Source organism: Pelobates fuscus, chromosome 3 (genome assembly GCF_036172605.1).
Source record: "Pelobates fuscus isolate aPelFus1 chromosome 3, aPelFus1.pri, whole genome shotgun sequence".
Taxonomy (NCBI): Eukaryota; Metazoa; Chordata; class Amphibia; order Anura; family Pelobatidae; genus Pelobates; species Pelobates fuscus.
In genome coordinates this window covers 109,141,066-109,213,154 of record NC_086319.1, presented here as the reverse complement: position 1 = coordinate 109,213,154, position 72,089 = coordinate 109,141,066, and the positions used below count along the sequence as shown (strand labels likewise).

The window sequence follows — 72,089 nt, the reverse complement described above, 5'->3', positions numbered from 1 at the left end:
GAGATGAAGACTGGCTAATGGTTCTTTTTCGAGACCCATGTTCAGACTTGAAATCTTTCTGTAGAGCTGGGGTTGCAGATGAAGGGAGTAACTCTCTTTCCTTTACAGGATTTGGTTTTGACAACCTGAAACATGAAAAAACAAATATATTAATGAGGTGTTGCAACACAATGTACATGAGAGGTTACACAGACGCACACACAATACAAACATACACACATAGTGAATGAATAAACAAGATCAGATATAGTACTTACTCTTTACTGGGCACTTTGTAGTTTGTGGTCTTTTCTTCTACTTTTTGTTTCTTGGCATCATTACCTTTTAATTCTTCATCATTCTGTTAAAAAAAATGTACATATTCTATAAATATAAAATATTTTAAAATATCCAATCACAGTGCAAAGCTCGAGTTTTTAAAGACACCCTTATTTAGAAAAAATAAAAATCTGAATTTTCTATTGAATTCATGTCAGTCAATAAATCTTAACATTTATTATTTATATTAATCTGAATGGAAACTTGGGACACCTAGCCAAGAGTATAACAAAGCTTTGTTCAGTTTCAATGTGATGTCCTTGAAGAAACATTACAATGGCTATTTAGACAGCACACGAATCAATTGTTTGGAGAACTAGGTTTGCAAATAACACAAAATGAGACAATATTGAGAACCCCATTACAGTGGGAAAATATATTTGTTTAGGAAAACTTCAGTAACCAATGCAACTTATGCTAGTGGTCAGAATAGTGAAAGTGTAAAACAAAAACAAATATCCACACAAGGACAGATGACATTTCTGGAATAAAATCATGTGTCTTTGGTCCAGGAGTAAAATTACAGTAGGGACCAAACCCCTCTATTCATTATGAAAAAGTTAGAGCCGTGAAAGCAAGTTAAACTGGAAAGAGATATTAAAGTTAATTTTACTATAAGTTTAAAATTATGTGGTGTTTTGGGACAGAAAAAGAAAACAAAATAAATCATTTTCAAAACAATTCTTTGTGTACGTGTTGAGATTACTAACCTTGTGCGTCCGCTTCCCCTTATTGAAGCTTTGCTCGGTCTGTTTCTGGGTCTCTTTTGGGTGCTGCTTAGGTGCAATCTTTTCAATCGTGGGCTGCTCTGCATTTTTGTACGGCCATCCAGGAATCTGGGACAACAGGTTTGAGTCCTTTTTTACAATAAGAGGTAACTGATCCTCAGGGTCACTAAGGGGTGAAAGAAGCCCCTTCATAGGAGTTAATAATGAGCGATAAAAAATATCTTCCTGCTCAATGGAGGGTTTTAGAGGAGATGTTCTATTGCTCTCTGAACTTTTAGACGTTTGGACTAAAGATGTTTTAACAAACTCTCTGGACTTCTGAAGGGATTTTGATAAAGACTTAGACTTTTTATTCTCTGCTGCAAGGCAGGGAGAGGATTTGGGTTCTTTCTTCATGTTGAGTTTGTGAGAGCCATTTGTAGAAGCATTTGGTCTGTTAGGGGGCATATTTGTAGTAATTTCTGCTGTAGTAGCAATTTCTATTTTGTGTGCTTCAACAGATGCCTTTTCAGCTTTTTTGGACAAAGTTCTCCTTTGTGTTGTGCTCTCATATTGAGCTGGAGACTTATGCCTGCCATGGCTGCTTTCATTGCCTTTTTGTGCAGTGTTGGTGTTTTGGATGGGGGTAGAGGAAGTGGTGGACTCCTTTGGGCTACTTGATTCTGTATAACCTGCTTCAGTGCCCTGCCCCAACTGCCACTTATTTAAAGATGAAAGGTCAGCCTAAAAAATAAATAAATAAATCAAAGTTAAAAAAATAATTGATCGTAAATTTTGACATTTACAAAGCTATGCAGACTATGTGAAAAACAAAAATATTCTATGTGCATGTGATAAGATTACGTACCATGTGCTTCCACTTCCCATTGTTGGAGCTCTTCACTGTCTGCTTCTTGGTCTCTTTTTGTTGCTTCTCAGGTTCTGTCTTTTCAACTTTGGGCTGCCCTGATTTTTTGTAAGGCTGTCCATGTTTTGGGGATAACAGGGTTAAGCCAGTCTTTACAATAAGAGATAACTGATCCTCTGGGTCTCTAAGGGGTGAAAGAAGCTTCTTCATAGGAGTAAACAATGATGAAAAGTGAAAAAAACTATCATCCTCATCAATAGAGAGTTTTAGAGGAACACTCTCTATTTTGAGTCCATCTCGTGGTGTCTCTACAGATTCCTTTGCAAAATGTCTGGACTGATTTTTCAAAATATCTCTCCTTAGTGTGGTGTTTTGAAATTGAGATGGAGACTTCTTTCTGCCTCGTCTGCTTTCAGAGCCTTTTTGTGCATTCTTGGTGTCTCGGGTGGGGGTAAAAGAAGTGGTAAACTCCTTTGGACCACATGATTCTGTATTTCCTGCTCTAGTGCCCTGCTCTTGATTCTCCTTGTTGTATCCATGGGATGATACCATATTAGTATCTAATGAAGATGCAAGAGACACTTTGTGTGGATTCCCCTTCTTCAACCAGTTACCCAAGTACCACTTATTTGATGATGGAGGGTCAGACTAAAAGAAAAGTTAAAATTAAATTAATTGCAATTTCTGACATTCATAAAGCAACAAATACAATGAACAAACAAAAAACATTGTTATAAAGGACATTATAGATACTAAAAAGAGGCAGACATCTATCAGCAAAAATATATTACCTCAATTTCCAAAAGAAGCCATGTCAAGCCACATAAATCACAAAACACACTACTGTAGGAATTTAAAGTTTGCACTTGATCATAGTAAACTAAGCTGTCCTCTACATGTGTGCTGCGAGCAATAAAAACACTAACAATGTGATCAATTTAAATTCAAATCAATTACAAAAATTAAGTTGGAAGGTGACAATGAATTTATAATATATAATGGAATAAAATGATTTGTGGACCCAGGACATACTTGAAAACGAGACAAATCTCAATGTACCTTTCCTGGTAAAATATTTTATGAATAAAATAATAAATAAATAATTGATTTTTCACAGCATTCCAGGTAGACCAAAACACAATATGAAACTGAGAACAGTTAGCACATTCTTCTGAAGTGGAAATTGTACAGATTTTGTTTCTAAAATAATTCAATTATATTCAAATATAATGTGATTGAGGAGATAACTGGAATTTAAGTTCACAATGTGAAAACAATTACTATATAAAACTTTAGAAATATTTAGGGAAGTTGTATTTTCCTTCTAAAATGGGGAATATAAGTACCTAATCTTAGTGTACAATTAAAAGATCCCATTATATTGGATCATGCAGACCAATATAAACACAATTTGTACTACAAGTGGTAATGGTGAATTCATAAAACTATGAAGATTATGGAAAAAAACAACATTGTTATTGAAAAAATTAAAGCTGCTCGAAGAAAGCAGAAATCTATTAACAAAAATATATTACCTCATGAAAACAGAAATTCAGGACAACAGCCATGTCAAGCCACACAAATCACAAAACACTCTGCTCTATGAATTCAATCATTGCTCTTGGTCACAAGACAAGACTGAACTGTCCTCTAAAGGTTTAAGTACAATTTGAGAGATTTCATAAAATATGGACTTTTATAGCCAGGTATGTAGTAGCCTACCCATTAAAAATGTCTAAATGCAAATCAGCCAAAAACAAAGACAATAAAGTTCCTCAATTAGAATATGTATAAGAGATGGTGTGCCTGGGAGCCATACAAACACTAACAATGTAATCAATTTAAATTCAAATCAATTGCAAAAATTAAGTTGGGAGGTTACAATAACAGTTTAATATATAATGGGATTAAGTTACTTTTCTCTGCATTCCAGGTACACCAAAACACAATATGAAACTGAGAACAGTTAGCACTTTCTTTGTAATGGAAATGTATTCGTGTTTTTATTTCTAAAATAGTTAAATTATATTCCAATATAATGTGATTAATGAGATAGCTGGAATTTAAGTTCACAATAGGAAAACAAATACTTTATAAAACTTTAGAAATATTTAGGGAAGTTGTATTTTCCTTCTAAAATGGGGAATACAAATACTTAATCTTACTGTACAATTAACAATGTCATCATTTTAAATTCAAATCAATTGCAAAAATTAAGTTGGAAGGTGACAATGAAGTTATAATATATAATATAATAATTTATTTTTCATAGAATTCCAGGCAGACCAAAGCACAATATGAAACTGAGAACAGTTAGAACTTTCTTTATAGTGGAAATTTGAACAGATTTTGTTTCTAAAATATTTAAAATATATTCAAATATAATGTGATTGAGGAGATGATGGAATTTAAGTTTACAATAGGAAAACAAATACTTTATAAAACTTTAGAAATATTAAGAGAAGTTGTATTTTCCTTCTAAAATGGGGAATACAAATACTTAATCTTAACTTTTCCAGTTTTAGAGCTAAGTTATTAATCTATTTATTGATTAATTATACCAAATCTGTCTGTCTTATTCCCTCTTCTTTCTTTTCTGCTATATTCACTTGTGGATATCAGGATTTTTTTTTTTTTACTTAATCTTACTGTACAATTAAAAGATCCCATTATATTGGATCATGCAGACCAATATAAACACAGTTTGTACTACAATTGGTAATTGTGAATTCATAAAGCTATGAAGATTATGGAAAAAAAACAACATTGTTATAGAAGACATTAAAGCTACTAAAAGAAAGCAGAAATCTATTAACAAAAATATATTACCTCATGAAAACAGAAATTCAGGACAGCAGCCATGTCAAGCCACAAAAATCACAACACACACTGCTGTATGAATTCAAAGATTGCTCTTGGTCACAAAACAAGATTGAACTGTCATCTACAGGTTTAAGTACAATTTGTGAGATTTCATAGAATGTGGACTTTTATAGTGAGGTATGTAATAGCCTATCCAATAAAAATGGCTAAATGCAAATCAACTAAAAACAAAGACAATAACCTTTCTCAATTAGAATATTTATAAGAGTTGGTGTGCCTGGGAGCCATACAAACACTAACAATGTGATCAATTTAAATTCAAATCAATTGCAAAAATTAAGTTGGGAGGTTACAATAATAGTTTAATATATAATGGGATTAAGTTATTTTTGTCTGCATTCCAGGTACACCAAAACACAATATGAAACTGAGAACAATTAGCACTTTCTTTGTAATGTAAATTTGTTTGTTTTTCATTTCTAAAATAGTTAAATTATATTCAAATATAATGTGATTAAGGAGATGGGTGGAATTTAAGTTCACAATAGGAAAACAAATACTTTATAAAACTTTAGAAATATTTAGGGAAGCTGTATTTTCCTTCTAAAATGGTGAATACAAGTATTTAATCTTAACTTTTCCAGTTTTAAAGCTAAGTTATTAATCTATTTATTGATTAATTATACCTAATCTGTCTGTCTTATTCCCTCTCCTTTCTTTTCTGCTATATTCACTTGTGGATATCAGGATTTTTACATTTTTTACTTAATCTTATTGTACAATTAAAAGATCCCATTATATTGGATCATGCAGACCAATATAAACAGAATTTGTACTACAAGTGGTAATTGTGAATTCATAAAGCTATGAAGATTATGGAAAAAAAACCAACATTGTTATAGAAGACATTAACGCTACTAAAAGAAAGCAGAAATCTATAAACAAACATATATTACCTCATAAAAACAGAAATTCAGGACAGCAGCCATGTCAAGCCACAAAAATGACAAAACACACTGCTGTATGAAGTCAAAGAATGTACTTTGTCACCAAACAAGACTTAACTGTCCTCTAAAGGTTTAAGTACAATTTGAGAGATTTCATAGAATATGGACTTTTATAGTCAGGTATATAGTAGCCTACCTGTTAAAAATGTCTAAATGCAAAGCAACCAAAAACAAAGACAATAACTTTCCTTAATTAGAGTATATTTTTAAGAGTTGGTGTGCCTGCGAGCAATAAAAACACTAACAATATAATCATTTTAAATTCAAATCAATTGCAAAAATTAAGTTTGAAGGTGACAATGAAGGTATCATATATAATGAAATAATTTATTTTTCACATCATTCCAGGTAGACCAAAACACAATATGAAACTGAGAACAGTTAGAACTTTCTTTATAGTGGAAATTTGAAAAGATTTTGTTTCTAAAATAATTTAAATATATTCAAATATAATGTGATTGAGGAGATGATGGAATTTAAGTTCACAATTTGAAAAGCCACAAGCATCACAAAACACACTGCTGTATGAAGTCAAAGATTGCACTTGTTCACAAAACAAGGCTGAACTGTCCTCTACAGATTTAGGTTCAGTTTGTGAGATTTCTTAAAATGTGGACTTTTATGGTCAGGTATGTAGTAGCCTATCCATTAAAAATTGCTTAAGATAAATCAACCAAAGACAATAACCTTCCTCAATTAGAATATTTTTAGGAGTTAGTATGCCTGCAAGCCATGGAAACACTAACAATATAATCAATTTTAGTTCATATCTATTTCAAAAATTAAGTTGGAAGGTTACAATAAAAGTTTAATATTTAATTGGCTTAAGTTATTTTCCTCTGCATTCCAGCTTGACAAAAACTCAATATTTAATATTTTTATGTTTCTAAAAGAAACAAATTGCATTCAAATATAATGTGATTGAGAAGATGGCTGCAATTTAAGTTCACAATGTGTAAACAATTACTATATAAAACTTCAGAAATATTTAGGGAAGTTGTATTTTCCTTCTAAAATTGGGAATACAAGTACTTAATCTTACTGTACAATTAAAAGATCCCATTATATGGGATCACGCAGACCAATATAAACAAAATTTGTACTACAAGTGGTAATGGTGAATTCATAAAGCTATAAAGATTATGTTAAAAACAACATTGTTATAGAAGACATTGAAGCTACTAAAAGAAAGCAGAAATCTATTAACAAAAATATATTACCTCATGAAAACAGAAATTCAGGACAGCTGCCATGATCAGCCACAAAATTCAAAAACACACTGCTGTATGAATTCAAAGATTGCTCTTGGTCACAAAACGGGACTGAACTGTCCTCTACAGGTTTTAGTAGAATATGTGGGATTTCATAGAATGTGGACTTTTATAGTCAAATATGTAATAGCCTATCCAATAGAAATGGCTAAATGCAAATCAACTAAAAACAAAGACAATAACCTTCCTCAATTAGAATATTTTTAAGAGTTGGTGTGCCTGGGAGCCATACAAACACTAACAATGTGATCAATTTAAATTCAAATCAATTGCAAAAATTAAGTTGGAAGGTTACAATAACAGTTTAATATATAATGGGATTAAGTTATTTTCCTCTGCATTCCAGGTACACCAAAACACAATATGAAACTGAGAACAGTTAGCACTTTCTTTGTAATGTAAATTTGTTTGTTTTTCATTTCTAAAATAGTTAAATTATATTCAAATATAATGTGATTAAGGAGATGGGTGGAATTTAAGTTCACATAGGAAAACAAATACTTTATAAAACTTTAGAAATATTTAGGGAAGCTGTATTTTCCTTCTAAAATGGGGAATACAAGTATTTAATCTTAACTTTTCCAGTTTTAAAGCTAAGTTATTAATCTATTTATTGATTAATTATACCTAATCTGTCTGTCTTATTCCCTCTCCTTTCTTTTCTGCTATATTCACTTGTGGATATCAGGATTTTTAAATTTTTTACTTAATCTTATTGTACAATTAAAAGATCCCATTATTTTGGATCATGCAGACCAATATAAACAGAATTTGTACTACAAGTGGTAATTGTGAATTCATAAAGCTATGAAGATTATGGAAAAAAAAACAACATTGTTATAGAAGACATTAACGCTACTAAAAGAAAGCAGAAATCTATAAACAAACATATATTACCTCATAAAAACAGAAATTCAGGACAGCAGCCATGTCAAGCCACAAAAATGACAAAACACACTGCTGTATGAAGTCAAAGAATGCACTTTGTCACCAAACAAGACTTAACTGTCCTCTAAAGGTTTAAGTACAATTTGAGAGATTTCATAGAATATGGACTTTTATAGTCAGGTATATAGTAGCCTACCTGTTAAAAATGTCTAAATGCAAAGCAACCAAAAACAAAGACAATAACTTTCCTTAATTAGAGTATATTTTTAAGAGTTGGTGTGCCTGCGAGCAATAAAAACACTAACAATATAATCATTTTAAATTCAAATCAATTGCAAAAATTAAGTTTGAAGGTGACAATGAAGGTATCATATATAATGAAATAATTTATTTTTCACATCATTCCAGGTAGACCAAAACACAATATGAAACTGAGAACAGTTAGAACTTTCTTTATAGTGGAAATTTGAAAAGATTTTGTTTCTAAAATAATTTAATTATATTCAAATATAATGTGATTGAGGAGATGATGGAATTTAAGTTCACAATTTGAAAAGCCACAAGCATCACAAAACACACTGCTGTATGAAGTCAAAGATTGCACTTGTTCACAAAACAAGGCTGAACTGTCCTCTACAGATTTAGGTTCAGTTTGTGAGATTTCTTAAAATGTGGACTTTTATGGTCAGGTATGTAGTAGCCTATCCATTAAAAATTGCTTAAGATAAATCAACCAAAGACAATAACCTTCCTCAATTAGAATATTTTTAGGAGTTAGTATGCCTGCAAGCCATGGAAACACTAACAATATAATCAATTTTAGTTCATATCTATTTCAAAAATTAAGTTGGAAGGTTACAATAAAAGTTTAATATTTAATGGGCTTAAGTTATTTTCCTCTGCATTCCAGCTTGACAAAAACTCAATATTTCATATTTTTATGTTTCTAAAACAAACAAATTGCATTCAAATATAATGTGATTGAGAAGATGGCTGCAATTTAAGTTCACAATGTGTAAACAATTACTATATAAAACTTCAGAAATATTTAGGGAAGTTGTATTTTCCTTCTAAAATTGGGAATACAAGTACTTAATCTTACTGTACAATTAAAAGATCCCATTATATGGGATCACGCAGACCAATATAAACAAAATTTGTACTACAAGTGGTAATGGTGAATTCATAAAGCTATAAAGATTATGTTAAAAACAACATTGTTATAGAAGACATTGAAGCTACTAAAAGAAAGCAGAAATCTATTAACAAAAATATATTACCTCATGAAAACAGAAATTCAGGACAGCTGCCATGATAAGCCACAAAATTCACAAAACACACTGCTGTATGAATTCAAAGATTGCTCTTGGTCACAAAACAAGATTGAACTGTCATCTACAGGTTTAAGTACAATTTGTGAGATTTCATAGAATGTGGACTTTTATAGTGAGGTATGTAATAGCCTATCCAATAAAAATGGCTAAATGCAAATCAACTAAAAACAAAGACAATAACCTTTCTCAATTAGAATATTTATAAGAGTTGGTGTGCCTGGGAGCCATACAAACACTAACAATGTGATCAATTTAAATTCAAATCAATTGCAAAAATTAAGTTGGGAGGTTACAATAATAGTTTAATATATAATGGGATTAAGTTATTTTTGTCTGCATTCCAGATACACCAAAACACAATATGAAACTGAGAACAATTAGCACTTTCTTTGTAATGTAAATTTGTTTGTTTTTCATTTCTAAAATAGTTAAATTATATTCAAATATAATGTGATTAAGGAGATGGGTGGAATTTAAGTTCACAATAGGAAAACAAATACTTTATAAAACTTTAGAAATATTTAGGGAAGCTGTATTTTCCTTCTAAAATGGTGAATACAAGTATTTAATCTTAACTTTTCCAGTTTTAAAGCTAAGTTATTAATCTATTTATTGATTAATTATACCTAATCTGTCTGTCTTATTCCCTCTCCTTTCTTTTCTGCTATATTCACTTGTGGATATCAGGATTTTTACATTTTTTACTTAATCTTATTGTACAATTAAAAGATCCCATTATATTGGATCATGCAGACCAATATAAACAGAATTTGTACTACAAGTGGTAATTGTGAATTCATAAAGCTATGAAGATTATGGAAAAAAAAACAACATTGTTATAGAAGACATTAACGCTACTAAAAGAAAGCAGAAATCTATAAACAAACATATATTACCTCATAAAAACAGAAATTCAGGACAGCAGCCATGTCAAGCCACAAAAATGACAAAACACACTGCTGTATGAAGTCAAAGAATGCACTTTGTCACCAAACAAGACTTAACTGTCCTCTAAAGGTTTAAGTACAATTTGAGAGATTTCATAGAATATGGACTTTTATAGTCAGGTATATAGTAGCCTACCTGTTAAAAATGTCTAAATGCAAAGCAACCAAAAACAAAGACAATAACTTTCCTTAATTAGAGTATATTTTTAAGAGTTGGTGTGCCTGCGAGCAATAAAAACACTAACAATATAATCATTTTAAATTCAAATCAATTGCAAAAATTAAGTTTGAAGGTGACAATGAAGGTATCATATATAATGAAATAATTTATTTTTCACATCATTCCAGGTAGACCAAAACACAATATGAAACTGAGAACAGTTAGAACTTTCTTTATAGTGGAAATTTGAAAAGATTTTGTTTCTAAAATAATTTAATTATATTCAAATATAATGTGATTGAGGAGATGATGGAATTTAAGTTCACAATTTGAAAAGCCACAAGCATCACAAAACACACTGCTGTATGAAGTCAAAGATTGCACTTGTTCACAAAACAAGGCTGAACTGTCCTCTACAGATTTAGGTTCAGTTTGTGAGATTTCTTAAAATGTGGACTTTTATGGTCAGGTATGTAGTAGCCTATCCATTAAAAATTGCTTAAGATAAATCAACCAAAGACAATAACCTTCCTCAATTAGAATATTTTTAGGAGTTAGTATGCCTGCAAGCCATGGAAACACTAACAATATAATCAATTTTAGTTCATATCTATTTCAAAAATTAAGTTGGAAGGTTACAATAAAAGTTTAATATTTAATTGGCTTAAGTTATTTTCCTCTGCATTCCAGCTTGACAAAAACTCAATATTTAATATTTTTATGTTTCTAAAAGAAACAAATTGCATTCAAATATAATGTGATTGAGAAGATGGCTGCAATTTAAGTTCACAATGTGTAAACAATTACTATATAAAACTTCAGAAATATTTAGGGAAGTTGTATTTTCCTTCTAAAATTGGGAATACAAGTACTTAATCTTACTGTACAATTAAAAGATCCCATTATATGGGATCACGCAGACCAATATAAACAAAATTTGTACTACAAGTGGTAATGGTGAATTCATAAAGCTATAAAGATTATGTTAAAAACAACATTGTTATAGAAGACATTGAAGCTACTAAAAGAAAGCAGAAATCTATTAACAAAAATATATTACCTCATGAAAACAGAAATTCAGGACAGCTGCCATGATCAGCCAAAAAATTCAAAAACACACTGCTGTATGAATTCAAAGATTGCTCTTGGTCACAAAACGGGACTGAACTGTCCTCTACAGGTTTTAGTAGAATATGTGGGATTTCATAGAATGTGGACTTTTATAGTCAAATATGTAATAGCCTATCCAATAGAAATGGCTAAATGCAAATCAACTAAAAACAAAGACAATAACCTTCCTCAATTAGAATATTTTTAAGAGTTGGTGTGCCTGGGAGCCATACAAACACTAACAATGTGATCAATTTAAATTCAAATCAATTGCAAAAATTAAGTTGGAAGGTTACAATAACAGTTTAATATATAATGGGATTAAGTTATTTTCCTCTGCATTCCAGGTACACCAAAACACAATATGAAACTGAGAACAGTTAGCACTTTCTTTGTAATGTAAATTTGTTTGTTTTTCATTTCTAAAATAGTTAAATTATATTCAAATATAATGTGATTAAGGAGATGGGTGGAATTTAAGTTCACATAGGAAAACAAATACTTTATAAAACTTTAGAAATATTTAGGGAAGCTGTATTTTCCTTCTAAAATGGGGAATACAAGTATTTAATCTTAACTTTTCCAGTTTTAAAGCTAAGTTATTAATCTATTTATTGATTAATTATACCTAATCTGTCTGTCTTATTCCCTCTCCTTTCTTTTCTGCTATATTCACTTGTGGATATCAGGATTTTTAAATTTTTTTACTTAATCTTATTGTACAATTAAAAGATCCCATTATATTGGATCATGCAGACCAATATAAACAGAATTTGTACTACAAGTGGTAATTGTGAATTCATAAAGCTATGAAGATTATGGAAAAAAAAACCAACATTGTTATAGAAGACATTAACGCTACTAAAAGAAAGCAGAAATCTATAAACAAACATATATTACCTCATAAAAACAGAAATTCAGGACAGCAGCCATGTCAAGCCACAAAAATGACAAAACACACTGCTGTATGAATTCAAAGATTGCTTTTGGTCACAAAACGGGACTGAACTGTCCTCTACAGGTTTTAGTAGAATATGTGGGATTTCATAGAATGTGGACTTTTATAGTCAAATATGTAATAGCCTATCCAATAGAAATGGCTAAATGCAAATCAACTAAAAACAAAGACAATAACCTTCCTCAATTAGAATATTTTTAAGAGTTGGTGTGCCTGGGAGCCATACAAACACTAACAATGTGATCAATTTAAATTCAAATCAATTGCAAAAATTAAGTTGGAAGGTTACAATAACAGTTTAATATATAATGGGATTAAGTTATTTTCCTCTGCATTCCAGGTACACCAAAACACAATATGAAACTGAGAACAGTTAGCACTTTCTTTGTAATGTAAATTTGTTTGTTTTTCATTTCTAAAATAGTTAAATTATATTCAAATATAATGTGATTAATAGATGGGTGGAATTTAAGTTCACATAGGAAAACAAATACTTTATAAAACTTTAGAAATATTTAGGGAAGCTGTATTTTCCTTCTAAAATGGGGAATACAAGTATTTAATCTTAACTTTTCCAGTTTTAAAGCTAAGTTATTAATCTATTTATTGATTAATTATACCTAATCTGTCTGTCTTATTCCCTCTCCTTTCTTTTCTGCTATATTCACTTGTGGATATCAGGATTTTTACATTTTTTACTTAATCTTATTGTACAATTAAAAGATCCCATTATATTGGATCATGCAGACCAATATAAACAGAATTTGTACTACAAGTGGTAATTGTGAATTCATAAAGCTATGAAGATTATGGAAAAAAAAACCAACATTGTTATAGAAGACATTAACGCTACTAAAAGAAAGCAGAAATCTATAAACAAACATATATTACCTCATAAAAACAGAAATTCAGGACAGCAGCCATGTCAAGCCACAAAAATGACAAAACACACTGCTGTATGAAGTCAAAGAATGCACTTTGTCACCAAACAAGACTTAACTGTCCTCTAAAGGTTTAAGTACAATTTGAGAGATTTCATAGAATATGGACTTTTATAGTCAGGTATATAGTAGCCTACCTGTTAAAAATGTCTAAATGCAAAGCAACCAAAAACAAAGACAATAACTTTCCTTAATTAGAGTATATTTTTAAGAGTTGGTGTGCCTGCGAGCAATAAAAACACTAACAATATAATCATTTTAAATTCAAATCAATTGCAAAAATTAAGTTTGAAGGTGACAATGAAGGTATCATATATAATGAAATAATTTATTTTTCACATCATTCCAGGTAGACCAAAACACAATATGAAACTGAGAACAGTTAGAACTTTCTTTATAGTGGAAATTTGAAAAGATTTTGTTTCTAAAATAATTTAATTATATTCAAATATAATGTGATTGAGGAGATGATGGAATTTAAGTTCACAATTTGAAAAGCCACAAGCATCACAAAACACACTGCTGTATGAAGTCAAAGATTGCACTTGTTCACAAAACAAGGCTGAACTGTCCTCTACAGATTTAGGTTCAGTTTGTGAGATTTCTTAAAATGTGGACTTTTATGGTCAGGTATGTAGTAGCCTATCCATTAAAAATTGCTTAAGATAAATCAACCAAAGACAATAACCTTCCTCAATTAGAATATTTTTAGGAGTTAGTATGCCTGCAAGCCATGGAAACACTAACAATATAATCAATTTTAGTTCATATCTATTTCAAAAATTAAGTTGGAAGGTTACAATAAAAGTTTAATATTTAATGGGCTTAAGTTATTTTCCTCTGCATTCCAGCTTGACAAAAACTCAATATTTAATATTTTTATGTTTCTAAAAGAAACAAATTGCATTCAAATATAATGTGATTGAGAAGATGGCTGCAATTTAAGTTCACAATGTGTAAACAATTACTATATAAAACTTCAGAAATATTTAGGGAAGTTGTATTTTCCTTCTAAAATTGGGAATACAAGTACTTAATCTTACTGTACAATTAAAAGATCCCATTATATGGGATCACGCAGACCAATATAAACAAAATTTGTACTACAAGTGGTAATGGTGAATTCATAAAGCTATAAAGATTATGTTAAAAACAACATTGTTATAGAAGACATTGAAGCTACTAAAAGAAAGCAGAAATCTATTAACAAAAATATATTACCTCATGAAAACAGAAATTCAGGACAGCTGCCATGATCAGCCACAAAATTCAAAAACACACTGCTGTATGAATTCAAAGATTGCTCTTGGTCACAAAACGGGACTGAACTGTCCTCTACAGGTTTTAGTAGAATATGTGGGATTTCATAGAATGTGGACTTTTATAGTCAAATATGTAATAGCCTATCCAATAGAAATGGCTAAATGCAAATCAACTAAAAACAAAGACAATAACCTTCCTCAATTAGAATATTTTTAAGAGTTGGTGTGCCTGGGAGCCATACAAACACTAACAATGTGATCAATTTAAATTCAAATCAATTGCAAAAATTAAGTTGGAAGGTTACAATAACAGTTTAATATATAATGGGATTAAGTTATTTTCCTCTGCATTCCAGGTACACCAAAACACAATATGAAACTGAGAACAGTTAGCACTTTCTTTGTAATGTAAATTTGTTTGTTTTTCATTTCTAAAATAGTTAAATTATATTCAAATATAATGTGATTAAGGAGATGGGTGGAATTTAAGTTCACAATAGGAAAACAAATACTTTATAAAACTTTAGAAATATTTAGGGAAGCTCTATTTTCCTTCTAAAATGGGGAATACAAGTATTTAATCTTAACTTTTCCAGTTTTAAAGCTGTTATTAATCTATTTATTGATTAATTATACCTAATCTGTCTGTCTTATTCCCCCTCCTTTCTTTTCTGCTATATTCACTTGTGGATATCAGGATTTTTACATTTTTTACTTAATCTTATTGTACAATTAAAAGATCCCATTATATTGGATCATGCAGACCAATATAAACAGAATTTGTACTACAAGTGGTAATTGTGAATTCATAAAGCTATGAAGATTATGGAAAAAAAACCAACATTGTTATAGAAGACATTAACGCTACTAAAAGAAAGCAGAAATCTATAAACAAACATATATTACCTCATAAAAACAGAAATTCAGGACAGCAGCCATGTCAAGCCACAAAAATGACAAAACACACTGCTGTATGAAGTCAAAGAATGCACTTTGTCACCAAACAAGACTTAACTGTCCTCTAAAAGTTTAAGTACAATTTGAGAGATTTCATAGAATATGGACTTTTATAGTCAGGTATATAGTAGCCTACCTGTTAAAAATGTCTAAATGCAAAGCAACCAAAAACAAAGACAATAACTTTCCTTAATTAGAGTATATATATATATTTTTTTAATTTTTTATTTTGGTGTGCATGGTGATTAGTACATACAAGCTCTTGGTGCCCCAACAGCATTCCTCAAGCATTTTGTCAAGTGTTACATTAGGAGCAGTGGGATAACAAGCACAATTTTATATATTTAACAGCTGTATAACAGGAACTTTCTACCAGATTGCATATAGAATGATTAGTGACTAGTGACTTCGTATGAAAACTACGCGATTAGTCTCGAGGTTTGCATCATAACACATATTCTGCACTGTTTATGCTAGCATGCATACATGTCTAGAGTAGAACACGATTTTGTCAGTGAATTCTAGAACAATAGCTGGTAGTGCTTTAAGTACTGGAACTGACATCTTAGTGCTTATAAGTGGTGTTAAACATGCTGGGACAATTTGCGAGGTGTAAGACTAGTAAGTCAAGGAAAGGGGAGCAAGAGATAGAAAACTAAACATAACCAAAGAGCAAAGAAAAGGGAGACAGAGACTGTGCCTGCATGGGTGAGACAGTGAAACACTCTGTTTTGCCTATGCATGGTAATCATAGCATCTGGATCAATCAGTGTATACCGACATTTGAGTGCCAAGAGTGCTAATAGTGTCAAGCGCAGAGAGGAGGACCATATATATGTATGACTGCAGGGTTACTCTTCAAAAAAAAAAAAAAAAAAAAGACAATGAACATAGATGGAAATATGCAGTGTGGCACAAGAGTGAACAGCTTAATGGGTGATATGGGTAGAAAAGAGAGGGTGGTAGAATAGGAGCCACCCCACTTCTAATACCGTCTATAGATAGGGCATAGTCCCATATAGCAAGCTTTGGCCCAAGATATTCCGGTCCCCGACCCAGCAGATCCTTCATACGCTCTGTTTTCTGGCTTTGTGTGAGTTTCACTCACCGAGTGTGTTCTGTGCTGCTGTGTCTTTCCATAATGCAGCCTTTAAGTGGAGCCTCCGGGGACTCCAAGGTCGGCAAGGGGAAGGAATAGTGCCAGCTGTTTACCGAGGCCTCCCTTTCAGTAGTGGTCCCCTCTCCGGCGCCATACTCCCTGCTGCTTCAGAGGCATGGACCGGCAGCTGAGGTAAGGCAAGCGCCAGCAGTGCCGATGTTATGCTTTGTAGGGAGATTGTGGCAGTATCATGATGGCGTCAGATCTCGGAGACAGACTTTAAGTATAGGGTGAGTAGTCGGCCGCCATCTTGGGTGTGCCTCGAGGGTTGGTGTCTTGTTGTAGTGTTCAAGGTGTGCAGCTTGTGCCTGGTAGCTTGCTCTCAGCTCCCATGCTTGTTATGTCATCAGACCCGCTGTGAGGGTCCCCGCTGAGGTCGGTGGCGGGCCCTGAGCTCTTATGGACTCCGTGGTGCAGGAGCAGTAGGTGAGGTACCTTGGGTCACCGCCATTTTGCACAGTAGGCCTTGGGTGTTAGGCTCCTCGTTGCTCAAATTCTCCCCAGTGTGGGGACCGGGATGACCCCCCCGGTCCAAAGGGGGGGGTGAACGGGACCGGCCGGCGACTCAGGAAGTCAGCGTGTGGCAGTTGGAGAGGGAGGCATGGTGGCGGCCGTCCACCTCGCTCCTCTCTTGAGTAGGCCGCAGCCCCCAAAGCTTCGTGCCCCCTCCAGGGGGTCTGAAACTCCCGATCTCAGGGTCTGCTACCCCTGCCGTGGCCGTGTGGGTATCTGGTGGGTTTGTTTTGGGTCAGTGTCTTCTGAGTGCAGCCTGAGAGGCCAGATTTCTCCGGAGCCTCTCCTGCATGCGACCGGTCAGCATGGCGGTCCGGCCCCGCCCTAGAGTATATTTTTAAGAGTTGGTGTGCCTGCGAGCAATAAAAACACTAACAATATAATCATTTTAAATTCAAATCAATTGCAAAAATTAGGTTTGAAGGTGACAATGAAGGTATCATATATAATGAAATAATTTATTTTTCACATCATTCCAGGTAGATCAAAACACAATATGAAACTGAGAACAGTTAGAACTTTCTTTATAGTGGAAATTTGAAAAGATTTTGTTTCTAAAATAATTTAATTATATTCAAATATAATGTGATTGAGGAGATGATGGAATTTAAGTTCACAATTTGAAAAGCCACAAGCATCACAAAACACACTGCTGTATGAAGTCAAAGATTGCACTTGTTCACAAAACAAGGCTGAACTGTCCTCTACAGATTTAGGTTCAGTTTGTGAGATTTCTTAAAATGTGGACTTTTATGGTCAGGTATGTAGTAGCCTATCCATTAAAAATTGCTTAAGATAAATCAACCAAAGACAATAACCTTCCTCAATTAGAATATTTTTAGGAGTTAGTATGCCTGCAAGCCATGGAAACACTAACAATATAATCAATTTTAGTTCATATCTATTTCAAAAATTAAGTTGGAAGGTTACAATAAAAGTTTAATATTTAATTGGCTTAAGTTATTTTCCTCTGCATTCCAGCTTGACAAAAACTCAATATTTAATATTTTTATGTTTCTAAAAGAAACAAATTGCATTCAAATATAATGTGATTGAGAAGATGGCTGCAATTTAAGTTCACAATGTGTAAACAATTACTATATAAAACTTCAGAAATATTTAGGGAAGTTGTATTTTCCTTCTAAAATTGGGAATACAAGTACTTAATCTTACTGTACAATTAAAAGATCCCATTATATGGGATCACGCAGACCAATATAAACAAAATTTGTACTACAAGTGGTAATGGTGAATTCATAAAGCTATAAAGATTATGTTAAAAACAACATTGTTATAGAAGACATTGAAGCTACTAAAAGAAAGCAGAAATCTATTAACAAAAATATATTACCTCATGAAAACAGAAATTCAGGACAGCTGCCATGATCAGCCACAAAATTCAAAAACACACTGCTGTATGAATTCAAAGATTGCTCTTGGTCACAAAACGGGACTGAACTGTCCTCTACAGGTTTTAGTAGAATATGTGGGATTTCATAGAATGTGGACTTTTATAGTCAAATATGTAATAGCCTATCCAATAGAAATGGCTAAATGCAAATCAACTAAAAACAAAGACAATAACCTTCCTCAATTAGAATATTTTTAAGAGTTGGTGTGCCTGGGAGCCATACAAACACTAACAATGTGATCAATTTAAATTCAAATCAATTGCAAAAATTAAGTTGGAAGGTTACAATAACAGTTTAATATATAATGGGATTAAGTTATTTTCCTCTGCATTCCAGGTACACCAAAACACAATATGAAACTGAGAACAGTTAGCACTTTCTTTGTAATGTAAATTTGTTTGTTTTTCATTTCTAAAATAGTTAAATTATATTCAAATATAATGTGATTAAGGAGATGGGTGGAATTTAAGTTCACAATAGGAAAACAAATACTTTATAAAACTTTAGAAATATTTAGGGAAGCTCTATTTTCCTTCTAAAATGGGGAATACAAGTATTTAATCTTAACTTTTCCAGTTTTAAAGCTGTTATTAATCTATTTATTGATTAATTATACCTAATCTGTCTGTCTTATTCCCCCTCCTTTCTTTTCTGCTATATTCACTTGTGGATATCAGGATTTTTACATTTTTTACTTAATCTTATTGTACAATTAAAAGATCCCATTATATTGGATCATGCAGACCAATATAAACAGAATTTGTACTACAAGTGGTAATTGTGAATTCATAAAGCTATGAAGATTATGGAAAAAAAACCAACATTGTTATAGAAGACATTAACGCTACTAAAAGAAAGCAGAAATCTATAAACAAACATATATTACCTCATAAAAACAGAAATTCAGGACAGCAGCCATGTCAAGCCACAAAAATGACAAAACACACTGCTGTATGAAGTCAAAGAATGCACTTTGTCACCAAACAAGACTTAACTGTCCTCTAAAAGTTTAAGTACAATTTGAGAGATTTCATAGAATATGGACTTTTATAGTCAGGTATATAGTAGCCTACCTGTTAAAAATGTCTAAATGCAAAGCAACCAAAAACAAAGACAATAACTTTCCTTAATTAGAGTATATATATATATTTTTTTAATTTTTTATTTTGGTGTGCATGGTGATTAGTACATACAAGCTCTTGGTGCCCCAACAGCATTCCTCAAGCATTTTGTCAAGTGTTACATTAGGAGCAGTGGGATAACAAGCACAATTTTATATATTTAACAGCTGTATAACAGGAACTTTCTACCAGATTGCATATAGAATGATTAGTGACTAGTGACTTCGTATGAAAACTACGCGATTAGTCTCGAGGTTTGCATCATAACACATATTCTGCACTGTTTATGCTAGCATGCATACATGTCTAGAGTAGAACACGATTTTGTCAGTGAATTCTAGAACAATAGCTGGTAGTGCTTTAAGTACTGGAACTGACATCTTAGTGCTTATAAGTGGTGTTAAACATGCTGGGACAATTTGCGAGGTGTAAGACTAGTAAGTCAAGGAAAGGGGAGCAAGAGATAGAAAACTAAACATAACCAAAGAGCAAAGAAAAGGGAGACAGAGACTGTGCCTGCATGGGTGAGACAGTGAAACACTCTGTTTTGCCTATGCATGGTAATCATAGCATCTGGATCAATCAGTGTATACCGACATTTGAGTGCCAAGAGTGCTAATAGTGTCAAGCGCAGAGAGGAGGACCATATATATGTATGACTGCAGGGTTACTCTTCAAAAAAAAAAAAAAAAAAAGACAATGAACATAGATGGAAATATGCAGTGTGGCACAAGAGTGAACAGCTTAATGGGTGATATGGGTAGAAAAGAGAGGGTGGTAGAATAGGAGCCACCCCACTTCTAATACCGTCTATAGATAGGGCATAGTCCCATATAGCAAGCTTTGGCCCAAGATATTCCGGTCCCCGACCCAGCAGATCCTTCATACGCTCTGTTTTCTGGCTTTGTGTGAGTTTCACTCACCGAGTGTGTTCTGTGCTGCTGTGTCTTTCCATAATGCAGCCTTTAAGTGGAGCCTCCGGGGACTCCAAGGTCGGCAAGGGGAAGGAATAGTGCCAGCTGTTTACCGAGGCCTCCCTTTCAGTAGTGGTCCCCTCTCCGGCGCCATACTCCCTGCTGCTTCAGAGGCATGGACCGGCAGCTGAGGTAAGGCAAGCGCCAGCAGTGCCGATGTTATGCTTTGTAGGGAGATTGTGGCAGTATCATGATGGCGTCAGATCTCGGAGACAGACTTTAAGTATAGGGTGAGTAGTCGGCCGCCATCTTGGGTGTGCCTCGAGGGTTGGTGTCTTGTTGTAGTGTTCAAGGTGTGCAGCTTGTGCCTGGTAGCTTGCTCTCAGCTCCCATGCTTGTTATGTCATCAGACCCGCTGTGAGGGTCCCCGCTGAGGTCGGTGGCGGGCCCTGAGCTCTTATGGACTCCGTGGTGCAGGAGCAGTAGGTGAGGTACCTTGGGTCACCGCCATTTTGCACAGTAGGCCTTGGGTGTTAGGCTCCTCGTTGCTCAAATTCTCCCCAGTGTGGGGACCGGGATGACCCCCCCGGTCCAAAGGGGGGGGTGAACGGGACCGGCCGGCGACTCAGGAAGTCAGCGTGTGGCAGTTGGAGAGGGAGGCATGGTGGCGGCCGTCCACCTCGCTCCTCTCTTGAGTAGGCCGCAGCCCCCAAAGCTTCGTGCCCCCTCCAGGGGGTCTGAAACTCCCGATCTCAGGGTCTGCTACCCCTGCCGTGGCCGTGTGGGTATCTGGTGGGTTTGTTTTGGGTCAGTGTCTTCTGAGTGCAGCCTGAGAGGCCAGATTTCTCCGGAGCCTCTCCTGCATGCGACCGGTCAGCATGGCGGTCCGGCCCCGCCCTAGAGTATATTTTTAAGAGTTGGTGTGCCTGCGAGCAATAAAAACACTAACAATATAATCATTTTAAATTCAAATCAATTGCAAAAATTAGGTTTGAAGGTGACAATGAAGGTATCATATATAATGAAATAATTTATTTTTCACATCATTCCAGGTAGATCAAAACACAATATGAAACTGAGAACAGTTAGAACTTTCTTTATAGTGGAAATTTGAAAAGATTTTGTTTCTAAAATAATTTAATTATATTCAAATATAATGTGATTGAGGAGATGATGGAATTTAAGTTCACAATTTGAAAAGCCACAAGCATCACAAAACACACTGCTGTATGAAGTCAAAGATTGCACTTGTTCACAAAACAAGGCTGAACTGTCCTCTACAGATTTAGGTTCAGTTTGTGAGATTTCTTAAAATGTGGACTTTTATGGTCAGGTATGTAGTAGCCTATCCATTAAAAATTGCTTAAGATAAATCAACCAAAGACAATAACCTTCCTCAATTAGAATATTTTTAGGAGTTAGTATGCCTGCAAGCCATGGAAACACTAACAATATAATCAATTTTAGTTCATATCTATTTCAAAAATTAAGTTGGAAGGTTACAATAAAAGTTTAATATTTAATTGGCTTAAGTTATTTTCCTCTGCATTCCAGCTTGACAAAAACTCAATATTTAATATTTTTATGTTTCTAAAAGAAACAAATTGCATTCAAATATAATGTGATTGAGAAGATGGCTGCAATTTAAGTTCACAATGTGTAAACAATTACTATATAAAACTTCAGAAATATTTAGGGAAGTTGTATTTTCCTTCTAAAATTGGGAATACAAGTACTTAATCTTACTGTACAATTAAAAGATCCCATTATATGGGATCACGCAGACTAATATAAACAAAATTTGTACTACAAGTGGTAATGGTGAATTCATAAAACTATGAAGATTATGGAAAAAAACAACATTGTTATAGAAAACATTAAAACTGCTCGAAGAAAGCAGAAATCTATTAACAAAAATATATTACCTCATGAAAACAGAAATTCAGGATAGCTGCCACGATAAGCCACAAAATTCACAAAACACACTGCTGTATGAATTCAAAGATTGCTCTTGGTCACAAAACGGGACTGAACTGTCCTCTACAGGTTTTAGTAGAATATGTGAGATTTCATAGAATGTGGACTTTTATAGTCAGATATGTAATAGCCTATCCAATAGAAATGGCTAAATGCAAATCAACTAAAAACAAAGACAATAACCTTCTTCAATTAGAATATTTTTAAGAGTTGGTGTGCCTGGGAGCCATACAAACACTAAAAATGTGATCAATTTAAATTCAAATCAATTGCAAAAATTAAGTTGGAAGGTTACAATAACAGTTTAATATATAATGGGATTAAGTTATTTTCCTCTGCATTCCAGGTACACCAAAACACAATATGAAACTGAGAACAGTTAGCACTTTCTTTGGAATGGAAATGTATTCGTGTTTTTATTTCTAAAATAGTTAAATTATATTCCAATATAATGTGATTAATGAGATGGCTGGAATTTAAGTTCACAATAGGAAAACAAATACTTTATAAAACTTTAGAAATATTTAGGGAAGTTGTATTTTCCTTCTAAAATGGGGAATACAAATACTTAATCTTACTGTACAATTAACAATGTCATCATTTTAAATTCAAATCAATTGCAAAAATTAAGTTGGAAGGTGACAATGAAGTTATAATATATAATATAATAATTTATTTTTCATAGAATTCCAGGCAGACCAAAGCACAATATGAAACTGAGAACAGTTAGAACTTTCTTTATAGTGGAAATTTGAACAGATTTTGTTTCTAAAATATTTAAAATATATTCAAATATAATGTGATTGAGGAGATGATGGAATTTAAGTTCACAATGTGAAAAGCCACAAGCATCACAAAACACACTGCTGTATGAAGTCAAAGATTGCACTTGTTCACAAAACAAGGCTGAACTGTCCTCTACAGGTTTAGGTTCAGTTTGTGAGATTTCTTAAAATGTGGACTTTTATGGTCAGGTATGTAGTAGCCTATCCATTAAAAATTGCTTAAGATAAATCAACCAAAGACAATAACCTTCCTCAATTAGAATATTTTTAGGAGTTAGTATGCCTGCAAGCCATGGAAACACTAACAATATAATCAATTTTAGTTCATATCTATTTCAAAAATTAAGTAGGAAGGTTACAATAAAAGTTTAATATTTAATGGGCTTAAGTTATTTTCCTCTGCATTCCAGCTTGACAAAAACTCAATATTTAATATTTTTATGTTTCTAAAAGAAACAAATTGCATTCAAATATAATGTGATTGAGAAGATGGCTGGAATTGAAGTTCACAATGTGAAAACAATTACTATATAAAACTTTAGAAATATTTAGGGAAGTTGTATTTTCCTTCTAAAATTGGGAATACAAGTACTTAAACTTACTGTACAATTAAAAGATACCAATATATGGGATCACACAGACCAATATAAACACAATTTGTACTACAAGTGGTAATGGTGAATTCATAAAGCTATGAATATTATGTTAAAAACCAACATTGTTAAAAAAGACATTGAAGCTACTAAAAAAAAGCAGAAATCTATTAACAAAAATATATTGCCTCATGAAAACAGAAATTCAGGACAGCAGCCATGTCAAGCAACAAAAATCACAAAACACACTGCTGTATGAATTCAAAGATTGCTCTTGGTCACAAAACAAGACTGAACTGTCCTCTAAAGGTTTTAGTAGAATTTGTGAGATTTCATAGAATGTGGACTTTTATAGTCAGGTATGTAATAGCTTATCCAATAAAAATGGCTAAATGCAAATCAACTAAAATTCCGGACAGCAGCCATGTCAAGCCACGAAAATGACAAAACACACTGCTGTATGAAGTCAAAGAATGCACTTGGTTACAAAACAAGACTCAACTGTCCTCTAAAGGTTTAAGTACAAGTTGAGAGATTTCATAGAATATGGACTGTGACAGACCCATCCGCCTGGACTAAATATACTGTGGTCGTCTGTTTTGCCATTTGCCTGTATTCCCCGTTCGTATGTCTGGATTAAGGGAATACATTTGTTTGCCGACCGCAACTACCGAACGGACGGCCACCCAGGAGAGAAGTGTGCTGCTCGTTAACCTATTGATCCCAATTAGAACGTTGAGGTTAACCACAGCCACTTCTCCATTAAGACCGAAGACAGGGTGGTCGTCGTTCGTATGTCGACCACGAGGCGGCGGCCATTTTGACTATGCGAAAGCCCAGCGGTGTTCGACGGTTATTCCATGGAACTCAAAATGGACACTTCATCGACCGAACACCGCTGAGGCCATCAACCTTCCCTTCTCCATCGACCGGGATATACGAACGCCGGCCGTTCGGGAACTTTAGCAGCACAAATAGACTTGAACTCAGATAGCCGTCCCATGGAGTCAATCGCATACCGAAGGACTATAACAGACTTTGACTCCATGGCGATTGAACTATACGTATGGGATCTGAGCGCTATTCGTCAATAATACGCACTCAGATCCAGGCTATCTGGGGATGGGTTATGCGAATACAATATGTTCGGCAGTTGTAAAGTTATAGATTTTAATGTCTTTTATAACTTGAAGTTAAAATGGCGATGTGCCTCTGCTCGAGGAGATAATTGAATTACTTCCCAATTATCTCCCGAGCAGAGGAAAGGAAACTGTGATGCATGCTGGGAATATTGGGGGGGATGTATGTCTGAAATGTCCCCATGTCCTTCTGTTATTTCAGTCTTCCATTTGGTCCCCTAGGGGAGTCCAACCAAGTGGGAGACCTGCATAAATACGGGCAGGTAGCCCACAGTAAACTCAGTTCATGTTTTACCCTCATAATGGAGCTTGGTCTCGTTATTGGGGGGGATTTTATTACCAACGACTAGAGACTGCTTGTGGGGATTATATGCCGCTTAGGTCCTATTGCCGTTTGGCTGTAAGTGGCGGTTCGTGTGACTGAAGCTCAAGAAGGTAGAAAGCCGTACCGTACCGTTCGAGAGTTTGGAGGATTCCCTAACTCGCGGTTCGCATGGTTATACTGTATACGCTACCGACTACAGTATTGTACCGGGGAATATCCACTAAACGGCGGTTTGGGCATTTATTACAGGAGGTACCGTAACATGGACTTTTATAGTCAGGTATGTAGTAGCCTACCCATTAAAAATGTCTAAATGCAAATCAACCAAAAACAAAGACAATAACCTTCCTCAATTAGACTATATTTTGGAGTTGGTGTGCCTACGAGCAATAAAACCACTAACAATGTGATCAGTTTAAATTTAAATCAATTACAAAAATTAAGTTGGAAGGTGACAATGAAGGAATAATATATAATGGAGTAATTTATTTTTCACAGCATTCCAGGTAGACCAAAACACAATATGAAACTGAGAACAGTTAGCACTTTCTTTGTAGTGGAAATTTGAACAGATTGTCTGCTCGCTGTTTAGGTGACATGCCCCTACTGCAGGGAGGGGGGGCTGGCACAGGTAGGGGCAGCAATATTTTACCTGTGCCAGCCCCCCCATTTATTGCACTAGTGACTGGGCAGCAAAAGCTGTCCAGTCACTTGTAATTTTAAATTTGTTTAGGTAATATTCCCCTACTAATCTCCCTGTTATCGATATGGGGGTCAGAGTGACCCCCATATTGATTTATAATTAGTGTGTAATGACAGTGAGCAGCCACTGGCTGCTCGCTGTTTAGTTGGCAATGCCGCGAGTAGGGGCATTCAGGAGGATTTAACCTCCCATTTATTTAAATGGGGGTCATAGTGACCCCATGGATTTTAATGCAGGGGGGGTAGTAATATGTTTTTTACAAGAAGGGAGTGGGTAGAGATGTTGGCTCCCTCCTTGCTTTTTTTTTGCGCACGCGCAGTGCTGTTTTCGTCCTAATGGATGAAAACGAACACATTTTTAACGATTTTCGTCTGAAAGCGAATGGTTTGAAGACAAAATTCGGGATTGATGAATTACATTTTTATTTAAAACGAAATCTTTCGTAGAAAACGAAAATTTCATTGGTGCACATGTCTACATATTACAAATAATGATCGGTAATTTGAACCTACCGAACGGGAGGCTGATTAGCATTCCAGTTTGGGAGTTACGGAGCCCTGGAGGTCTCAGCGGTGTTCGGGTAATCGAGTGTCCGATTTGAGTTCCAGACACTCAACGACACCACTGAGATTTTCGTGCGTAAGATGGCCGCCGCCACGTGTTCGTATACCGAACGGCGGCCACCCAGATACATCAATAAAGTACTGATTAACCTGCAGTTAGAGAAGTGTGAATGCTTAATAAGGTACACACTTCTCTCTGGGTGGTCTATTGGTTCAGTAGTTTACATTCGTATGGAGTACAGATGGAAACTACCGAACAATCATACGAATCCCACATACATTTTAACCATAGAAACAGAAACAACACACGAATTACAATATTATTACAGTCTTTTAGGACAGCCCTGGTACCATCTGCTACAAAAATATTAAGAAAAAAGGAGGAGGTGGAAAGGTATATTTGCTCTTTTTCTGTGTAATTTTCTCTTTTACTTCAACTGGCGTTACTCGGTACCTTTTGTTGCGGGTTGCTGCTACCACTTGCGGCTATTTCCCAGTGAGGGTCCACAAATACTTTTCGTAAACGCCGTAGCCACTTGACAAAGCTCAGCTTACTTCAGGCTTTATTGTACGCTGCAGCTATGCAGCGAAACTCTGCATGTTTCGGGCGCTTGTCTCCCAGACCCTGCCATACCACTACGCGAGGACATCCTCATGTCATCTCGTCCTGCCGGCTGGATGAACTGGCATGCCATTTCACTGCATATTTAAAAGGTTAGTTGCGCCTAAAAATAAATGTCTTTTCAATATTTAAATATGAATTCAAATTTCTCTATACTGACTTCTAACTCAAGATATTATTATGTTTAGGCATCATTTACTTTACACCTGTTGTGTATTATATGTCCCAGCTATCTCAAATATTTTCAATTTACTATTTTACTTGATTTGAGATGGCCTGATAAAATTAATTTAACTGAGGATCATGTAAGCTTTTCCTGCCACTTTTGGTATCTCATATCATTTGACATTAATTCACAAATGATATCACTGATATCAATAGATTTTTTTATTTAAAATCTTTCCAATACAAATATGAATATGACTGTTTCTTATTCCCTCTCCCTAGTGAACACAACTGAGACATTTTATGGGGTGAGTGAAGCAGCAGAGGTATGTATAAATTCACTTCACTTCTGTGTCTAGGGTGACTACATTGGTTTATGATACTCTGGGAGCAAATGCCATACAAGCACATGCACACTCTGGCATTCCTTGCTGAACATTGGCATATGACACTCATGCACTCCATGAGAACTACATTTAATTACATGATATGCTCTTGCTAAGGCAGGACAGCCACACACAATAAAAACTATGAAATAAAAATAGGTTTGGATTATTATAAAAAACACGCTTAATGCTTAGATCAGGGGTCAGCAACCTATCACTCGCGGTGCCTTTTCACAGCACTCAAGGCTGCTAGAGTCAAACAGGCTCTGGCCTATCAGGAGTCCCAGTGGGACTTCAGATTTCTGCCCGTGCAAACTGAGTAGCGATTGCAGGTGTTGAGGGGCAATCCTCAATTCATGTATTGCAGCTCTTGATTGCAATTCATGTATCTTGCAGCTCAGATTACTTTCTCTTGTGAATGGGAATCCACACTTGAGCAGAGCAGCCCAGCAACTATCGCAGCTCATGCAATTGACCTGTACCATGCCAGCCCTGGCCCCACTAGATCCCATGAAAGCCACCCACACTGCTAGCTATACCCAGAGCTGCAGAAGATACCTCGCCCTCTTTCAAACAGACACACAGTCCCCACAAACACAACACTCATAAACCCTCACATTCAATACCACAGGCAGCCACACATACATCCCGAAACACAAATTTATTTGAAAAAAATATGGGAAAATACACACCTCAGTTTTTAAAAATAGGAATTTATTACATAATAAGCTGCAACAGTTCTTGATCAGCATTTATTTATATGTACATTTTTAATCTTTACATATTAAAAATGAATGGAGCTTTAACCTGGTCTCCGACAAAATCAAACCATGAAAAGCCAAAAAATCATAAAAAGAAAATGTGAGGTTTATCATGTAAAGTACATTGAAGATGCACAATCATAGGATTTTTAAAAAAAGAGAGTAATTTTTCTTACTGCTTCAAATGTCTCAAACTTCAGCGTTATCTTATTTTGGATTTCATCATTTGATTTAATTATTTACCACAGCAAAAAGAAAGTGTAGACATATCATTTGTCAATGCCCTTTTAAATGCAGGCCATCATGTACTCATGACATCTTCTAAACTGCTGAAAGCATTTATATTAAATAAAAAAAATAATAAAGAAAAACTCTCTCTATGGCAGATTTAACGTTTTCTTAAAATAAATAGTTTTAAAAATGTATTGTGCATGAAATCAAGAATTTGGATTCCTCAGGAATTTTTAAATAATTTATTTTTAAATAAAAATAAAGATAGTGTCTTTTAGCAAGATGAACAGCAAAGCTTATTTTTAAAGGATATGTGTGAAAAGAAGACGTGCAGAATTCTTTGTCCATCGTGACCAGCCAGTCTGTAAATTATGTCAGTCTTGCAATCTCAACAAAACACAGTGTTGTGGATACAGTTAGAGGCAGCAAGAAAGGATTCTAGTTGGTTGGGGTCATTAATGTTTCAACTTGGCATCAAGGCGTAACCAGTGCAGGCCTTGACGGGTGTAGCATACCAGTTCTGGGATGGTGCTGGAATGGAAGTTCAGGGGGCCCATAACTTTATCCAGTTCAGAAAAAAATTCTGGAGAGAAGAAATAAATAAAATGTAAATATGAGGCCAATATCCTTTTTTTCTAGTTATAATATTCCATGTCAAGCTGCATTCCAGTATCTAGACTAAAATCAGAGCAAGGACCTCCTCATCTTTTTAAAGTATGTCTATACTAGTAGTTGTAATTGTAAACTATAAGAGCCCTTTAATCTAGAATAAATTTAATACATAATACAGAGAAACTAAGCAGTTTATTACATATTATGTAAATAATAAGAAACCTTACCACTTTGCTCTGTGCAGAGTTGTTCTGCTTGGTCCCAAATTTCAGTGGCATAAAGGAAGTTGGACGTGTCCTGGACATAGCTGGCTGTCATCTGGTGAATCTTCTGTGATATAGTCACAAATGACGTGTCTCCAGTAGTATTGGACACATTGGAGGAATAGCTATTAGAATTGCCGGGAGACAGCTTCGGAGACACTGGGAAAGGCATACTCACGGATTTGCTATATGATAAATGAAAAAGTCATTGTTAGGATTTAACTTTAGTCAAAAAGAGCATGCTGCCTCTTTTATATAATTATACTTGCATTCAGTTCCATTTCAGAGCGATTAAATATAGAAAACACATATATTTTGATTGTTAAGAAGCCTAAAAATGACTGCATAACCTTACGTGTTTGCAAATGTTATGCCTTGCAGGTATAAAAGGAACACTTGAGTGGTTTAAAATACATTTATTTATAACTCCTGAGTGCTGGGCACTTTTCGAAGTTCATTTCAAATTTTAGGCCAAAGCAGGTTTGCTTTAAAACAAAAACTTTTAGTTTCTGTTTTCTAGACACATATTGCCCAAAAATACTTTCCAAGGCATGTTCCAAACATTTAACTACAAAGAAATGAAATCACGTAGTTAAAGCAAACGTCTTACCTTCCCCTGGTAGGAGATGGAGCTTGAGAATTACCGTAAGAGATCTGCAAAGGGAAAAAAAAACATGTTAAATATTGAATAAAATCCCTGGAATTACAGTGGGCCTTTATGATTTAATCCTCCAGGACCACAACCAGTCTATTATTATGTATATTATTATCCTCCTAATGTGAACTTCAGATAAGTAAAAAAATGTAATGAATACATCTACAAATAATGTCACCAACAAAATGTATAAAACAGAAGTATAAACATGTGAAGATGTACCTGTAATACCCAAGATTTGTACATGGAAGTTGAATCATGTACAATATTTAATTGTAGAAGGATTCAAACTTTGAACTATGGACCTGATAAGAATTACCCCTTACATCTACATTTCTATAAAATATTTCAATTTAAATCAGTCATTAGTATTCAAAAATATCAGTCCTAAACAAAATCACTGACAACACAAATATAGAAAAAAAGAATAACCCAAAGTACCTAAAAATACAATATATAGAAATACCAAACAATTGCTACCATTCTGAAAAAGCTCTTACGTTTAAGTATTTAGTTAATGTCTTGGAATCTTCCAATGCACTCTCCTTCTTCAGTTTGAATAACCTCAAGTACAAAAGGGATTGACAGCAAAGACTGAGGAGACACAACAAAATCAATCACTAAATATGCAGCATGTAAAATCTGTATTAGTTAGTAGACCAGGTATCTCACTGGCTGGATGATTCATTTTAGCATAGTGTTTTCTTAGTTGATAAATTTCTTTGTTAAAATATCTACCAGCAAAGGAAAACAATGTGGTACTAACTGTTGACATTGGTATTATTTTTCTCCTATTAGTACAGGTAGTCATGCTTACCAAACTGGTTGCAAATCTTAAGGGAGAATAGCACTTTGATTATAAAACTCCCTGCCATATATACCTAGAACTTTTAGTTATCTGTTCACATTTAGAAGTATCTGTACGCAATGTATGATTCACAAGCATCCGGTTTCAAACTGGCTATTCCAAACAGATCATATTTTTTTAAGTCCAACCAATGACTACCTCACTGGCATACACTTTATAGACATATCTACTGGAAAGTGAAGAAGTTGTGCATGGAGACAGGCAAAACATAGCATGGCTTATATTTCCACTTTTAGATATTTGCTCTACTATCTGCCTCCAGAATTAATATCAGATAACGCTCGGTTATGGTTTTCTGACAATAGTGTGATTTTGGTTTACAATGCAAGAGTGAAAAAATACATACCAAAGAACAGCAAGTCTCTTATCAGCTGATGTAGCATCAGGGGCTGCAGGGCATGCCAATTTCAAGGTGTACCTAGAAAGGTAATGCAAACTTATTAAAATATAGTAAAATTAATTGTTGTAGTAGTATATTTGTAAGACATTAACGTTTACTTTCACCAAGCCTCACTGCACACAGCGGCCACACATTTCTAACAACATTCTTCCACTACTAAGATTCCTAATAGAATAGACTACATCAGACCCCTGGTAGTATTTAAATCCATCATTCTAATCTGTATAGAATACAAAAGAGCAGGAGAAGAGCAGGAGTTGAGCAGTGGCCAAAGAGGAAAGGCTAGGTGACACCCACCACAGGCTGCAGGAGTTATGGCAAGTATTACTAATATTAACACCGCCTTGTTCTGGTTTCCCTACAGCCTAGTTTGGTTTTAAGCTGGATGCCATAAAAATAGAGCATCCAGGGAGCTGATCAGACGTGGGCAGCATGAGCTCCCGTCTGAAACTACAACTTATGCTAAAATAACCCGGCTCACAAGCTACAAACTCCGTTAAATTGCACAACTCATGAGAGGATGCAAAGGAGATTGCAATAAACCCGCACGTGCGACTCTGAGACACCGGGAACTCAAGACATATCGCTGGGGCCTACTGCGACGCTTAGTCCCGCAACCTGGGTAGAGGCAAAGGCGAGGGTGAGGCGGCCGATCATCCAGCCCGAGACTCCCTAGAAACGGACCCTAAAGCTACAGAAGACCACCCACGAGCCTCCCTCTCCCCCCCCCCTGCCGGTGAGGGATATCCCGGCACCAACAGCATACCTACTGTTTACCCTAAAGACTGTCCGACGCAAGGACCACCGTCTCCAATATGGCGGATGCCACGTGCCAATCGGCAGTTATGGGGGCCAGCGGAGATCAAGCGAATCACTCTCTGTCCAAACTCGACGAAATATTTGCTGCCTTCTGGGCTAAGATAGCAGGGAGAAAGCTGCACACCGCTTCAACTATACTGACCACTCCTGCAAGTATACCTCCAGAGACCTACAGCCCTAAGAGCGGACGCAGACTGGTTATGACCGGCGGCTCCCCTAAGAGGCGCCGACGGCGGGACCGGCGGAACAAGCGGCAACGAAGGGCCAGCTCTCAACCCAACACTCTCCTCCGCTTCAAGCGACCACGACCCTGGACGGGTGCTGAAGCGACCTGCCCGACAGGGAAGCACCGACCCCCCCAATATGCAAACCTCTATCACCAAATGCCGGATGCATGGCTTCTACACGCACGCATGTCCTTGTTACCACGGGGGATGGCGGCTCCCAGGGGCTACAGTTCGAGCCCAGAGGGGATCGGATGAAGGTAGCCGTAACATTGGAGAATGTCGGGCATATCCCTGGACTTACCCGAATATGCCTCCTGATGCACGAACTGCTTCCGGTCTGCTGGCTAAGCTTACAGTAATGACCATTAACCTGTTATACCCATACCCTTTGCTGAGTGATCGATGAATAACAGTTTAAGTTCTAGCTAACACATTTTAATGTGGCATCCCAAGCATAGTTAAAACTCATTAGATGGCTGTTGGTTTACCTGCATGTGAACACATTAGTAACTATAAATCTCTCTACACTTTCTCACACATAGATGAGACAGGAAGTATGCAATATACGTGCTTGTACTAGCATAATCTGTGTGAATATATGCTCCAACAGGATACCCCTCAACCTATACTTAACTGCATAAAATTAACTAATAATAACCATAGACGAACATAGCATGTAAACTCCAGATGTGCCTAACCTAAAGATCATTACGTTACATGCTCCTAGACTACAATATGCCACTAACACATATACGCTAGTAATGAGTACTTGTATCCTGTTAAGATTATTTTATTGTTTTATTATTTCTTAACCTTCTATGTATATTCTCATGCACAAGTCACGCTCTCCACCTATGTTCTCTCCTAGACCTATTTCTCCATGATATGTGCATTCTGCTACTATATTTGAAACAAAACATGAACCTAAACTACTATCCTAGAGCTCATATAAATGTTATAAAAATGTGCCTGTGTAACAAATGCCATAACATGTAATACCAATGTACACTTAATCTACCGGATGTCGCTGTTGTGGCACATACCGGCTGTTTGTTCATTCCGTGCACGACCAAAATAAAGAATTTAAAAAAAAAAAAAAAAAAAAAAAAAATAGAGCATCCACAGAAAAATGTTCCTATCTCTAATATATTACTTGATGCTCTGCACAAAACATGGGCAGTGATTTAAAAGAAAAAAAACAAAAAAAAACCCTCAAACTACTGCTTAACAAGTAATAATATTACAAGCATATCACATCCCATAAAAATGAAAGTTCAAATTAAAATACATACTTTATTAACTCTAATGTTTCACCATACATCCGAAATGGAGATTTTGATTCGTCGACACTCTTCTCTAAAGCGTTTCCGCACTCAATGAAAAAAAGCACAGCATCAAGGTAGAGTACTGCTTTCTCGAACCTGTCTGACTACAAAGGAAAAAAAAAAAAGATATTTTTTTTTGCCAGGTTGGAAAAATACAAAGACAAACCCACTAAAAAATTACAACAATACATGCAAAATCCGCTATCTTCCACCCGCCAGAATAAACGTAAGCAAAGTAAAATGCACCTTTGTAAAGATTTGGGGGTACTTCATTACCAACGCATCAGCCTTGTGCTTTACTTTCTTCGCTTCCAGTAGATAGTGATCAGCCGAATGGGTTCTGGAAGAGACAAAATGGATTAAGAGATGTTTTCATACCATTTTTTTATGAAACTACTCATTGCAAAGGAAATAAGTGATAAAACATATTGTCTAGTTTAACCATTTGAGTGCTGGAGAGAAAGCAAGGCATACAAATCATTATCACACTGATCCTCGGAGTTATGTCTATATGACAATTTATAAGGACAGAAGACAATGGCAGTTGGGCCCTAAGATCAGATTGTAGCCACCACCTACCCCCAGCATCCCCAAACCTCCCCAGAGATTGTTAATGTGTAGATCAAAAATATTCTTTTGCTGACAAACATTGTAAATGATTTACTTGTTTTGTGTTTTTGAGTTTTCTACAATCTTAAAGATGTATCTAATAGAGAGAGTTAAGTAATGTGTTATAACACCTGAAGTCTTATAACTAGAAGGTTACAATAGCACCGGGACCTTTAAAGCCATCTGTTGTATGGACAAATTTTGGTGTTTTTGAGTTTTCTAATGTGATGTGTTCATTTAAGCAATGTGTTTGTTTAACACTAGAAGTCAAAAGTTATAATAGCCCAGGGACCTTTAAAGTGAGCTCTTGCTGGACAACATGGTCGGCATTATTTTTTTCTATCCAACAAAAGCTGAAGTAGAATAGAACTGCAGATACATTAAATTGTTTTGAAAAGAAAAATGCTATTTAGTTTTATGAAAAAAGATAAAACATGTTGTCTTGTGTTACCTATTGAGAGTCCTTCCCAGAGATTGTTAAGGTGTAAATCCGATATGGTCAAAAAATATATTTTTTGCTGATTAACATGTTAAATAATTAACTTGTTTGTTTGTGCTTTCATGTTATAAACTACCATAAAGGTCTATCTGTACAACACCATGTTAAAGAGATGATTTTGTGTTTCAAATGCCTCACCTGTCTTCGAAGGTCAGTTTTGCTCTCCACAATTTTTTATCGATTGCTGGCACAAAAGCGACAGAAGCTGTATTACCTGAGGGTTTATCCTGGAAAGGAAGAAATGTACAATTCATTACACAAAGTAAAGTTTTGCGGACTATATTGTTGTTACTGCTGTTCAAATTGTGATGTCTACATCACTGAAAATCCTTTAAATAAATTAAAAACCTGAGTGGAATAGGCATTCTATTTATCTATTTATGAATGAGATCTAATCCAGACAGTGGAACTCTTCTTCACAACAATACATTGGGTGTCCCATAATGGACCAAGTTATATTGTCAGAACTGTAAGAAATGTGCTTCTGTTTTGTTCTATATCCATAAACTGGTTTAAAGTTAAACGCATGTTGGCTGAAAGCAACACATAAAACCTTGAAAATATATTGTCGGCTATTACGTTGCTTATTGACTTCATTACAGACTAAGGGTCTGTAGCTGAATCCAATTGGATTGGACGATGTACAGGTTTAACAATACTCAGCTGCACAATATTCCCATTGAAGAAGGATTTACTCAGTTTAAGACGTAAACATGTTCAACTTCGTAAACAAACAATGCAACATTTGTTGGATTTAACAATCCCTTAAGATATTAACTTGGGCAAATCAGGTTTTTGAAACTATCATCCCTAAGAATTTCTGTCTGGAAAACCATTGCAATGTTTACCTTTGTCTCCTCGGTGCTACTTTTTCTTTGCTTATCAGAAGACTTACTTTCGGTGCCACTATCCTTTGTGCTGCCACTGCTGCTGGATTTCTGAGATGAAGACTGGCTAATGGTTCTTTTTCGAGACCCATGTTCAGACTTGAAATCTTTCTGTAGAGCTGGGGTTGCAGATGAAGGGAGTAACTCTCTTTCCTTTACAGGATTTGGTTTTGACAACCTGAAACATGAAAAAACAAATATATTAATGAGGTGTTGCAACACAATGTACATGAGAGGTTACACAGACGCACACACAATACAAACATACACACATAGTGAATGAATAAACAAGATCAGATATAGTACTTACTCTTTACTGGGCACTTTGTAGTTTGTGGTCTTTTCTTCTACTTTTTGTTTCTTGGCATCATTACCTTTTAATTCTTCATCATTCTGTTAAAAAAAATGTACATATTCTATAAATATAAAATATTTTAAAATATCCAATCACAGTGCAAAGCTCGAGTTTTTAAAGACACCCTTATTTATAAAAAATAAAAATCTGAATTTTCTATTGAATTCATGTCAGTCAATAAATCTTAACATTTATTATTTATATTAATCTGAATGGAAACTTGGGACACCTAGCCAAGAGTATAACAAAGCTTTGTTCAGTTTCAATTTGATGTCCTTGAAGAAACATTACAATGGCTATTTAGACAGCACACGAATCAATTGTTTGGAGAACTAGGTTTGCAAATAACACAAAATGAGACAATATTGAGAACCCCATTACAGTGGGAAAATATATTTGTTTAGGAAAACTTCAGTAACCAATGCAACTTATGCTAGTGGTCAGAATAGTGAAAGTGTAAAACAAAAACAAATATCCACACAAGGACAGATGACATTTCTGGAATAAAATCATGTGTCTTTGGTCCAGGAGTAAAATTACAGTAGGGACCAAACCCCTCTATTCATTATGAAAAAGTTAGAGCTGTGAAAGCAAGTTAAACTGGAAAGAGATATTAAAGTTAATTTTACTATAAGTTTAAAATTATGTGGTGTTTTGGGACAGAAAAAGAAAACAAAATAAATCATTTTCAAAACAATTCTTTGTGTACGTGTTGAGATTACTAACCTTGTGCGTCCGCTTCCCCTTATTGAAGCTTTGCTCGGTCTGTTTCTGGGTCTCTTTTGGGTGCTGCTTAGGTGCAATCTTTTCAATCGTGGGCTGCTCTGCATTTTTGTACGGCCATCCAGGAATCTGGGACAACAGGTTTGAGTCCTTTTTTACAATAAGAGGTAACTGATCCTCAGGGTCACTAAGGGGTGAAAGAAGCCCCTTCATAGGAGTTAATAATGAGCGATAAAAAAATATCTTCCTGCTCAATGGAGGGTTTTAGAGGAGATGTTCTATTGCTCTCTGAATTTTTAGACGTTTGGACTAAAGATGTTTTAACAAACTCTCTGGACTTCTGAAGGGATTTTGGTAAAGACTTAGACTTTTTATTCTCTGCTGCAAGGCAGGGAGAGGATTTGGGTTCTTTCTTTATGTTGGGTTTGTGAGAGCCATTTGTAGAAGCATTGGGTCTGTTAGGGGGCATATTTGTAGTAATTTCTGCTGTAGTAGCAATTTCTATTTTGTGTGCTTCAACAGATGCCTTTTCAGCTTTTTTGGACAAAGTTCTCCTTTGTGTTGTGCTCTCATATTGAGCTGGAGACTTATGCCTGCCCTGGCTGCTTTCATTGCCTTTTTGTGCAGTGTTGGTGTTTTGGATGGGGGTAGAGGAAGTGGTGGACTCCTTTGGGCTACTTGATTCTGTATAACCTGCTTCAGTGCCCTGCCCCAACTGCCACTTATTTAAAGATGAAAGGTCAGCCTAAAAAAGAAATAAATAAATCAAAGTTAAAAAAATAATTGATCGTAAATTTTGACATTTACAAAGCTATGCAGACTATGTGAAAAACAAAAATATTCTATGTGCATGTGATAAGATTACGTACCATGTGCTTCCACTTCCCATTGTTGGAGCTCTTCACTGTCTGCTTCTTGGTCTCTTTTTGTTGCTTCTCAGGTTCTGTCTTTTCAACTTTGGGCTGCCCTGATTTTTTGTAAGGCTGTACAGGTATTGGGGATAACAGGGTTAAGCCAGTCTTTACAATAAGAGATAACTGATCCTCTGGGTCTCTAAGGGGTGAAAGAAGCTTCTTCATAGGAGTAAACAATGATGAAAAGTGAAAAAAACTATCATCCTCATCAATAGAGAGTTTTAGAGGAACACTCTCTATTTTGAGTCCATCTCGTGGTGTCTCTACAGATTTCTTTGCAAAATGTCTGGACTGATTTTTCAAAATATCTCTCCTTAGTGTGGTGTTTTGAAATTGAGATGGAGACTTCTTTCTGCCTCGTCTGCTTTAAGAGCCTTTTTGTGCATTCTTGGTGTCTCGGGTGGGGGTAAACGAAGTGGTAAACTCCTTTGGACCACATGATTCTGTATTTCCTGCTCTAGTGCCCTGCTCTTGATTCTCCTTGTTGTATCCATGGGATGATGCCATATTAGTATCTAATGAAGATGCAAGAGACACTTTGTGTGGATTCCCCTTCTTCAACCAGTTACCCAAGTACCACTTATTTGATGATGGAGGGTCAGACTAAAAGAAAAGTTAAAATTAAATTAATTGCAATTTCTGACATTCATAAAGCAACAAATACAATGAACAAAATAAAAAACATTGTTATAAAGGACATTATAGATACTAAAAAGAGGCAGACATCTATCAGCAAAAATATATTACCTCAATTTCCAAAAGAAGCCATGTCAAGCCACATAAATCACAAAACACACTACTGTAGGAATTTAAAGTTTGCACTTGATCATAGTAAACTAAGCTGTCCTCTACAGGTGTGCTGCGAGCAATAAAAACACTAACAATGTGATCAATTTAAATTCAAATCAATTACAAAAATTAAGTTGGAAGGTGACAATGAATTTATAATATATAATGGAATAAAATGATTTGTGGACCCAGGACATACTTGAAAACGAGACAAATCTCAATGTATCTTTCCTGGTAAAATATTTTATAAATAAAATAATAAATAAATAATTGATTTTTCACAGCATTCCAGGTAGACCAAAACACAATATGAAACTGAGAACAGTTAGCACATTCTTCTGAAGTGGAAATTGTACAGATTTTGTTTCTAAAATAATTAAATTATATTCAAATATAATGTGATTGAGGAGATGACTGGAATTTAAGTTCACAATGTGAAAACAATTACTATATAAAACTTTAGAAATATTTAGGGAAGTTGTATTTTCCTTCTGAAATGGGGAATATAAGTACTTAATCTTACTGTACAATTAAAAGATCCCATTATATTGGATCATGCAGACCAATATAAACACAATTTCTACTACAAGTGGTAATGGTGAATTCATAAAACTATGAAGATTATGGAAAAAAACAACATTGTTATAGAAAACATTAAAGCTACTCGAAGAAATCAGAAATCTGGACAACAGCCATGTCAAGCCACACAAATCACAAAACACTCTGCTCTATGAATTCAATGATTGCTCTTGGTCACAAGACAAGACTGAACTGTCCTCTAAAGGTTTAAGTACAATTTGAGAGATTTCATAAAATATGGACTTTTATAGTCAGGTATGTAGTAGCCTATCCATTAAAAATTGCTTAAAATAAATCAACCAAACCCAATAACCTTCCTCAATTAGAATATTTGTAGGAGTTAGTATGCCTGCAAGCCATGAAAACACTAATATAATCAATTTGAATTCATATCTATTTCAAAAATTAAGTTGGAAGGTTACAATAAAAATGTAATATGTAATGAGCTTAAGTTATTTTCCTCTGCATTCCAGGTTGACATCAACCCAATATTCAATATTTTTATGTTTCTAAAAGAAACAAATTGCATTCAAATATAATGTGATTGAGGAGATGGCTGGACTTGAAGTTCACAATGTGAAAACAATTACTATATAAAACTTTAGAAATATTTAGGGAAGTTGTATTTTCCTTCTAAAATGGGGAATACAAATACTTAATCTTACTGTACAATTAAAAGATCCCATTATATGGGATCATGCAGACCAATATAAACACAATTTGTACTACAAGTGGTAATGGTGAATTCATAAAGCTTTGAAGATTATGGAAAAACAACAACATTGTTATAGAAAACATTAAAGCTACTAAAAGAAAGCAGAAATCTATTAACAAAAATATATTACCTCATGAAAACAGAAATTCAGGACAGCAGCCATGTCAAGCCACAAAAATCACAACACACACTGCTGTATGAATTCAAAGATTGCTCTTGGTCACAAAACAAGATTGAACTGTCCTCTACAGGTTTAAGTACAATTTGTGAGATTTCATAGAATGCGGACTTTTATAGTGAGGTATGTAATAGCTTATCCAATAAAAATGGCTTAATGCAAATCAACCAAAAACAAAGACCTTTCTCAATTAGAATATTTATAAGAGTTGGTGTGCCTGGGAGCCATACAAACACTAACAATGTGATCAATTTAAATTCAAATCAATTGCAAAAATTAAGTTGGGAGGTTACAATAATAGTTTAATATATAATGGGATTAAGTTATTTTTCTCTGCATTCCAGGTACACCAAAACACAATATGAAACTGAGAACAGTTAGCACTTTCTTTGTAATGTAAATTTGTTTGTTTTTCATTTCTAAAATAGTTAAATTATATTCAAATATAATGTGATTGAGGAGATGGCTGAAATTTAAGTTCACAATAGGAAAACAAATACTTTATAAAACTTTAAAAATATTTAGGGAAGTTGTATTTTCCTTGTAAAATGGGGAATACAAGAACTTAATCTTAACTTTTCCAGTTTTTAAACTAAGTTATTCATCTATTTATTGATTAATTATACCAAATCTGTCTGTCTTATTCCCTCTTCTTTCGTTTCTGCTATATTCAATTCTGGATATCAGGATTTTACATTTTTTTACTTAATCTTACTGTACAATTAAAAGATCCCATTATATAGGATCATGCACACCAATATAAATACAATTTGTACTACAAGTGGTAATTGTGAATTCATAAAGCTATGAAGATTATGGAAAAAAACAACATTGTTATAGAAGACATTAAAGCTATTAAAATAAAGCAGAAATCTATAAACAAACATATATTACCTCATAAAAACAGAAATTCAGGACAGCAGCCAGGACAAGCCACAAAAATGCCAAAACACACTGCTGTATGAAGTCAAAGAATGCACTTTGTCACCAAACAAGACTCAACTGTCCTCTAAAGGTTTACGTACAATTTGAGAGATTTCATACAATATGAACTTTCATAGTCAGGTATGTAGTAGCCTACCCATTAAAAATGTCTAAATGCAAATCAAGCAAAAACAAAGACAATAACTTTCCTCAATTAGAGTATATTTTCAAGAGTTGGTGTGCCTATGAGCAATAAAAACACTAACAATATGATCATTTTATATTCAGATCAATTGCAAAAATTAAGTTGGATGGTGACAATGAAGGTATGTTACATAATGAAATAATTTATTTTTCACAGCATTCCAGGTAGACCAAACACACAATATGAAACTGAAAACAGTTAGCAATTTATTTGTAATGTAAATTTGTACAGATTTTGTTTCTAAAATAATTAAATTATATTCAAATATAATGTGATTGAGGAGATGGCTAGGATTTAAGTTCACAATGGGAAAACAAATACTTTAGAAAACTTTAGAAATATTTAGGGAAGTTGTATTTTCCTTCTAAAATGGGGAATACAAGTACTTAATCTTACTGTGCAATTAACAATGTCATCATTTTAAATTCAAATCAATTGCAAAAATTAAGTTGGTAGGTGACAATGAAGGTATAATATATAATGGAAAAATTTATTTTTCACCGAATTCCAGGTAGACCAAAACACAATATGAAACTGAGAACAGTTAGAACTTTCTTTATAGTGGAAATTTAAACAGATTTTGTTTCTAAAATAATTAAATTATATTCAAATATAATGTGATTGAGGAGATGACTGGAATTTAAGTTTACAATGTGAAAAGACACAAGCATCACAAAACACACTGCTGTATGAAGTCAAAGATTGCACTTGTTCACAAAACAAGGCTGAACTGTCCTCTACAGGTTTAGGTTCAATTTGTGCGATTTCTTAAAATGTGGACTTTTATGGTCAGGTATGTAGTAGCCTATCCATTAAAAATTTCTTAAGATAAATCAACCAAAGACAATAACCTTCCTCAATTAGAATATTTTTAGGAGTTAGTATGCCTGCAAGCCATGGAAACACTAACAATATAATCGATTTTAGTTCATATCTATTTCAAAAATTAAGTTGGAAGGTTACAAATAAAAGTTTAATATTTAATGGGCTTAAGTTATTTTCCTCTGCATTCCAGGTTGACAAAAACTCAATATTTAATATTTTTATGTTTCTAAAAGAAACAAATTGCATTCAAATATAATGTTATTGAGAAGATGGCTGGAATAGAAGTTCACAATGTGAAAACAATTACTATATAAAACTTTAGAAATATTTAGGGAAGTTGTATTTTCCTTCTAAAATTGGGAATACAAGTACTTAATCTTACTGTACAATTAAAAGATCCCATTATATGGGATCATGCAGACCAATATAAACACAATTTGTACTACAAGTGGTAATGGTGAATTCATAAAGCTATGAAGAGTATGTTAAAAAACAACATTGTTATAGAAGACATTGAAGCTACTAAAAGAAAGCAGAAATCTATTAACAAAAATATATTACCTCATGAAAACAGAAATTCAGGACAGCAGCCATGTCAAGCCACAAAAATGACAAAACACACTGCTGTATGAAGTCAAAGAATGCACTTTGTCACCAAACAAGACTTAACTGTCCTCTAAAGGTTTAAGTACAATTTGAGAGATTTCATAGAATATGGACTTTTATAGTCAGGTATGTAGTAGCCTATATATTAAAAATGTCTAAATGCAAATCAACCAAAAACAAAGACAATAACTTTCCTTAATTAGAGTATATTTTTAAGAGTTGGTGTGCCTGCGAGCAATAAAAACACTAACAATATAATCATTTTAAATTCAAATCAATTGCAAAAATTAAGTTTGAAGGTGACAATGAAGGTATCATATATAATGAAATAATTTATTTTTCACATCATTCCAGGTAGACCAAACACACAATATAAAACTGAGAACAGTTAGCACTTTCTTTGAAATAGAAATGTATTCGTTTTTTTTATTTCTAAAATAGTTAAATGATATTCAAATATAATATGATTAAGGAGATGGCTAGAATTTAAGTTCACAATGGGAAAACAAATACTTTAGAAAACTTTAGAAATATTTAGAAAAGTTGTATTTTCCTTCTAAAATTGTGAATACAAGTACTTCATCTTACTGTACAATTAACAATGTCATGATTTTAAATTCAAATCAATTGCAAAAATTAAGTTGGAAGGTGACAATGAAGTTATAATATATAATGGAATAATTTATTTTTCACCGAATTCCAGGTAGACAAAACACGTTATGAAACTGAGAACAGTTAGAACTTTCTTTATAGTGGAAATTTAAACAGATTTTGTTTCTAAAATATTTAAAATATATTCAAATATAATGTGATTGAGGAGATGATGGAATTTAAGTTCACAATGTGAAAAGCCACAAGCATCACAAAACACACTGCTGTATGAAGTCAAAGATTGCACTTGTTCACAAAACAAGGCTGAACTGTCCTCTACAGGTTTAGGTTCAGTTTGTGAGATTTCTTAAAATGTGGACTTTTATGGTCAGGTATGTAGTAGCCTATCCATTAAAAATTGCTTAAGATAAATCAACCAAAGACAATAACCTTCCTCAATTAGAATATTTTTAGGAGTTAGTATGCCTGCAAGCCATGGAAACACTAACAATATAATCAATTTTAGTTCATATCTATTTCAAAAATTAAGTAGGAAGGTTACAATAAAAGATTAATATTTAATGGGCTTAAGTTATTTTCCTCTGCATTCCAGGTTGACAAAAACACAATATTTAATATTTTTATGTTTCTAAAAGAAACAAATTGCATTCAAATATTATGTGATTGAGAAGATGGCTGGAATTGAAGTTCACAATGTGAAAACAATTACTATATAAAACTTTAGAAATATTTAGGGAAGTTGTATTTTCCTTCTAAAATTGGGAATACAAGTACTTAAACTTACTGTACAATTAAAAGATCCCATTATATGGGATCACGCAGACCAATATAAACACAATTTGTACTACAAGTGGTAATGGTGAATTCATAAAGCTATCAATATTATGTTAAAAACCAACATTGTTATAGAAGACATTGAAGCTACTAAAAAAAAAGCAGAAATCTATTAACAAAAATATATTGCCTCATGAAAACAGAAATTCAGGACAGCAGCCATGTCAAGCCACAAAAATCACAAAACACACTGCTGTATGAATTCAAAGATTGCTCTTGGTCACAAAACAAGACTGAACTGTCCTCTAAAGGTTTTAGTAGAATTTGTGAGATTTCATAGAATGTGGACTTTTATAGTCAGGTATGTATTAGCTTATCCAATAAAAATGGCTAAATGCAAATCAACTAAAATTCAGGACAGCAGCCATGTCAAGCCACGAAAATGACAAAACACACTGCTGTATGAAGTCAAAGAATGCACTTGGTTACAAAACAAGACTCAACTGTCCTCTAACGATTTAAGTACAAGTTGAGAGATTTCATAGAATATGGACTGTGACAGACCCATCCGTCTGGACTAAACATACTGTGGTCGTCTGTTTTGCCATTTGCCTGTATTCCCCGTTCGTATGTCTGGATTAAGGGAATACATTTGTTTGCCGACCGCAACTATCGAACGGACGGCCACCCAGGAGAGAAGTGTGCTGCTCGTTAACCTATTGATCCCAATTAGAACTTTGAGGTTAACCGCAGCCACTTCTCAATTAAGTCCGAAGACAGGGTGGTCGTCGTTCGTATGTCGACCACGAGGCGGCGGCCATTTTGACTATGCGAAAGCCCAGCGGTGTTCAACGGTTATTCCATGGAACTCAAAATGGACACTTCATCGACCGAACACCGCTGAGGCCATCAACCTTCCCTTCTCCATCGACCGGGATATACGAACGCCGGCCATTCGGGAACTTTAGCAGCACAAATAGACTTGAACTCAGATAGCCGTCCCATGGAGTCAATCGCATACCGAAGGACTATAACAGACTTTGACTCCATGGCGATTGAACTATACATATGGGATCTGAGCGCTATTCGTCAATAATACGCACTCAGATCCAGGCTATCTGGGGATGGGTTATGCGAATAAAATATGTTCGGCAGTTGTAAAGTTATAGATTTTAATGTCTTTTATAACTTGAAGTTAAAATGGCGATGTGCCTCTGCTCGAGGAGATAATTGAATTACTTCCCAATAGTGTTGTCGCGAACCCGAAATTTTCGGTTCGCGAACGGCGAACACGAACTTCCGCAAATGTTCGCGAACCGGCGAACCGCGCGAACCGCCATTGACTTCAATGGGAAGGCGAATTTGTTTTTTTTTTTTAATTCTTTATTTTTGATATATTTTATAATGTTTTCAGTGTCATTGGGGTGGGGGTACAGAAGAGAACAAGGGAATAAAATTATTGTTACAGAGGTCAAAAAGCTTATTTACCATTGGAATGACAATCATACATAAGATACTTGTAAGGTAAGGTCTTTCATTGGTTACAATATCAGACGTATGTTGGTACGTTTGTGCTACCTATGTAACATTTGTTGCTGTACTGATTCTAAGGGTTAGGGAGGGGTACAAAAATAGAAAGGGGAGGGGGTACGGGTGCCCTGTTTGATTATTTTTATTTTTTTTAAATCGTTATTTTTAAGAAAGGTTATTTTCATTGTCGTTGGTAGAGGGTACAGGGGAGGATGAGGCAATAGGGTAGGTGGTTCAAATAGTGCCAAGCGTAACATTGTTGACATTAACAGTCATACTGTATAAGCATGTTAGGTACAATTCGTCTTTGATTACATTAATTGCTGTGTATCAGGGTACCAGTACTTTGTGTGTAACCTTTAATATTGCTCTGAGTCTAGGGGGAAGGGGGGGGGGTACAAAAGTAGCAGAGGGAGGGGGTACGGGTGCCCTATCTAGTCTGTTCACGTTATAGTTCAATATTTTCCGCTATTTGATATGTGTGTCGGGTTGTGTACCATGAAAGGTAGAGGTGGTAGAACAGGTGAGGGGTTGTGTAGGGTTGAAGGGGGATGTCGGGTCCCTAATCTGTCCTGTTTTACCGTTCGGTTTGTTTCCCCGTATAGATATGTGTTCTTATGTAGTCATGGTCGGTACGTCTGTCTGTGGCAGATTCGGTAATCATAGCTTATATCTAGGTGTGTCCGAGTTTGCGTATCATGTGAGGTGGATTTGTCGGGGAATACGTTTATCGTACAAAGGTAAGGCGATGGGGTCATGAGTGGAGGGTTGGTCTCAAGGTGGTTCATTCTCATGGAGGTCTCTTTTGGCTGTTGTATGGGGTACGGTAAGGCACGGGGCCCCGGTCCGGAGGGGTCAGGTGGCTGATATGCTCTGGGTGATCTTTTGGTTATAGGGTTACTCCCTGTTCTTGCGCAGTGGGGAGTTCCTATTGTTTTGGGTCTTTTGTTTTATATATTATAATTACCAAGGTAGGGATGTGTCTCCCTCGATCCAAGGGTCCCAAATTTTGTGGTAGCGTTTAGGTGTGTCGTGGATCAAGGACGTGAGTTTGTCCATTTGTATGTGATCTAATATTTTTTTTGTGATAGTTGTCGGGGATGGGATTCGGGGGGTCGACCATAGTTCCGCTATTGCTCTTCTAGCTGCAAGAGCTATGCGGGCGCTAAGTTTGTTTTCTGCTCTTGTTAGTTCTTCCAGGGGTTTTGATAATAGTAACGCCCATGGGTCTAGTGGGTATGGTTTGTGCAGTATTTTAGTCAGTAGGTTTGTGACCTTTGTCCATAGAGGTTTGATCTTGGGGCAAGTCCACCAACAGTGGAGAAACGTCCCTTGTTCGCCGCATTGTTTCCAACATGTGTCGGGTGTTTTGTGTATGATTGCTAGCCGTTTGGGTGTGAGGTACCATCGGAATAGCATCTTATATGCTTGTTCTGTATGTGTTACACAGATGGAAATGGTCGCCGTAGCGTCCCAGATATCTGCCCAGTCTGTGTTGTCTCCTGGAGGTCCCAGGTCCCTCTCCCACGCCGCGATGTATGGGAGGGTGACCTGGGTGGGATGGGTTGCTAAAGTCGTGTATAGGTCGGATATTTGTCCTTGTCTGGTCGGGCATTTCATGCACTCCTTTTCGAATCGGGAGAGAGTTGCTGTGCCTGCTTGTTGGATTATCGGGTTTGAGGCGAAGCTTCGTAATTGGATGTACCTAAAGTGATCGAACGTCGTCAGTGTGTCGGCGTCTTTGATTTCCGTGTATTGAATCACCTTGTTATTTAGATATAGGTGTTGGAGTCTGTCTATGTCCCTTTGATCGAAACTGGCAAATTGAGTTGGAGTGAGCCCTGGTGGGAATAGCTTGTTCCTCCATATCGGGGTCATGGGAGAAAGGAATGAGGATAGGTCGAATTTATTCTGTAATTTATCCCATAGGTCTAGAGAGTGGGTAATGGCTGGGGCAGTTGGGGGGGGCAGGGGTCGATGGGGTCTAGGGACCCACATGTAGAAGGATGGGAGGTCTCTTCCAAAGATGGTATGTTCGATATCCACCCATCTTTTAGTTTGCGGGGGTGCGTGCCAATGTTGGATTTGGGCCAGTTGAGCAGCTGCATGATAGTATGAGAAGTTTGGTAGTCCTAGACCTCCTTGCTTTTTTGGGATATAGAGGGTGGTTCTGCGGACCCGGGGTTTGCGGCCGTTCCAGATGAATTTGTCGACCGCCTTTTGTAGCGTTTTGAAGTCTGTTGTGTGGAGAGGTATGGGTAGTGTTTGGAAAAGATATAATAGCCTGGGAAGTAGGTTCATTTTTATGGAAGTAACTCGGCCAAGCCATGATATTCCCAGGGTCTCCCATTTTTGGAGATCGGCATGTGCTTGGCGTAATAGTGGTGTATAGTTGTTTTCGTATAGGGTGTGTAGATCAGCTGGGAGCTGAATTCCTAGGTATGTTATGACTGCAGGGCTTATTCGGAATGGGTGTTTGTGTTTGAGGTCGGTTAGTTGTGTTTCCGAGATTTGTATGGGTAGTATTTCCGATTTTGCGATGTTTATTTTGTAACCTGCCACTTCAGCGTATTCATTTATGGTGTCCAATAAGGAGTCTATGGAGTGCTCCGGGTTAGTGAGTGTGAGGAGTATATCATCTGCGTAGGCGGATACCGTGTATGTTTCGCCCCTGATGGTTACTCCCTCTATGCTAGGATTGGTGCGGATAGCGTGGAGGAGAGGTTCTAGTGACAACGCGAACATGAGGGGTGAGAGAGGACAGCCTTGCCTCGTGCCGTTTAGGATCGGGAATCTAGGTGGGGAAATGTTAGGGAGCAGTAGGGCTCCCTGTGGGGAGTGGTATGTTGCCCGTAGGAATGCTAGAAAGGGGTTCGGGAAATTCATGTGTTCTAATGTGCGATAGAGGAAGGGCCATAGCAGGCGGTCAAATGCCTTCTCGGCATCCAAGGAGATTACTGCGGTGGGGATTTTGCGGTGTTTGGCCAGCCAGATGAGGTCAATGTTTCTTTGTGTGTTATCTAACGCTTGCCTGTTGGGTATAAAGCCCACCTGATCTGGGTGTATTAGTTTGTCTAGGTATGGATTAAGTCTGGTGGCCATCATCTTGCTCATGATTTTGAGATCTACGTTAAGTAGAGAAATAGGTCTATAGTGATCCGGCTCTGTGAGGTCTTTGTTGGGTTTGGGGAGCAAGCATATGTTCGCTGTCGTCATGTCCGGTGGGAGATGGTCTCCCTTCAGGGTAGCGTTAAATACTGTGCAGAGGTGTTTGAGGAGCAACGGGCTAAATTCTTTATAGTAGAGGGCGGTATATCCATCAGGGCCTGGGCTTTTGTTAGGTTTGCAGGCCCCCAATGCCGCTGCCATCTCTTCCACCGTCGCTTCAGCCCCTATGGCATGTTTAGCGTTTTGGGGCAGGGTGGGTAGTTTTATGCGCTGTAGGTATTTATCTAGTATTTCTTGGTATGTTGCAGACTCTTGGTTAAGGTGTGGGGAGTGGTTATATAGTGATTTGAAGTATTGTTGGAATGTGTCGCCTATCTGGTCAGGCAGATCGGTAAGTGTGCCTAATTTTGTGCGTATAGAGGATATTTTCTTGGCTTCTATGCGTTTTTTGAGTCGTCGGGCTAGCATGGTGTCGGCTTTATTGCCCTTTTCGTAGTATTTCTGTTTAAGCCACATCATTGCTTTAGTCGTGTCTGTGAGGGTGAGTTGTTTAAGGAGGTCTCTAGTGGCGGTTAGATCGCGCAAAGTTTGTGGGTGTGGGTTGTGTTTGTGGTTCATTTCTAATCTTCGTAGTTCAGTTAGCGTGTCCGTTATCTGTTGCATTTTTCTTTTTTTATGCGCAGAGGCTATGCTAATTAGGGTTCCCCTGATCACTGGCTTGTGTGCAGCCCATAATGTTATTGGGGAGGTTACCGAGGTTGCGTTGGTGTCGAAGTATTCTTTTATGGATTGAGCGAGTGAGAGTCTTATTTGGGTATCATGGAGAAGTAACGGGTTTAACCTCCAAGTCCAAGGCCTTTTCAGGTCTGGTATGCGGATGGTGATAGTTATATCTGCGTGGTCCGACCACGAGATATTACCTATGGATGTGTGGGTTATCTGAGTTGTCAGGTTCGGGGAGATAAGGAAATGATCTATGCGTGAATATGTGTTGTGTGGATTCGAGTAGAAGGTATAGTCGCGGTCGGATGGATGTTGCGCTCTCCATATATCTACTAGTGTTTGTGTGGCTAGGAATTGTGCGAAGTATGTGTCATTTCTTGATGGTTGAGATGTAGGCACCCCGCGGGTCGACCTGTCTATGGCCGGGATATGCGTGGCGTTGCAATCTCCACCTATTATCAGTCTCTTGCCTGTGTAGGCTTGTATGTGTGATGCGTAGTGGTTCCAGAACGTGCCATTTGGCACAGAAGGGGCATATACCGAGCTTATGACGTAGGGGGTTGCGCCTAGTTTACCTTCTATCGTGACATATCGGCCTTGCGGGTCTGCGGTGCACCTGATGTCTGTCAGGGGGCAAGTGGTTTTGAGTAGTATCGCTACTCCTTTTGTTTTTGTGGTTGGGGAGTGGGCCATGTAACTCCGATTATAGTATCGATTGGTAAGGGGGAATGATCTTTTGGTTGTGAAGTGCGTTTCCTGTAGGAGTAATATATCTATGTGTTGTCTGTGGGCCCATCGTAGGAGGCCATGTCTTTTAGTGGGTGCGTTAAGACCCCTGGCATTGATGGAGACACATTTCAGTAGGAGGGGCATTATGGCGGCTATATGTCCAATATGGTTCTGCTATTCGCCTGGGCGTGTAGAGTATCTGCGGTCAGTGGCCGGGGCGGTGGTCGCGCCCAGGGGTGGGCCGGGATCCCGTGCCTTGGGTATAGGGTGAGGAGGGAGGTTGAGGGATAGAGGCGAGGGGTGGGTGGGGTGGGGGTAAAAGAGAACTAAAGGTGGGGTTCTCTCTATGAGGGCCCTAGGGAGCCTATCTATTGGTCTTATACGTTGCCAATAGGTGGTGGGGTGGTTCGCCTGACGGCTCCTTAAGGGTCAAAGGTGGTAGTGGATAGAGTGATGGTCTACTTATTAGCACGTAGTTGTGTGTGCCACATGTCGGTGTCTGTGGCATCGCCCCCTCCCCCCCGCCGTCCCCCCATAGGGCGGGGCAGCTGGGGGGGTGGGGAGAGGCCGCGTGTGTGTGTCGCCAAGGAGCGAGTGGTGGGTTTGCGTACTGTACCCAGAGTCAGTCGTCAGTTGAGGGGTGTGGGTCTTTCCCATAGGGCGATGCGTTTCAGTGTGGTCGTCATCTATTGTTGCAGTCATCACAGGTGTGTAGGGTGCCATGGTAGGGGACCACTGGTTAAGCAGTAACGTTCCTGAGCAAGATAAAGTAATAAACATTTGAACATCATCGCTTTATATTAATACAGTTATGGTTATACAAGTGCTAGTACATTCTCTTCGCATTCTTATAACATACCCATTCCTATCAGTATTGTAATTACACCTCATTCCCATCTTGTTTTAGTTGTGTTATCTCTGTATGCTCTCCCACTAGGTGATATAGGTTTAATGGTATACATGTTGCGGAGGAGCAGGGACTGAGCTGCTTTTATGCTATAGACTGCTAGCTATCCAAATACTATATAATCTATGGTATCTCTTGCGTGCATGGTATTAGGCCACTTGGTCTGTCCTGGTTGCATCGGTATAGCTAAATATCTATGTTTCTGTTGTGATTAGATCGGTTCTCTGGTGTCCCTGAGTATTGTCTTTTCCATAGCGGAATCTATGTATGGTAGCTGTACTCAGGTGCTGTTATGTGGATGTTGTGGTGCGTCCATTGCACCTTGTTCATTCTAGAGGTAGTGTGTATCCAGATATCATGATTATTTGATCAGAATTTTTCTAGTTTACTCAATTTATAGTAGGACTGTGGTTTTTGTTTGTCTTTTTTTATTTTTATTTTTTGTGTGTGAGGGTGTGCATATCAGGGACTATTAGTATGTGGCTGGGAGTCATACTGCATGTTTCGTTTGTCTTATTACCATATCTATGCTGCCTGCCCTGGATAGCCTCCTAGAGGCAGCGTGCCTCTTTCATGCTAATTAAGACAGAAAAGGTGGTAGCGGTTGGCGCATTGTGTAGAATACACCGCCCATGGCGACCTCAATTACCACATACCTTATGGATTGGCATAGAAGCATATAGATTGGTACCGTATGTACATTTTAGCAATGATAAGGCGAATAGTGATTCTAGGCCATGTCCTAATAAGGTTGCCTGTAGTTAATTTAGCCTGGGAGATATAGTCAATTATACAGTGGAGTAAATAAGCACATTCTGTTCTGATTGCGTTAATGTTGAGATGTTGGTCTCTCAGGTGTGGTGATACCTGGGCCAGGGTATGTGTACCATATTGCTTAGGTGCTTCGTGTCCCCTTTAAACCCATGTATGTTACAGTTATGGCTACTCCTTAAGATTGGATGCTGGTTGGGACAGGCCCATATGGTTGGGGGTGTTGTGAGTGCGTAGGTGGGTGGGAGCGTGTATATGTCTCAGCTATGGGTATACAATTGATTATTGTCATGTCATGCATATGCAAGGAATACTTAAGTGTCCGTAATGAGGGATCATCGTCCGTTTGTCTTGCTGATGGCGGTGGCGTCTGAGGCTGTCGGTATGTCGTCTCTGGGTGAACTTCAGCGTGTCAAGCGTTGGAGTCTCTGGGTGTGGGAGCAAACATAGTCTGTGGCAATGTGTTGAGCGGGGTCTTCATGTCAGTCGGCGGTGTTCAGTTCTGAGCGCTGGGGTTCAGGTTATCAGGAGGTAGACGGCGTTGGTGGTGAATATCTCTTTCCCTTCGGGTGGGTGGTGTCTGGGCTAGGTCGGATCCCTCTCCATGGTTGGTCTCAGGGTGAGGGAGGCCCAGTCGTTCTGCGAAGTTGGCCGCATCTGCGATGTCGTGCAGGGTGTACGTGTGGTTATTCCGGCGTACCGTGAGTTTAAAGGGATGCCCCCAGGCATACCGGATTCGTCGTCGCGTTAGTTCTAGGGTGAGTGGTTTTAATTCTCTTCGTTTTCGCAGAGTACTGGGGGCCAGATCTTGGAAAAACATCACCGGGTGGCCTTCAATTTGGAGGGGGTTGTCTCTGGCCGCTCTCATTATGGCCTCTTTTATGTGGAAGTAGTGAAGCCTGACTATCACATCCCGCGGTCGGGCCATGCCTGGTGTAGGGGCTCGCAGGGCTCTGTGGGCACGATCCAGAAGGAGCTCGGCCGGAGGTGCCTCTGGGAGCAGGCTGCAAAACGTTTCCCTGATAGTAGATGCGAGGGATTCCATGTCGATCGTCTCGGGTATGCCTCTAATTCTTATATTATTTCGGCGTGACCTATTATTGAGGTCTTCCTGGGCATCCTCGAGTTGCTTCATTTGTTCCCTTAGATCTTTTATGGCCTGATCTTGCGTATCTGCCCTGGTGGTGGTGGCGGCCATTTTATCTTCCAGGGAGCTTGTTCGTTGCACGAGGTCGGTGAGGCCTGCTCTTATGGGCGCCAGGTGTTTCGAGAATTCTGCGGCCATATTAGCCTTGATATCGTGCAGTAATCCACGGAGGTCTTCTCTTGTGATAGGGTTAGTGTTTTGGTGGTGGCTGATATCGCTTGCCGTCGAGTCGGAGTCATACTCCTTTGGGTCTCCGGCCTTTTGTTCCTCCTCCGGCCTGCGGGTTTTGAATATCGGGGCCACGGCCGACCCCTGCTTGGATTTACGTCCGCCGCCCATACTGTCAGGTACACCGTCGATAGCAGGTTTAGGGGTGAGTTTTCTGAGTGGCTTTGGCTGCAAATTGCTGCTAATATTCGCTTTTGTAGGACCAGGCTGTGCGGAGCTCTAGCAAGACGCCGCCATCTACACCGGAAGTCAAGCGCCGCCCCCGGGAAGGCGAATTTTAAAACCAACAGGGACTCTTTCTGGCCACAAAAGTGATGGAAAAGTTGTTTCAAGGGGACTAACACCTGGACTGTGGCATGCCGGAGGGGGATCCATGGCAAAACTCCCATGGAAAATTGCACAGTTGATGCAGAGTCTGCTTTTAATCCATAAAGGGCAGAAATCACCTAACATTGACACCTGTCCTCAAAGCCCCTGATACACACTGACACAGAGCAGAATAGAGACTGTTCCCCGTCCTCAGAGACCATGATACACACTGACACAGAGCAGAATAGAGACTGTTACCCCTACATAGGGTCACTTGGCAGATATGGCGGGGTCGTGGGAGGGGGAGGATGACTTTCACCTCTTCCCCTGTTACATTCCCATTGCGCTGTGACATCACCCTTATACGCTGTGTAAAGCATACTATTTAATTTGATCAGCATGGCCACTTGAGTTTTTATAGTTTTCACGCTGCTTGTAGTTTATATATGGTTCACAAAAATCAAACAAACGATAAAGTAAACATGTAAGGATTCAGAATATTCTTTCAAACCCTTACACATTGTGTGTACGTATTTTTTGTCTTAAGTTTGTGGCTTTAAAGAGGTTTACGTTGTTTCTATGATGTGCAATGTTTGTTAAATTTTTCCTGGAATTGTAATTTTTGAATCTGAATAAAGATAGTCAAATCCCTGATACACACTGACACAGAGCAGAATAGGGACTGTTCCCCCTACATAGGGTCACTTGGCAGATATGGATTGACACCTGTCCTCAAAACCCCTGATACACACTGACACAGAGCAGAATAGGGACTGTTCCCCCTACATAGGGTCACTTGGCAGATATGGATTGACACCTGTCCTCAAAACCCCTGATACACACTGACACAGAGCAGAATAGAGACTGTTCCCTGTCCACAGAGACCATGATACACACTGACACAGAGCAGAATAGAGACTGTTCACCGTCCACAGAGACCATGATACACACTGACACAGAGCAGAATAGAGACTGTTCCCCGTCCACAGAGACCATGATACACACTGACACAGAGCAGAATAGGGACTGTTCCCCCTACATAGGGTCACTTGGCAGGTATGGATTGACACCTGTCCTCAAAGCCCCTGATACACACTGACACAGAGCAGAATAGAGACTGTTCCCTGTCCACAGAGTCCATGATACACACTGACACAGAGCAGAATAGAGACTGTTCCCCGTCCACAGAGACCATGATACACACTGACACAGAGCAGAATAGAGACTGTTCCCTGTCCACAGAGTCCATGATACACACTGACACAGAGCAGAATAGAGACTGTTCCTCGTCCACAGAGACCATGATACACACTGACACAGAGCAGAATAGAGACTGTTCACCGTCCACAGAGACCATGATACACACTGACACAGAGCAGAATAGAGACTGTTCCCCGTCCACAGAGACCATGATACACACTGACACAGAGCAGAATAGAGACTGTTCCCCGTCCACAGAGACCATGATACACACTGACACAGAGCAGAATAGGGACTGTTACCCCTACATAGGGTCACTTGGCAGGTATGGATTGACACCTGTCCTCAAAGCCCATGATACACACTGGGGGGAGCTACTGTCCTCCCCAACCCCTGCGCGGTGGGTGGGGGCCATAAATCACAATGGGGGGACCTACTGTCCTCCCCCCCTCGGCCCCCACCCCTGCGCGGTGGGTGGGGGCCATAAATCACAATGGGGGGGCCTACTTTCCTCCCCCTGGCCCCCATGCCTGCGCGGTGGGTGGGGGGCATAAATCACAATGGGACGGACCTACTGATAGGAGTGGAGTATTGTTCATATCAGTTTAATACCTTCCGCATCTCCTATCAGTGGACGTGTATATTTTCTTTGTAAAAGCACGCTATAGAGACACCAGATATGATTGGCAATGTGCACTTGAACAGTTCTGCAGAGCACACACTGTAGGCCTGACACACCCGCTTGAAGACAAGTAACTGCTATTCAATCTATAACAGTGAAAAAAAATTTTGGTTTTAAAAGCACGCTATAGAGACACCAGATATGATTGGCAATGTGCACTGGAACAGTTCTGGAGAGCACACGCTGAAGGAAGGACTGACAGAGCCGCTTGAAGGACACTGACTGGCTGCTATTAGCTTACACTAGAAACCTTTTTTCTTTGTAAAAGCACGCTATAGAGACACGAGATATGATTGGCAACTGTCAAAGCACGCTGGCACAGGTCTGCAGAGCACACGCTGAAGTAGGCCTGACACCCAGACGCTTGCAGACAACTAACTGCTCTTCTATTACAGTGAAAAAAAATTATTTATTTTAAATGTAAAGCTTAACCTATTGTAAAAACAGATATGAGTGGTGGCACTGACTGTGCAAATGGGCAAGGCATCCAACCTGACACAGAAGCTGGCAGGCAGGCAACTGCTCTTCTATTACAGTGAAAAAAAATATTTATTTTAAATGTAAAGCTTAACCTATTGTTAAAACAGATATGAGTGGTGGCACTGACTGTGCAAATGGGCAAGGCATCCAACCTGACACAGAAGCTGGCAGGCAGGCAACTGCTCTTCTATTACAGTGAAAAAAAATTATTTCTTTTAAATGTAAAGCTTAACCTATTGTTAAAACAGATATGAGTGGTGGCACTGACTGTGCAAATGGGCAAGGCATCCAACCTGACACAGAAGCTGGCAGGCAGGCAACTGCTCTTCTATTACAGTGAATTTTTTTTATTTATTTTAAATGTAAAGCTTAACCTATTGTAAAAACAGATATGAGTGGTGGCACTGGGCAAGTAGGCACAGTATCCAATGTGAACCTCACACAGAAGCTGGCAGGCAGGCACCTGCAATTACATTACACAGGAAAAAAAAAAAAAAGCAGCCTGATGTTCTAGCCCTAAAAAGGGCTTTTTGGGGTGCTGTCCTTACAGCAGAGATCAGATGAGTCCTTCAGGATTGTAGTGGACACTGAATACCCTAGCCTAGCTATCAATGTCCCTATCTAATCAGCAGCAGCTAAACTTTCCCTCCTCTCACTAAGCATGCAGCTTCAGAATGAATCGAAAATGGATGCTGGGAGGGAGGTTGGATGGTGTGGAAGGGAGGGAGTGCTGCTGATTGGCTGGAATGTGTCTGCTGACCGAGAGGCACAGGGTCAAAGTTTGCCCAATGATGACGAATAGGGGGCGGATCGAACTGCGCATGTGTCCGCCCACCGCGGCGAACGCGAACACGCTAAGTTCGCCGGGAACTGTTCGCCGGCGGACAGTTCGGTACATCACTACTTCCCAATTATCTCCCGAGCAGAGGAAAGGAAACTGTGATGCATGCTGGGAATATTGGGGGGGATGTATGTCTGAAATGTCCCCCTGTTATTTCAGTCTTCCATTTGGTCCCCTAGGGGAGTGTCCACCAAGTGGGAGACCTGCATAAATACGGGCAGGTAGCCCACAGTAAACTCAGTTCATGTTTTACCCTCATAATGGAGCTTGGTCTCGTTATTGGGGGGGATTTTATTACCAGCGACTAGAGACTGCTTGTGGGGATTATATGCCGCTTAGGTCCTATTGCCGTTTGGCTGTAAGTGGCGGTTCGTGTGACTGAAGCTCAAGAAGGTAGAAAGCCTTACCGGTACCGTTCGAGAGTTTGGAGGATTCCCTAACTCGCGGTTCGCATGGTTATACTGTATACGCTACCGACTACAGTATTGTACCGGGGAATATCCACTAAACTGCGGTTTGGGCATTTATTACAGGAGGTACCGTAACATGGACTTTTATAGTCAGGTATGTAGTAGCCTACCCATTAAAAATGTCTAAATGCAAATCAACCAAAAACAAAGACAATAACCTTCCTCGGGGGCGGGGCCTAACCGCAGAGCAGTGAGGACGCTAGCCTTAACAGCTCCTGGCCAGGAAGCGAGAAAAATCTATATTTTGTCTACAAAACGGCAGAAAACTGAAACTAGACGGCCACCAAGCCACTGATGACATCAAGGGGAACAAAATGATACCTTACAACAGTCATTACAAGCGATGCACACCCGAAGTGTCTATGAGGCCTACAAGAGTGGCGAGCGCGGGAAAGGCAGTAACTCTCCTCTCGCCAAGACAAGAAGCGATTGTAACCCTGAGCCCGTGTCCCCCCCCCTCTGGACCGGTGGGGGATATCCCGGTCTACCCACAAGCACTCCCCGAGCACAACAGAGAGACCCCAGCCTCGACACAAGGCCTGGAACTGCTAACCCGAGAAACTCCCAAAATGGCGGATGCTTCCATCACCTCCGACCCACAAGACGCATGGCTCGAAACGGAGCACCGGCTGAATCTAATTTTCACCGCCTTTTGTGCGCGATGGGAGGCCCGCATAAAACCACCAGCACCCGCACCCGTTGACATACCACGGGCTCCGACACAGGTGACCAAACGGAGGGAAGCAGAAACCCCTCCTCCCCTTAACCACACGTCTACAGGTAGCCAGCACAAGCAAGGAGTCTTCAGGGGGTCATGCCGCTGGAGCCCGGTGGAAAGCAGAGGCAGATCAAAGCCAGCCCGGTGGAAAGGTCGGAGGAAGCGCACAGCACCACAACGGCGCAGGCGACGACCCAAGACACAATCAACCCACGGCCCACAGGATACAGGGAGACATATCCCCAAGCAGGGATGCCAATCCCGAGTTCTCACCACCCAGCGATTCAGACGACAGCGGGTAGGAGAAGCCAGAGAGCCTGCACAGACTGTGGGGAGCGGATTGTCTTTGCACAAAGCCACTCTGGGGGACGATGGAATTCCAGCAGCCGGCGTGGGCTAAGTGACTATCGAGACTTTTAAGCTAACTGCCCTACTCTTTTCTCACTAAGGACTCTTAACTGCAGCTGAACTCAGTTCGCATTCATTATTTTCATTTGTCATTTACTGATTTGCTTTTCCCTAATCCTGTCTCAACACTGTAGTCTTTTACAGTATAGGCAGGGCCAGCCTGTAATGGGTTCACTGATCATTTGTCTTATTATTGCATTGCTCGATATTTGCTATTGGTAATTTGCCACCTTAGCCTAAGCTAACAGTTATCCAGCTGCCACATCCTGAATACTCACCTCGGCTAATCACACACAAGTTGTCAGTTAGTTTAACCTGTAATAATATAGTTGATTATTGTCTACTGACAAACGCTTGTTATGCCCTTTTTGCTAAGAGACACTTGTTTTCTTTACCTTTACTTTCACATTGATGTTCTAACCACGTAGTCAAGCTCATCTTTTCCGCAATGTACAGCTAGACTAGGATACAAGCCTAACCTAGTTAACTCATGTACTTACTTGTAACGTCGGGACCTATTAATTTCACTCACTCATGTGCACTGTATAGTTTCCATCACTGTTCTTTCATGTTAAAAAAAAAAAAAAAAAAGTGCTGTACTGCTGACATTTCACAACCAACTTGATCCTAACCTCATTGTATTGAAAATTTCTTGCTTGAAAATGTCACTGTGTACTTGTTTACTAAACCATGCACTATAAAAATAAAGAATAAAAAAATAAATAAAAAAATAACCTTCCTCAATTAGACTATATTTTGGAGTTGGTGTGCCTACGAGCAATAAAACCACTAACAATGTGATCAGTTTAAATTTAAATCAATTACAAAAATTAAGTTGGAAGGTGACAATGAAGGAATAATATATAATGGAGTAATTTATTTTTCACAGCATTCCAGGTAGACCAAAACACAATATGAAACTGAGAACAGTTAGCACTTTCTTTGTAGTGGAAATTTGAACAGATTGTCTGCTCGCTGTTTAGGTGGCATGCCCCTACTGCAGGGAGGGGGGAGCTGGCACAGGTAGGGGCAGCAATATTTTACCTGTGCCAGCCCCCCCATTTATTGCACTAGTGACTGGGCAGCAAAAGCTGTCCAGTCACTTGTAATTTTAAATTTGTTTAGGTATTATTCCCCTACTAATCTCCCTGTTATCAATATGTTATCAGAGTGACCCCCCATATTGATTTATAATTAGTGTGTAATGACAGTGAGCAGCCACTGGCTGCTCGCTGTTTAGTTGGCAATGCCGCGAGTAGGGGCATTCAGGAGGATTTAACCTCCCATTTATTTAAATGGGGGTCATAGTGACCCCCATGGATTTTAATGCAGGGGGGGTAGTAATATTTTTTTACAAGAAGGGAGTGGGTAGAGATGTCGGCTCCCTCCTTGCTTTTTTTTTTGCGCACGCGCAGTGCTGTTTTCGTCCTAATGGATGAAAACGAACACATTTTTAATGATTTTCGGCCGAAAACGAATGGTTTGAAGACGAAATTCGGGATTGACGATTACATTTTTATTTAAAACTAAATCTTTCGTAGAAAACGAAAATTTCATTGGTGCACATGTCTACATATTACAAATAAAGTGGGAAATGAATAACGTCAGATGGGGATGTACCAGATTTCCTACCTTGGTTTAAGCTTCAGTCAAAGATAAAAAAAAACGAGGGATGGCAATTATCTTCTCTCAAACACTAAAGGTGGATATATTGTATCAAACTAAAGATCCAGAGGGCAGATATATAATTGTTAATTGTAAAATAAATGAGATAACATATACTTTAATTAACATATATCTTCCAAATGAATCTCCAGTTTTAACTCAGATTTTTTTTTTGGAAGTGGCAGAAACATTGAAAATAGCAATATGTTTGATAGCAGGAGATTTCAACTGTGTGTTGGATCCAAAAATTGACAAAACTTCTCTAAGATAGAACCGGTAAATGACTTCCAAGATGGCTAAAACATTTAGGAGTAATAGGAACAAATATGATTATTTTGATCTATGGAGAACTTTACATCCTGGGTTCTCTGATTTTACGTTTTTTTCTAGAGTTCATCTGTCATATTCTCGAATCGACATGATCTGGGGTAATTTATAGATGTTACGGACCGTTTCAGCATAAAAGGGGAAAAATCCGTTTAGGCGATAATCCCCTTTTCCCAAACAAGGCACAGCTACTATAAAAGCACCAAAACTCACGAATTCGGATATAAATGAATGCACCAAACTCCCGAACTGCATACAAGGGAATAAGGTAGCACTCCAGCTGGAACCTCACGAATAGCTGCTAGCAGATGAATAGGGAAAAGCAGACATCAGCTTACACTCCTTAGCAATCAATCTCCAACAGCATACAGTGAATCCCCCCAAGAACGAGACAAGGCTCCGTGTTGAAGGTCAAGCAGTGGTCTGTTTATTCAGGGCTACCTGCCCCTGTATTTATGCAGGTCTCCCACCTGGTGGACACTCCCCTAGGGGACCAGATGGAAGACTGAAACAGCAGACAGACATGTATCATTTTCGTACACACAGCCACAATACTTTCCCACAATGCATCCTGGTTTCCTCCTCCCTGCCCTGGAGATAATTAATGAAGTAATTCAATTATCTCCTAAGACAAAGGCCAGACTCCATTATGCACATGGTGACACAGAAACAGACTATCACTTTAAAATACATACAGACACATTTTATACATAAAACACAGACATGTAACATATCCCCAGATAGCTCAGGTCTGGGCGCACATTATTAGGTGAATGGCACCCAGACCACACAAATACATTTTAATTGCCATGGAGCTAAAGTCTTTAATTATACGAACAGGCTCCATGGCAGGCTATCTGGGTTACTACAGTTCACATAAAACATAAACTACCGAATTTCCCTGCATTCACCAAATCCATTCGAATTAGAACCAGGGGCTGGAGGTTCAGCGGTGCCTGCACGTAAAAGTGTCCGATTTTGGTGCATGAAAGCCGGGCAGAAAAGTGTTGGCTGCCCGGGGAGCTCCAGAACAGCGCCACCTAGCGGCTGCTAAGTGTAACAGCGGCCACACAGTTAACAGAAAATTAACCGCAGCTTCAGGGAGGTAAATGGAGGGCACACTCCAGCTTCTGGGTGGCCAATTAACAACGCCGGCCGGCTTCCCACGGCTCTGGGGAGGTTGGTGAACGGCTGTTTGTTCGGTAGATGAAATCTACCGAACTGCTGTGCAGAAAGGGAGAAATAAATCATTCTGCACAGTAAAATTAACCCTTTAGCTGCCGGTCCATAGTCCAGAGGTAGCAGGCGGGCAACCAGGCTCCTCCAATACAATGTGGCGAGATTGGTTTCGTCACATCTCTCCCCCTTTCCAAAAAGACTAACAGGGTACCTGACCTCCTGCCGGTCAGTGCCCTTGTTAGTCCAGCAACCCACCCACAAAGCAAAAAAAACAGTACAGCCCACCCACAATAAATAGTTACTACACCTGGGTAGAGGAGAAGTTTGTCCCGGTCCAGGTGCCTCACCACGGCTGTGTAGGGGACTGGTAGGCTGCCTTGGTGGGTTGCTGAGTGGGCAGAGACCAGCGGTACTCTGTCCTGGTGCCAGCACTACCACCGGAGTAGTCTGGTTGGAGCCTGGTTGCTGGAGACGGACTGTCTCCCCCTTAGTTGCATAGCTCTGCTGCTGAGTGGGGAGACCGGTTGTCTCCCCCTTGGATACACAGCTCTGTCGTGGGGGGGTAGGACCGACCATCCCTACCCCCTGTGTGGTAAGTGCAGAGACCACGGTCCCATCTGCACTGGTGGGGGGTTTACAGTCTCCCCCTGGTACATTAAGCTGCCGCTGGGGAGAGGGGGTAACAAGTTCCTCTCCCGATAGAACACTCTGCACATTAATGATCCGCCGCTGGGGAGAGGTGGTAACAAGCTCCTCTCCCATACATATTCCTAGTCTTTGCGGAGGGAGACCGACTGTCTCTCCTCCCAATACAGAGTCCTGCCGCTGGGGAAAGGAGACAGGGCTCTCTATTCCCTGCTGGATACTCTGCCGCTGGAGAATGGAGACTGGGCCCCCAATTCCCGAAAACTCACGCTGCCGCTGGGGAGGGAGGACGCTGCTCTCCTCTCCCTGTATTCCACATTGCCCTCCTGGCATATCACTCTGCTGCTGGGGGGCAGGAACAACTACCTCTGCCCCCTGTAACTCAGCCTGCCGCTGGGGAGGGAGGCCACTGCTCTCCTCTCCCTGCACTTCACATTGCCCTCCTGGCATATCACTCTGCTGCTGGGGGGCAGGAACAACTACCTCTGCCCCCTGTAACTCAGCCTGCCGCTGGGGAGGGAGGACGCTGCTCTCCTCTCCCTGCACTTCACATTGCCCTCCTGGCATATCACTCTGCTGCTGGGGGGCAGGAACAACAACCTCTGCCCCCTGTAACTCAGCCTGCCACTGGGGAGGGAGGCCACTGCTCTCCTCTCCCTGCACTTCACATTGCCCTCCTGGCATATCACTCTGCTGCTGGGGGGCAGGAACAACTACCTCTGCCCCCTGTAACTCAGCCTGCCGCTGGGGAATGGAGACTGGGCTCCCAATTCCCTGCAGGCTCGGTGGAGAGACCTCGGTCCCATCTCCACTGGCCACCTGGGGTTCTTCCCAGTAAAATTGTACAATATCTTCCCAGCTGAAGGGGTCTGGATCTGGGTCTGCGCTTCCCTGTTGAGCCTTCTCACTGGAGTGGAACAGATTTTGGTAGTCCTGTTCCAGCTCCATCTCTAGGGTTACTAGGTGGACCAGGTCTTGCTCAATTTCATGAGTGTCGTCCCAGTCATACCTGCTCTCCCTCCACTCAAAGAGATCACTGAACCGGGCTTGTGTGGGGCTCCCAAATTCAGGCTCTGCAAAAGTCTCCCATAACAAGCCAGGACCATCAAACTCCTCTCCCTCTGGCTTGTCATGCTCGGCTGTCCAGGGCAGGTGCCGTGCAACATACCACCAAAGCGCCTGGTAGGCATCCTCCAGCCACATCTCCTGCCATACCCGGAGCTCCAATTCTTTTACCCATTCCTCCCTGGGCTGCTCTCCCAGGAAGGGCATCCGCAGGGCTAGTCGCTCCTGCAAACGCTGATCTTCCTTGGGAAGTCTCTCACCTCGTTGGTATTCCACAATGTCCAGTGCCTGGTACCAGATGCCTTTCCTTAACGCCTCCCGGTCATCCATGTCACCCTCATCGTACTCCACTGCTGGTTCCATGCTGTTGCTTTTAGGGTCGCTGTACTGGGACATGCGTTGCCCTCAAATTGTAAAAATCCAAAGCAATGGTGTTCTGTAGCTGTCCTTCTGGCTGTAGGAACGATCCCGCCGCTTGCCACCAATTGTTACGGACCGTTTCAGCATAAAAGGGGAAAAATCCGTTTAGGCGATAATCCCCTTTTCCCAAACAAGGCACAGCTACTATAAAAGCACCAAAACTCACGAATTCGGATATAAATGAATGCACCAAACTCCCGAACTGCATACAAGGGAATAAGGTAGCACTCCAGCTGGAACCTCACGAATAGCTGCTAGCAGATGAATAGGGAAAAGCAGACATCAGCTTACACTCCTTAGCAATCAATCTCCAACAGCATACAGTGAATCCCCCCAAGAACGAGACAAGGCTCCGTGTTGAAGGTCAAGCAGTGGTCTGTTTATTCAGGGCTACCTGCCCCTGTATTTATGCAGGTCTCCCACCTGGTGGACACTCCCCTAGGGGACCAGATGGAAGACTGAAACAGCAGACAGACATGTATCATTTTCGTACACACAGCCACAATACTTTCCCACAATGCATCCTGGTTTCCTCCTCCCTGCCCTGGAGATAATTAATGAAGTAATTCAATTATCTCCTAAGACAAAGGCCAGACTCCATTATGCACATGGTGACACAGAAACAGACTATCACTTTAAAATACATACAGACACATTTTATACATAAAACACAGACATGTAACATATCCCCAGATAGCTCAGGTCTGGGCGCACATTATTAGGTGAATGGCACCCAGACCACACAAATACATTTTAATTGCCATGGAGCTAAAGTCTTTAATTATACGAACAGGCTCCATGGCAGGCTATCTGGGTTACTACAGTTCACATAAAACATAAACTACCGAATTTCCCTGCATTCACCAAATCCATTCGAATTAGAACCAGGGGCTGGAGGTTCAGCGGTGCCTGCACGTAAAAGTGTCCGATTTTGGTGCATGAAAGCCGGGCAGAAAAGTGTTGGCTGCCCGGGGAGCTCCAGAACAGCGCCACCTAGCGGCCGCTAAGTGTAACAGCGGCCACACAGTTAACAGGCAATTAACCGCAGCTTCAGGGAGGTAAATGGAGGGCACACTCCAGCTTCTGGGTGGCCAATTAACAACGCCGGCCGGCTTCCCACGGCTCTGGGGAGGTTGGTGAACGGCTGTTTGTTCGGTAGATGAAATCTACCGAACTGCTGTGCAGAAAGGGAGAAATAAATCATTCTGCACAGTAAAATTAACCCTTTAGCTGCCGGTCCATAGTCCAGAGGTAGCAGGCGGGCAACCAGGCTCCTCCAATACAATGTGGCGAGATTGGTTTCGTCACATCAGACATGTGCATTTCGTTTCAGGCCGAATATGAATACGGCCAAATTTCGGGCAATTCAGACATTCGGGTACTTCCGAATCTCCGAATTGCCGAAGTGCCAAATTACCAAGGTCCTGAAGTTCCAAAATTACAGAATTTCCAAAGTGTCGAAGTGCCGAATTTCTGAAGTGCTAAAGTGCTAAAGTGCCGAAGTGCCGAATTGCCGAATTTCCGAAGCACAGTATTGCCTAAGTACTAATATACTTACCCAGTGGCAGAAGAAGAATGTTACACTATACAATTTTAAATAAAAAGTATACAAACATAGCCAGGATTCAGCTGTAAGCATTTGCAACACTTACAACAATCAAGTAACACACATTCATATAAAATGTAAGTTACTTGGCCAGTCAATGTAATGACAGGAATGAATAAGTCGATTCCCACGGTATTAGGGAGCTATCTACTAAAAGGCTGAAAGACCTGAATTGGTCTTTCAGCCAAATTTACTAATACTAAGTAAAGATTACTTAGTATTATTAAATTATGCCCCTACTCGCAATACCGCGAGTAGGGGCATGTCTATTAAACATGTCCCCCCTCCCCCTCCTAACCTGAAGGGGGGACCTATTTCCCCCCCCGGCCCGACCCCTGAACGGTGCGTGGGGGACCTATTGTCCTCCCCCTGGCCCCCACCCATGAGTGTTGGGTGGGGGCCCTAAAGGAAAGTAATGCGGGGGACCTATTGTCCTCCTCCACGGGCCCCACCCCTGAGTGGCAGGTGGGGGCCCTAAATCAGAATAAGGGGGAACAAATGTCCTCCCCCTGGCCCCCACCCCTGAGCGGTGGGTGGCGGCCCTAAATTAGAATGAGGGGGGAGGACCTAATGTCCTCCCCCTGGCCCCCACCCCTGAGTGGTGGGTGGGGGCCCTAAATACTAATTGGGGGTACCTAATGTCCTTCCCCTGGCCCCCACCCCTGAGCGGTGGGTGGGGGCCCTAAATTAGAATGAGGGGGATGACCTAATGTTACCTTCTCTAATGTGCCTGGGTACACTCCTCTAGCCTCTCACCTGGTAGAAACCCCAGGCCAACTCCCCATGCACCAGACCCCATACCGCATCCCTGCAGTGGTGCGTGAGAATATGCGCAAGGAGATCGATGAGATGCTCCAACTGGGGGTGATTGAACCTGGCTTCTCCAGTAGTCCTCGTACCAAAGCGGGACAGTATCAGACGCTTATCCTATGCCCAGGATAGATTAACTGCTAGACCGGATGGCCAGAGGCCAATACCTCACTACTATTGATCTGTGTAAGGGGTATTGGCAGATTCCATTGGCTCCAGCCTTTGTCACCCCATTCGGCCTGTACCACTTTAAAGTCATGCCGTTTGGGATGAAAAACGCTCCGGCTACCTTCCAGCGGATGGTGGACCGACTCCTAGATGGGTTCCAGGACTACACCTGTGCATACCGGCAGGAGCACTTGGCCCATATAGGAGCGGTTCTAGACAGGATTAGGGAGGCCGGTCTGACATTGAAACCGGCTAAATGCACTATGGGAATGGCCGAGGTACAATACCTGGGACATCGAGTGGGCTGTGGAAAACAGAAACCAGAACAGCCAAAGTAGAGACCATAGCCCAATGGCCCACTCCTAGGACTAAGACTCAGGTGCTCGCATTTCTCGGGACAGCGGGATACTATATGAAGTTTGTCCCCAATTATAGCGCCCTGGCCAAACCCCTTACTGACCTGACCCGTAAGAACCTGGACCCCAGAGTTTGAGCAGGCATTCCAACATCTGAAAAATGCACTTATCAATGCCCCTGTCTTGGCAGCTCCCAATCCAACTAAACGTTTTCTTGTTCACACAGACAATTCTATGTTTGGATTGGGGGCAGTGCTGAGCCAAGTCGGGGGCCGAAGGCAGAGAACATCCCGTGGCTTACATCAGTCGCAAGTTGTTACCCAGAGAAGTAAGCTAGGCCGCCAACGAGAAGGAATGCCTGGCTGTGGTGTGGGCCCTAAAGAAGTTGCAGCCGTATTTGTATGGACAAATTGCTCACTTGCTTTTCTTTGCTCACGGATCACAACCCGTTAGTATGGCTGAACCGGGTGGCTAGGGACAATGCCAGGCTGCTGCGCTGGAGTTTGGCTTTGCAGCCCTTTGACTTTAACATTCAGTATCGCCCGGGCAAACACAATGGAAACGCTGACGGGTTGTCTAGACAAACAGACTTGGAAAAATGATCCGTGAGCACCCCGGACATCCCCAAGCTGATCCGTGCTGGATCAGACTGTGTATGCCGGCTTGTGGGCAAGGGGGAGCAGTGTAGCGGATGGCATTGGGCTGTCCTAAAAATTGCGTTTATTCCTATGTGTTCGGTTGAATTTTGACATGTGTATGTGAAGTGTATGCAGCATTCGCCTGATTGTTCGGTAAAATCACTCCAGTTATTATGCAAGTGAAACTACTGAACAATCAGTAAGTGTGCCTCCAATTACCGTTCGCAACAATGCCGCAAACGGTTAATTGGCAATTCGTGTAGTGTGTTCTTTGTTCTCTGGGTGGCCGCCATTCGGGAGACGAGCACGTGGCGGCGGCCATTTTAAACTCCCGAACAGCAGTGTTTTGCCGTCGAGTGTCTGGAACCCAAATCGGACACTCGGTTAGGCAAACACTGCTGAGACCTCCACACTGCCGCCAATTCGTGTAAAATAGGGGAATTTACCCGAATTCTCCCCAGCTCTCATAACCTAAGCCATTCGTGTGTTTCATTCCCTTTTCTGTGACCGACCGCAGGGCCAAAATACATGGAACCCTTTTCGGCTGTTAACTCCAGCGCTGTTGGTCTTTTTAGTACTTCCATGAATTTCCGAACCCCTGGTCCGATCTCTGTGATTTTTGGATATGTGTCTCACCCAGATCAGGGCTACCAGGGGATGTAATATTTAAAGGGGTACCCCTATGTTTAGGGGTACATCTAGAAACCCAGGGAATTTGTGTCCTGTATAATGGGATTATGTGTCACACTAAGGGGAGGGGATGTGTGGGTGGCAACTCGTGTATGATTGGTGTATTGTGTAATTACTGTAAATCCCTCCCTTGCATGGGAGAATTCTTTAAAAACCGGTTGTGTGATTAAAAGTTCAGTTCTGCTCCTGATGCTGTGTGTCGTCCAGTCATTGGGATTGATGTTGGGATATTGTTGGATTGTTTTGCCTGCTGGAATTATTACCTTATGGATTTTTAATCTTTGTTCCTGAGCCTCACTGGGATCAGTGGAGATAACCTGTAGAATATCAGCTCTCCGCTACAGAGTGTCCACCAGGTGGGAGACCTGCATAAACACGAGGCAGGTAGCCCACATTAAATCAGATCTCTGCTTAACCCTCAATACAGAGCTTGGTCTCGTACTTGGGGATATTGGATTCGTATGGTGTACTTGTTCGGCTGTTTGATACATGAAGGATTTTCGTATGGTTCCTGTTCGGCTGATTGGAGCTTTCGTAAGCTGTCTCTCCATTCGTAAGGTGAACGTCCTCAGCGGTATTAACCCCTTTTATACCTGGGCATACCGTAACAACTGGTGGCAAGTGACGGGATGGTTCTCACAGCCCAGGAGGTCAGGTACACAAGAACATAGACAGATGGAAGTACAGTACGAAAGACTGAAACGCTCTACCCTTAAAGATCTGCTGGAAAGCCTGGGCTGACCGTCCAGTAACCGCAAGAAAAGGGATATCATCACAGAGCTAGTCGAGATGGATGGAGCTGAAGGAACCAAAAGAGCCAATATAGCTGAAAGGCCCAGCATATTAAACAGAACCCCCGAAGAAGAAAGCTTTGACCGGGTGGTTAAACTCAGGCTGGCACATTATGGTCCTATAAAATAGAAAGGTGAACAGTGCTAAAGATCAGAAAATGTACATACGTTTAGTAGAAATACTGGCTACTAAACGTATGTACATTTTCTGATCTTTAGCGCTGTTCACCTTTCTATTTTATCTGTCCATTTATCACAAGGTAGAGGGAACACCTTGTTGGTGAACTGCTGCTCACCCTTGAGAAGAGAGCGCTTATTACTCTTTTACATTATACAAGAGGAGAGAGAGGAGGCTGTCTCTAGATAGTGTGTAAGAAAATCATTAAAAAAATATGGTTTAATTCAGAAATGCTAAAGACACACACAATGACTGACGAAGTTGCTAGTCACTACTGTCTCAGTAATGGATACCTGAGGCAGACACGGTGGCTGCAACTAGACGAACTACGTGAAGGTGGGTACAAATGGGAAGACAATAAACAAAACGTAAATGGACAGAGACAGGGCAAGAACCACACTAAAATAGTAAATAGGTCCCCACAGCAGGAAAGGTACAGTGCATACGATATTATTGCCCTATTCTGGTTAACTGGCAAGATCTTAAAGTATGGGTGCAAGGTAACTAAAATCTCAGACGAAAATCACAGTATGGCTACAATGTGCCAGAAATGCCCCTTATCTCAGGAAGAATAGGGGAAATCGTTAGTCAATTCCGGGTAGTGGGTGGGAACTTAATCGTGGGTTGGTGCCCTATACAGCATATAAAATTTTTTAACTTGTATCCTCACAGGGAAAGTAATGCTTGTAATATACTCCGGCGTCCCTATATTAGTGGAGGATATAGTAGTAGGTCAGCATCCTAGTATAAATCTAGTGAAGTACATATAACGAAGAATTGTGTCTGTATAAAAGTATCCAACCTAGGTGCTAGTGGTTACAGTATAATCTGTACTAATATCCTGATCTGTGCCTTCAAGGGCACATAGCTTCTGGTAAGGCTATGGTAGTACTAGATATCCTGTGCCTACATAAGCACCTAAATAATGGTCGGAGTAAATGTAGCAGAGAAATCCTATGTCTGTATAAAAGTATCCAACCTGGGTGCTAGTGGTTCCAGTATAATCTGCACTAATATCCTAATCTGTGCCTTCAAGGGCACCTAGCTTCTGGTAAGGCTATGGTAGTACTAGATACACTGTGCCTACATAAGCACCTAAATAATGGTCGGAGTAAATGTAGCAGAGAAATCCTGTGCCTTCGTGGGTACCTACGTGGTTAGCAGAGCTGTGCTACCTGAAATCGGCTGTTCTAAACTGTGCCTATGATGAGCACCTGAATAATCAAAGAGTTAACCAGAGATATCCTGTGCCTTCGTGGGCACCTAAATCGTTAGCAAAGCTCTGCTTCCTATTAACGGCTATTCTAAGCTGTGCCTTCGTGGGCACCTAGCTCTAACCGTAGAGATTAGCAAACTGGGATGCTGAGTGGAAACTATGGTCAGAGTCCAATGATCCTCGGTGTAACCGAGCGCTAGTGGCTAAGGTACTGTGAAGTTTAGCGTGTAAGGTCACACGAACAATCATATAGAGTTGGTAACACCGGATCGATTATCGAGCCCCGACGCGCGTTTCACCAAACACAGGCTCTTCAGAGGGGGTCCCTTACACACTAGTGTGTTTTCTTACACACTATCTAGAGACAGCCTCCTCTCTCTCCTCTTGTATTTATCTATCTAGGGTTATCCCCTGCGCTGTCACTTATCATAGGACCAACCCTCTACTACTCTTTTACATTATGGTCCTAACCCGACTGTGGATATTATTGACCGGGTGATGGCAGCTGTTGAGGCAATTTTACTACACCAAAGAGGTGCTGCAGCAACCCCGGTAAAGAAGAAAAAGGTACATTTTGCTGCTTTTTAAAATATTATTGAAGCAGAGGGGGAAATTGATGGGTACCAATGTGCTCTACACAGGGTCCCCACAGAGGACTGGGTTACTATTCTATCCTGAAAGCTGTCCGGCCGGGCCAGCGAAGCTTTCCGGGCCATACCAGATGAGGATATTGCGGATTATCAGTTGGTAAAGGAAGCCCTGCTGACCAGGTATGCAGTCACACCTGAAGCATACCGGAGGCGCTTCAGAGACACCAACAAGCTGCCAGGAGATTCTTATACCGAGTGGGCATGTCGTGTACACCGCACAGCATCCCACTGGGTCGCTGGATGCCAAGCTGTATCTGGGGAAGAGGTGCTGCAGCTGTTCTTACTGGAGCACTTCTTTGACAAGTTGTCCCCAGGAGTCAGAGAGTGGGTCCGAGACCGAAAACCCTCCATCATGCCTGAAGCTGCCCACCTGGCAGATGAGTACACCAATGCCCACAAAGTGGATAACTCTGTAACCAAAGCAACAGCTCGAGTGGAATATTGACCAGCGGCACCCCTCACAGCTAACGTCTACCAACCACCGGCGCACCGCTCTCCAGCACCACCTCCAGCGGCCCTTATGCACAGCAGTCCAAGTTCAACGCCCAAGACTATTCCCAGCCCATCCGGTGTTATGGGTGTAAGCAACTGGGGCACAAGAGACCCGAGTGCCCATTAAACCCAGCCAGACAGTCCCAATCATGGAGACGGCCAGCCGGAGGAAATCCCTGCACACCCCTGCCTGCTGCACACTGCGTTGAGGAGGAAGAATGTTGGGGTATACTTCATGAAGCAGATCCTGTCCAAGCAGCCCACCATGACAACAGGCAACAACACAAACAGACAGTCAAGGTCAATGGGAAAGTAGCCAATGGCTTACGTGATACTGGCGCTACCATGCTGCAAAAGAACCTTGTGTCTGAGAGCCAACATACCGGGGACCCCGTGGCTGTAAGGGTAGCAGGGGGCACCGTGTTTCACCTACCTGTTGCCGGTGTACATTTGGATTGGGTAGTGGGCTCCGGACATGTGAATGTGGGGGTGATGAAGGATTCTGGGGAATGACCTGGCCCCTCTTGTTTCGGCCTACGCCCCGATGGGTCCCACTGAAGCTAACCCAGTGACCACCCGTGCCCAGGCCCGTGCTGCTG

At 39.5% G+C, this 72,089-nt stretch overlaps 1 protein-coding gene and 1 pseudogene across 1 annotated transcript in view; both read right to left on the bottom strand.

Moving 5' to 3' along the window:
• The window catches only part of LOC134601652 (AF4/FMR2 family member 4-like), an 8,451-nt gene extending 4,990 nt beyond the window's left edge, over nucleotides 1–3,461 (bottom strand). The window contains exons 1-5 of the mRNA XM_063446171.1: nucleotides 3,429–3,461; nucleotides 2,172–2,541; nucleotides 1,029–1,525; nucleotides 258–340; nucleotides 1–125 (exon numbers count right to left, since the gene is read on the bottom strand). The exon at nucleotides 1–125 is cut by the window's left edge and continues 92 nt beyond it. Of these exons, the coding sequence (XP_063302241.1) occupies nucleotides 1–125; nucleotides 258–340; nucleotides 1,029–1,525; nucleotides 2,172–2,541; nucleotides 3,429–3,461 (1,108 nt within the window). The remainder of the gene's footprint in view (nucleotides 126–257; nucleotides 341–1,028; nucleotides 1,526–2,171; nucleotides 2,542–3,428) is intronic.
• Nucleotides 3,462–29,375: 25,914 nt separating this feature from the next.
• LOC134601651 (AF4/FMR2 family member 4-like) lies at nucleotides 29,376–49,644 on the bottom strand (annotated as a pseudogene).
• Nucleotides 49,645–72,089: the final 22,445 nt, after the last annotated feature.